General features: G+C 38.4%; 1 protein-coding gene across 17 annotated transcripts; it reads left to right on the forward strand.

Annotated features, from left to right (window-relative positions):
• Positions 1-30,953: 30,953 nt before the first annotated feature.
• On the forward strand, positions 30,954-60,131 carry LOC18438877 (Pyridoxamine 5'-phosphate oxidase family protein). Of its 17 annotated transcripts, none has more exons than XM_088849793.1 (8): positions 30,965-31,391; positions 31,560-31,595; positions 41,117-41,152; positions 41,640-41,708; positions 42,461-42,662; positions 43,997-44,075; positions 44,245-44,362; positions 59,867-60,131. In XM_088849793.1, exons 1-8 carry the CDS (start codon positions 31,225-31,227, stop codon positions 59,901-59,903), a joined length of 744 nt encoding a protein of 247 aa, XP_088705919.1. In that variant the 5' UTR covers positions 30,965-31,224; the 3' UTR covers positions 59,904-60,131. The 17 variants fall into 17 exon arrangements, with proteins under 17 accessions (XP_006849115.3, XP_088705925.1, XP_020525815.1 ...); XM_088849790.1 differs by having other exon boundaries at positions 59,899-60,131; XM_088849797.1 differs by lacking the exon at positions 59,867-60,131 and adding an exon at positions 53,631-53,956.
• The last annotated feature ends 11,958 nt before the right edge of the window (positions 60,132-72,089 follow it).

The raw sequence follows: 72,089 nt of genomic DNA on the forward strand, positions 1-72,089 counted from the left end.
GTGTTGCATGTTTTGTTTTCTCAATAGCAAATGTTCAGAAAGAAGCAAGACATAATATACTCGTAGAGAAGATAAGCAGACATAAATTGATTCTCTTGGATTCTGTAGTTACAATATTTTGAAAAAACAAATTTTTAAAAAAAAAAAAAAAAGAGCAATCAAGTGATCAACAAATAACAACAATATCAATCATATCAACAATTCTTTTGCTGCTATCAACCCTATTAATATATCTAAGGGATTTCATTCAAAAGTTCCATCCTAATTTGTAGTCTGAAACATAAAAATTAGAATGAGTTTTTTATTTCCAGAACAACCTCCAAATACTAGAAGTAATGAATCTATAATGTGCTCACTTTATATCTCCATTTTGAAACACATAAAATTAAAATCATTGGTTCCATTAATTTTCACGTGCCCAAATTAACAATTAAACATACAGTGGTCAAATGGGAATGCATTTAGGGGCATATGAGAGCTATAAAACTTTGTCAACCCAAGAAAAAGATTAATGAACCAAATATACATTTCCAAGGGTATATTACAAATTGCATCATATGGAACGATGACAAGCTATCGCACATTAAAATATGATAGCCAGTTTCCATATAACAAATACAAAGTACGATCATTCCATAGGAAATAACTTGCATAATGACAAAAGATTAGGAAAAAAAAAGTTGCTTAGTAGCCAACTAACTTGGGGTTAGAATTATCATTTTTAGGAACCAGAATCATAATAGTTTGAAATTATTTTTGAGAAGAAAATAATGTTCAATCCCAAGTGAAAATATTACCTTTGTGAAAGAAAAAATACAACTACATAACACATGAGTTTATAATCATTAGGAGAGAAGAATCAAATGGAATGATCATATAGTGGAGGAAGAAATAAAAAGCCTCACACCATAAACCTAGTAAAAAAAAAAAAAACTATGAAAATACGGACGTTTTATTAGCTCAAAAAATCTCAGATCTGGTGGTTCATGATCATTATACTAAGCACAAAATCGCTGTTAGATAATTCCAACCCTGCAAAGATTGAAAAACATGGTCGTGAGTGCTGGTTTCCCCTGGCACAAAAGGATGATAAAAAATGGGGGAGAAATTTCTTACCTCCAAGAAATAGTGATATGGGAGCTTACTTGGAATCCTGCAACCAATCTTGCTTTTGTGCTTTTCATGAGAGAGAGAGAGAAAGTAGAGAAATTGATGGTATGCGGCTAAGGTTTCCTGCAACAATGGCGATGGTACGCGGCTACAGTTTTTCAACAAGAGACTTCTAGGCCTTTTTCATCGAGACAAAATTCCCCTTTCATCCACTTGAAACTTCTTTTTTTAAGTTCCATCGGATTCGACGAAACTTTTTTAAAACTTAAAAGGGGAAATTTCTGCAGCACTAAGAAGTTCCCAGATTAAACTTACCTTATTTTTATCAAACAAATAAATTCCAACTTTTAGGAAGTAACTTCCTGATAGCAAATATGCCCAAAGAGTCGGTATAAAACTCCTGTCATGTGAAAGGAAGCGAGTGATGCAAAATAGGGACATCAAATCTATAAAAAATTACGTAACCTCCGTTTGGTCTTGTGCATATTTATTTTCTTATTGCTTCCACCTTCCGCTGCATTAGGACATCCTACCATCTTTGACAACAACAACTATTAATTTTTGGAGAATTGTATATATCTATTTTATATATCAAGCCAAACTGAGAATTTATAATAACGTACGACATGCAGAATTCAATCTCTCTCTCTTTCTAGGAAGTACCTTTATCATATATATATATATATATATATATATATATATATATATATATATATATATATATATATATATATATATATATATATATATATATATATATATAATATTTTCTTTTAATTATATCATATAAAGAAAGATACTTTCTCATTTTAACATAAAACTTGCCTCAGCACCCCACCGAGCAAATTTACACTGTAGATTCTTGGAACATAGCCCCTCAAACTTTGGATGGGTTATCATCGAGAGTTTGCTCAAAAGAAATCTTAACCATGGGTTGATGGACGACTTGGTAAATAAGTTTGAGAGCCGGAGCTATGATGAAATATACGGCAAGGGGAGACTGCCCAAGTTAAAGTGATGCTTAATAAAGTAGCAATCGCCTCAATATGTTGATCATGATCATGATACACCAGATTGTTGGAAATCTGAATAGCACTCTTGTTGTGGTAGTATAATTAGGTGAGAGCAGTTTGATCAAATTGTTGGAAATCTGAATAACACTCTTGTTGTGGTAGTATAATCCAGTGAGAGCAATGAGATGAATACCAAACTCAGCAAATAGCCAACAAAACCAAATAACTTCTGTAGGAGTGTCTGCTATGGCTATTTGACCGTATTTTTCAACACCTTGGTCCCTAGTAGGAAACAGGTCAATAAAGCTTATAAAATAGTGGAAATTCTCGATAGTCTCATAATTGCCCCAGAACTGGTCAAGATCTTCATCAGTACTTCAAAAAACCACCTGCCAAGTTTCATCGCGATCAGGTATATCTAAGGCAGTGAACACAAAGAAACAATTTCAACAAAATCGGTCTCTAGCACTTTGAAATGGACCCCATAACTAAAGTTATACAATTGGTACGTCAAAAAGCTGTGGGACCACCTCCATTAGATCCGACACGATTGAAAACCCCTATGAGTTAAGTTTCGACTTAATCGAGCATTCCAAGACAAAGTTATGGGTAAAAAACCAAAAAGGGGTAGGCCACACACTATTCCCGTGTAGCCTCACTATACCAAAACACCATTAAAGGTGGTTGTTTTTACAGTCACAGGTAGTCACCTTCGAGGCCTATATCTCACTCGTTCCAAGTCGGATCGCTCCCAAATTTGGTGAGCGTGTTCGACTCATCAAGACAAACAATTCGATATGTGGTACACCCCGTGACGACGTCCGAGCAAAGAGAAAAACTAAATGAAAGTCGTTGATCTTTGAAGGGAGTTACAGAAAATTCAGCCAGATCACGACGCTCGCATACCAGATCGGCACGAAACCACTTGCATTATGTGCGAGAGGTTCGAGGCTATCTCTGGTCTGAACCTCGCGTACGATGAACGGTTGGATTTCACACATAAAGGTGTCAAAGCTGTTCTAACTGCCGAATTTCAAGATTCCGACCAAAAACTCAAGAAGACAAAATCTTCATCCGGACACGGAATCAAGTTACATTCATTGCAACATGATCATGGCGGCATGCTTAGTGTGATTCAATGAAGAAATCACGAAGAAACATCAAAGAACGAGCACACATTCGATCCTAAGTTTTCCAAATTCATCCAAGATTCAAGTCTCGGGATCATGCCTCAAAAACATGATTCATGGCTCGAAGTTGGTATCAAAATGATCGTCATGTCGAGCCCTACAAGAAAACAATAATCTTTCGATCAAATGGGCATTAGAACGACCTCGGGTCAGCCACGGAAGATCACGTAAGTTCTCGGGCAGCAGCAGGGACTGTTTTGAAATTCCACACATTGTTAAGCAGGGGCAAAACAATCCTTTTGCACCTAATTTTAGAATTTCTTTAAATTCAGTTAAATTATAATTATCTTCAATTCTAGCTAGTTTTTTAGTGTACACCTACGTTTTAGCCCAATTCTATATAAACAGGCACTGCCTCATTGTAAACAATAACACAGGGCCTTCGGTTCATTTTTTGATTGATTCCATAAAATTTTCATTCCTACTTGAGTTTGTGAGTACATCTTGGAGAGGGAGAGAGGAAAGAGAAAAAAATGGTCGGTACCCTTCGAGCATGTAAATTTCTCTCTCCTCCTCTCTTTCTCTCTCCTTTTTTCTTTCTCTCTCATCACCTCTTTCTCTCTCCTCCCCTCTTTCTCTCTCCTCCCCTCTTTCTCTCTCCTCCCATATTTCTCCCTCCTATCTTCTCATCTCTATCTCTTTCTTTCTCTCTCCTCTCTTCTAATCTCTATCTCTTTCGCTCTCCTCCTCTCTTCTCATCTCTATCTCTTTCTCTCTCTTCTTCTCATCTCTATCTCCATATATCCTCTTCTAATGCAAACGGCGAGGCTCAGTGCCAGTTGGTTTTTTCCTATCACAACTGATGAGGCTAAGCGTTGATTAGTTTTCTCTCTCCTCTCTTTTTGTCAATCGACGAGGCTTAACACCGACTGATCTTCTCTCACCTCTCCTTTTGTCTATCAGTTGGCGAAGCCTAGAACCAACTGACCATCTTTCTCTTCTTCTCTCTCCTCTCCTATCAGTCAGTGAGACCCAACGCTGACTGGTTTTCTCTCTTCTTCTGTTAGTCGGTGAGACCTAGGGCTGACTGATTTTCTATCTCTATCTCAATCAATCGACGAGACCCAGCACCGACTGGTTTTCTCTCTCTTCTTCTGTCAATCGACGAGACCTACTACCGACTGGTTTTCAATCTCTTCTTCTGTCAGTTGACGAGACCTTGCACCGACTGGTTTTCTCTCTCTTCTCCAGTCAGTCGGTGAAGCCTAACACCGACTGGTTTTCTCTTTCTTCCTTCCTTCTTCCTCCTTCTTTCTTTCCCTTCTTCTCTTCTTATTCTCTCCTCATAGCCTTAATTATGCTACTCTTTCGTTCGACTAAGTGAGATTGAGATTAGCCTCTCATGGTAGTCCTGTCGTCTAGCTGTAATAATGTTGTATCAGGGTTACTTGGCCCGCATTATTGCCACAACAGACTAACCATCGTGACTAGCTAGTCGGTATTGGTAACGACGTCTAGTAGTAATCCTGTGAGCCAGTCTTAGTTACCAAGCCACTTTACTACCACATCAGGTCAATTATCCATCAACTTAGTCACCGCTCTGATCCTCTCGCTTAGTCGAATTCTTCTCTCCCCCATCTTTCTTCTCTTCTTCTTTTTGAATGCGCATGCTTGTGTACATTCATCAAAGAGGAAAAGGCTGAGGTCGGACCCACCTGTTTTATAATCTTTGCCATATATGTGTGTGATTGCAGAAAAGCATAAACAAGAAGAATACAAGCCAAGGGAGGTGATTTCGAACCAGTTTTATTATTGGGAGGCTTTCTTCGTGATCTAAGACGGCGCTCAAGCGAGTTAGCTCGAGTAAGTCCCCAACCCACCTTTAAATTCCTCTCTCACTGGTTGGTAACACCTGTCCCTATCTTCGAATGGGGTTCTCGAGAGAGAGATCTCAAAAATATCTTGGGTCTTCCCTAGAAACCCGAGACGTGTGCCGCCCGATCCCAAAAGGATCCGGAGGGTGAGATAGAGGCACATACCCAGCTTGGCGACTCCACTAGGGACTTACTACCCCTTAGTTGGATCGTTCTTGTTTGGCTAGTTTCTTCTTTTATTATCTGCTTTCATTGTCTTCACACACTTTATTATGGCTTGCGGGTTCTGTAACCTATTTATTCGGATCGGGGGTTTTCTTATCCCCGTAGTCGAGGGTGTCCTTAGAGAACAAGTTCCTTCAACTTTATTCACAACCATCCTCTTGAGCAAAGACCCCTTGTCTAACTCCCAGGTCTTAACCTGGACCGGTGTGAGGTGGGACCTAAAAATCCCTCACTCCCCATCTCCTCGCTCTGGTGGAAACTCCACCAAGGCACCCTATATCGATAGCACTTCTGTTGCCCCACACAGCATGCACCCAACCACTGGCAAGTCACTTATTGGTCGTGTTTTCGAGGTACGCCGGAAGGCTGCCTAGTTCCTTTCTATAAAAGCCAAACAAGTTGTCGTTGCTTCTGTGGGTCGCCGTAGAGCTACCCCCCACATTTCTGCACCATTGGTCTCTATCCCTAGAGGCTCAACACGTCGAGGTGGAAACCGCGCGGTCTCCACCCCTCACACACTCCACAAGGCTCATGGGTTACCAACTCGAGCCACACCTCGAGGCAACCCTCCTGTTACCTCGAGACCGTGTCCAAGATCGAACCTTTTTAAGGCCAGATCCTACGCACGCTATTCATACGCATCGCACTAGTCAGGGCAATGCCATTGCCATGCCAACCCGAGTACACAAGAGACGACCTTCTCCTCCTCCTACTCTGCACACACAAGCGCACCCTGTAAGGGGCAGGCATCTACCTGTTCCCTTGCAGACACTTGCTCGAGCCCGAGTTGACCCCCAGGTCTCCCATAACCCTTCTTCAAGGGGCACACACGCGTCGCCATCACAGACGCCCTCGACTCAGGTCTCCTCATGAGTCAACCCTGCTCTGACCCGCTGGTTCTTCATCAAGCAAGCCCCTTCAGCCTTGGTACTTGAAGGTTTTCCCTAAGAGTACCATCCTGACTCAGCCCCATCACTTTGGTCGTGTCTCTCGAGCCCACAAGAGACCTTGGGGCATCGACCTGATGGAAGATCAAATCTTTCATCCTCCCCGACATAAGATTATTCCAGTTCCTGACCCTCATTTATTGTCGCACTTGATGGAGACAGCTCTCTCTTGCGTAAGAAGAGCTGACCAGCCGTGACCTAGATCGTAGTTTTGATACGACGTCCATCAAAACCTCAAGACTAAACGTGATACGGGTCTGTAAATTTTGACTAGGAAGGTTACCAGGGCAGTCAAAACAAACAATTCTTACGACCCTCTTCGCCTGAATCCCTTCTACCCCCTTCAGACAATGAAGCCTGAAGAAGAGCTCCATGAGCTCTGTACTGTGGTTACTGTTGTACAAAAAGACCCAGCGGCTCCGCAGCCATAGTCCCAAGACCGTTGAGAACCCAGCATATAAAAGTCGAGTTTAGTCAGGGCATGCTGCCCCCCTGCTGACTGACCTACCACGTACAAGCCGTCAAGTTTGCAAGCCCTCTGTTGCCACTAACGTTGACCTCCATAGTGAAATGATCAGCGTAATGGTCGTAAGCGAGCCCGACGATCGTAGGAAGAGCGCATGAACAAGTTCGAGGATATGGTGCACCTGAAAAAGATTGATTGTATCGACAATGCACGACAGTTGGCTAACCATGAGGTCAATTCCCAACACTCTGATGGTGCACCTCCAAGGCAGTCCCCCTCCTTTTACCTCAGAAGACAATTCTGTCCCCCATCCTGTCTCTCAGATAGACATTGATGCTATGATCACCCATAGCCTAAAGAACAGACAAATCCTGGGGTTACAGGGCGCAAACCTTATCAAAGGCCATATCCCTCGTATATTGATCAGGTCCTGTTCCCCTCAGATTATAAGAAAGGGAAGTTTCCTTTATTCAACAGAACCACGTCCCTAAACCAGCATATTGCCCACTTCCAGGCAGGTCGAGAAACAACGGCTGACGGGGGACTTTTTTTCTCCGACAGTTCATTGAGACCCTCGATGGCCCAGCATTTCAATGGTATTCTCGACTCCCTCCAAACTCAATCCATACGTGGGAGGAGATGGAGAAGTTGTTCTATCAATGCTTCTATGAGGTTAAGAGAGATGTTCAAATCATCGAACTTCTCACCCTGACTCAAGACCCCGATGAGCCTGTGGATCAGTTCATATCAAGATGGAGAAACTTGGCTTCCCACCATCCTAACCCTATGCTTGAGAAGGAAGCAGTCCAAACTTGCGTGCAAAACATGAGACCCGAAATTTCTCTACATGTCGAGGCCTCTAATCCGACCTCCATGTTAGAGTTGATCTCTAAATCAATTTACATAAAAAGCCTATCACACCACCATGGTGCGACACCACAACCATCTACAAGTTTAGCAAACAACCGGGGCAATGGCAACTCTCGGAATAACACAAGGGGCAACCAACATGAAGGAGTAATCAGTGTGGCCATCATGGTCACTGATTCAAAGAAGGTTCCCTCCCAAATTTTGGACCGCTTTAAAGGGGTAAGCACAGCAAAGGTAGCATCCCAGGCTAGCAAACAACAACAATTGTACAATCGGGTACCCACAGGCAAAGTTGATCGGGGTGATTATTTCACCTGGCATAGGAACAAGGTCTACCCCCTTCGAGAAGGAACTGTTCCCTGCACTGTTCTGGTTATTATTGAAACAGAATATGATCTAGCTTTCAGAAACCAAATTCTGTGAGTAACCTGGCCTTGACACTCGGGCGAATTATTGTGCCTACCATCGGAGGATCAATCATCCTACAGGTGACTGCTACAAGCTGAAGAATATTATCGAGGCCCTGATTTTGAAGGGTCAGATAAAGCTTGAAGACTTAAAGAGAGCCTTCGGGGCAACCGAGGTACACCTTCATGATAATGCTTCAGGAAGACATAATCATACTGAAGCAAGCAAGGAAGCCTCATCGCCTTGCTAAGGGGACTGAAGATCGTTGGTGCCCATACCATCAGATAAGAGGCCATTATTTATCAGAGTGCACAAGCTTCCTTGATATATTTGCAAAGAAAATACGGGAGTGTCAGGAGTTCTACAATCTCCCTGTAAGTGATCCCCAAGTCATTCCCCTATTAGAGCAAGGTCTCACAGAGCAGGACCTTCCTATCAATGACTTGAACTCTATGGAGCCCTCGATTGCCCAGCCATGGATAGTCTACCATGGCCGAAGCAGACTCAAGTCCTTAAGGCGAGAAGCAGTTCGCCAAGCTAGGGCTATTCGCCAGCCCAGCGAGATGGATCAAACATCACCTCAAAAAACCAGAAAAAGACGGGCACCAAGGGATACTGACGAAGAAACAAGACAGCTCAACCCACAGCTGAGCAGGAATTTCTCAAGCGCCTTCCTCCACTGCCAACTTTACTGGATTTCATCCATGGCACGATCCTTCTTCCTTCTTCATCATGTCAAGAAGACGTCCCCGTGCCATCTCCCACTCAACATACGTCCAATGAGGGTGATGACGTTAAAAGCACTCCCCAACTTAAGCAAGGGAAGACCTAAAAGGCCCCCTGCACTCGTCCAACCCTAGTGATGACATAAAAAGCTGCCCAAATCAGTCTGATGAGGGGAACAACCTTAAAAGTCCCCCACCTTCTAACCCTTCTCCTCTTTCTTTCCTGCTTCGCATTCTCTGTCTTCAGTCTCTCCTACAGGTACAATCTTGATATGCCTGGACTTCGAGGCTCTAAACCGAGAACTCGCAGGATCCAATATAAACATGACGCAGCCGAAACTATTGAGAAAGACCCTCGCACAGGCATCAGGAGTCCTAACAGTTGCTAATGCCCTGGCAACTAAAGCTAAGGCATAGTCACCTTCTTCAAAGAAGCACAAGAAGTCGAAGCCAAAGAAACCCGAATGGCCACCGAAGCCTGACTTTGAGTAGAGATTGAGAGAATCAAATGGGAAAATCTCCTATTCTCAAGGAGCTTGCCACATGGTGCAAATTTCAGGAGCAATACCCACCACAGGGTAGATAAATCTCAGATCATGGAGGACGCTGCAGCCTCCACTATAGAAGTCGGGTGCCTTGAAGTTTCCCAGTCCGCCACTGCCCCCTAATCCAAAGACTAGTATGCCTATCTTACAGCTCCCTGGGCTGCTTCCTAATCCTAATACTTCAAGAAGTCCACCTATTCTCCAATTTCATGGGACCTCTTTTATCCCATCCACCCAGTCTCTTCCAAAACCTCAAACTTCCATCACTCAAACGAAGCTCGATGTGCAATCAAGTCCGCCAGCCTACCAAAATAAACCTCTTCTACCCAAACTTGCTCCTCAACCCAACATACCACCCAAATCGGTGGCAGGACTAGGAGCACATGGCCCTGATCAAGAAAATGTGAAATATGATGTGATAGGGCATCTATGGAAGCTTCCAACCCTTCTCAGTGTCTACGATGCCCTCATGCTCTCGAAATATTACCTGATGGCTTTGGTTCAGGCTCTCTCTAATCTAAAAGTATATGAAACCGAAGTAGAAGACCTGGCAAGCCTACAAGGATATATGTCAATCACCTTTTCAGAGGACGATCTGCAACTAGGGGAAAAATTCCATAAATTGCCCTCTCTTTGTTACTGGCGAATTACATGCATGTCCCATCAAACGAATTATGTTAGATAGAGGGTCGACGATCAACCTTATTTCAAGGAGGATCCTTACTCAATTAGGGTTGGGATCCGAAGATCTTACCCCGATTTCAACTAGTCAAGAGAGAAGTTAATCGGCACAGTACGCCTTCACTTTAAGATCGGTGAGCTAAACGATTATGCTCAGTTTCATATAATCGACACCGACACTTCTTACAATATTCTCCTCAGTCGGTTGTGGCTCCATGACCAGGGGGTGGTTCCATCAACATTGCATCAGTGCTTCAAAAATAGTCGAGATGGGAGACAGCATACGATCTACGCTGATAAGAGACCGTTCCCTGTGGCCGAAACTCACTATGCAGACACCAAATATTACTTCATAGATTTGGCCTCGCCTCAGAAGCCGAATGATGAACGTGACAAGTCTACAAGCAAAACTGCGCCCTTGTCTCGTGAAGATGTTGAGGATGTTGGGAGGACGCTAGTGAACATGTTCAAAGAGGAAGAAAGGTAGGGTAGACTTTTACCTCTAACTACTCTTCATTCTAACATCCCAACTGTCATCCCTCAAGAAACTCCTTCTTCGCCCGAAAAGGAGTCTTCACCCTCTGCCCCCAGTTCTGAGCCACCTTGGTCAAAAGATGAACCAAAGGTCATTCTTGAGATTGAGCAAGCCATGGGGATAGAATTCTCGGCTCCAAGGATCACCTATGCGCCAGACCATCAGAAAGTCTTGCATATCCCCATTACGCTCTTGAGAGCCGAAGCGACACGGCAACCGCCGCGGAATATTTTCAAAATCCAGTTGCTATAAGTATAGAGGATACTCCTCAGACCGGTGACCAGCTAAAAGTGTTACTTCTCCCCAACCTCTCAGGAAAGCAGCTCAATAAAGAGCAACTTTCTTCTCCTCAAGGGCAGGATCCCCTAGCAAACTTAAGAACCGAAGTCTGCAGTCTTCAGAGTCAATTGGAGGTCATGCATATCACTTCAAAGCATCTCAAAGAGTTCGTACCAGAGACTAAAAGCTATGACGAGCTTGAGGTAAACGTGCTACTAATGGAGGTCGAGGCTCCTCTTGACTAGACTATCTATAGTGACCAAGCTCACCAAATCATGAGGAAAATGAACTACGAGCCCTTGGCCAATCAGACATTTAAAGGAGAAAAAGCAACAACTCCCCATTTCCAAGCTATCCAAGCCGTGGCAGTCCATCATGGGGCTAAACACGGCCTAGGGTATTAGCCTCTTGGGGCAATGAAAGTATCGAGAGGCATTCAAACAAGAAATCACATGAGGTTCTGTAAAAGTAACAAGAGAATGAAATCGTGCAGCAAAGTCAAAAGAGAGAAGCGCTTTATTCATCAAGTTAAAATTTTTACAAAGTACTGAAAAGAGGAAATGACATGTTCAGAAACGATCAATCATCTTATTGATCTCTGCGTTGCGCGTTGCAGGAGACGTCTTGGTGCCCTAGATACGCTCTTTCAGTTCCATCACCATTTGAGTCTCCTCTGTCATCGCCACAGTTTCCGACTCAATTGTGCCATTGAGTTCAGACAAATATTCGACCAATGAGGCCTCCATGGCCTTCCTCTAAACCATCTCTGTTTTGTGGCCCTTGAATTCCTGCTTCAGTATTCGCATTGCCTCTCTGATTTCAATCATTTTCTTGAAGCTTCCTTGTGCCTCCCTCTTGAGGTCCCGCTGACGGCCAGTTATCATGGCCTTCTTCTCGATGCAAGCATCTATTTTCTCGCGATGATGCAAGATCGACTCTTCCAAAGAGGCTAGCCTATCAGTTTCTAATTCATGTTAAAGCGCTCCCAACCGCTAGCTCTCCAACTTGTTTAGAGTTGCATTGAAATGGGAAAGCACGTCTGGGGCACTCCTAACTGCAGTAGTCACGGAGAACTCCCTCAGTTTTGCCAAGGCTTCGCCCAGCTCATCAAGGGGCAGCTCCCTCAAGCTATGAAGGCCTGCTCTAAGCATGCCAGCAATCATGCTAGAAACACCACTAAAAACACGCTTAGATGGTGCTGCTGAGACCACGACTGCTAAAGAACCTTGACCTCAAGGATCGGGCTTGTTGAAATAATAGCCGTAATACCAGTCTTGCTGGCTTGACTTTCTCTTATGGGGACCTCTACTTCTTCTTCATTCACCTGAACCGTCGCCTCAGCATTATCAGCAGCTAGAACCTTGGGTACGAAGAGTTCAATTCCCTAATCTTTACGACCTATGTCCATGAGGGCAGCAACCTCTTGGTGCTCAGACACGTCATCAACTTCAGGCTCTTCTCCTTGAGTTATAGCCCCTGCCTCTGTCGAGGCACCAAGCTCCTGAGGCATGCAGGCCACATCAACATCAGAGCCCCTATCTGGAGCAGTGTTTACAGCTCCTTCATCCCCATCAATCGCCATCCGAGCCTCCTCTGACTCCAGAACTATTCTGAGACTCAAGGGAGCCTCCCCAAGATTCGGAGTCATCTCCTGATCAGAAGCAATGACAATAAGCTCAGAATAGCTGGAACCGTCTGCCTCAATTTCTGAAGAAAAACAAAACAATTCAGGAGAAGCAGAAGGTGGTACAGAGAGCGCAGAAGGTGATACCGGAGTAGTTCTTGAATGATCATAAGAGGAAGAGCTACCTTCTGATTCTGACGCCATAGGAAGCTCGGCACTCTTGCGCCTCCGAATACTCCCATTAACTGAAGGCGGACCATGAGCATCCGCATCAACAGCAGTTGAGCGCTTTCTTTTCTTTCCCCCTCCTGAAGTAGGAGCTGTCGCTTCAGATCCACCTCCTTGAGAAGATCCTCCAGCTAATTTACTGTGGGGACCACTCCCAATGAGGGCATTCAAATCCCATGGGGGACACTTCTCATAACCAGGAACTCGTCGCCCCTCATCCCATTCGAAAATGGAACTGAGATTGTCGAAAACACTCACAGTCTTCACCTTCATTGCAAGGAATCCTAGAGATGCCTCATCAGCTACTATTTCACGCAGAAGCCCCAAAGCTCGCCAGTTGGAGGGATAATCCAAGACAAACACAACATCAGGATCTAGAGCATCCGCCAGTCTCCTTTGCCTGGTATCCTGCTGCCAGTTACAGTTCACCCCTTTTCAGGGGTGATCTTGATCCCAATATCCCTTACTACCATTTCACATAGGCCTTCGTCATCCGAACCCTTCTGCCGAAGTGAGGTATGACATATTTGCTGGTTTCTGTCATCTCTAGTCACATGGACCAAGCGGTCCATATATGCTCTGGCAGCTATAACTCATGAAAAGTTCCCAAATCTTCCGTCTTCCCCTTAATCACCTTAATCCGATGCTTTTTGAAGAATACTGAGAAAGGGCAGCCTTGATTAAGCCCGTGCTGACGGGCAAAGCGGTGAGGCAAATACCCCTCTAACCTGGCATTGTGTGAAGTCCAATAGGGTAAGACTCCCCCTCTAATACTCAGGATGAACATGAGTTCCTTAATAGTTGTTGGAGCACCGACTAGCTCCTTTCCCAACTCATCAATGAAAGCATGGTCGGTGAAGCTCCCGACCAGAAAAGGGACTCGCCTCATGTTCAAAGAATCATTCCCAAAGAGACCCCGAGCCTCCCCTGGGGTATGGAAGATGGCCCTCTAGTTGGCAATCTTCATCAAGAAGGGCCACAACTTATCTCACGAGCACTGATGCTTGATGCAGGTATCAGGGAAATAAGCCCCTAGCCACTCGTACACGTAATGCACAGGGAATGGAGTCTTGAAATCCTCGGGAAAAGCCTTCCTCCAACAATACCACTTCCTCCCTCTTTTCCCTGTAGGCCTTTCCACTGGAGATGGCCCCTAAGCCATGGTATATGTTGCACAAGACCGGCTGATCAAGAGCATACTCACGCCCTCGAGCCATGTCACAGGCCACATACAGTATGCCTGGATGAATGTCAACCCCCCAGCTAGGAACCACGAATTTTCATAGGAATAAGGTTAAGTATGCAGCCAAGAAGACACGGTCATCGTCAATCTCAAGTTGATAAATGGGAGGTGTCTCCTTTGCGACAGCCTTCCCTTTCCCCTTCGGAGTACCCTGACCGCCCTCAAGATAATCCCCACAAAAGAAGTTCACCCATTCTGTAAAGGTGACCCTACCATTGTTAGATCGACCGACAATTGACTGGTAGGCCTCAATGATCTTTTGAAGGCTGGCAGGTGTCTCTTCATCCCCAAGTTAACACCACCGAAGATGACTGAGTTTGGGGGCACAAACTCGTCATACATAGCCCCAATCATCGAGAGGCCTCCAATGAAATGAAGATCTAGCAAAGACATCCCCGCTTCGCCATGACCAAGAAGCCAAGTATTGCTGACATGGCTCCATGTCTCCAGTAACACCTTTATTGTATTAGAGCAACGGTCATAGTAATTGCCCGAACACTGGACCGCTGCCAATAGCGAAGCACGTTCAAGAGTACTTTTGTATGATGCCAATACTTTGGCAGTCCAAGAAGTGTATCCCTTCAGGCATTGATGCTCCCCTTGAATCCGGAGGCCTTTTCCTGACCACCTTAGTAATTGCCTGTACCATCTGCTTCCCTAAGGTAGACAAATTCTCCTCAGAAGCTATGATCCAATGCATACAATGAAGAAGTGCCATCCCTTCTTCAGTACTGACATTCCATCATTACCCTCGCGCACTTCAAAACAAACAGGGTCAGTAATGAAAGTGACACCAAGGGGCCACTCTGGCTCGCACACTGTCTGGGTCAGCCAAATGGGCTCACCCCTTGATAAAACTTAGCCTGTAAAATCACAGACATCGATCTCTCCCTCTCTTGGAAGCCTCTTCACATGGGGAATTTGGTAAGGAGAATCAGCCATTATAAAGGGCTTGGTGGTTTACTCCCAAAATGTTGTAAAGACACTAGACTAACGTCGGCTGAGTTTGACAACACTTCAAGCCGATTGAGTCTTTCAAATGCTTAGCGCCGGTTGAATTGCCAACACCCAGCATCGGTTGCGTGCCATACGACTAGCGCAGGTTAAGTCTTTTAGCACTTAGCACCGGTTGAATTGCCAACGCCTAGCACCGGTTGCGTGCTAGACGACTGGCGTCGGTTGAGTCTTTCAGCGCTCAGCGCCGGTTGAGATTGCCAATACTGAGCACCGGTTGAGATTGACAATACCCAGCTCTGGTTGAGCTTGTCCAAGGCCAGCACCGGTTGAGCTTGTCCATGGCCAGCGCCGACTATGATCGAATCTCGCACATGCCACGAATCTCAATCGTGACCCTTCGAACTTAGCTGCGCTGACTGACAACCGTCTCCATGTCCTTCGGCGATGTCTCACACACGAGTGACTGACAACCGTCACCACATCCCGTACACCTCCCCTGCGACGGTTCACCTTCCACGAAAGTTTAGCTCTTGCAAACCATACACCTTCCACGACGGTCCACCTCCCCAAACTATTTGCCTACGATCGGAACTTCTGCTACCTGGCCGAAAAACCTATTGAAAAACTTTCCCACCTACTTTTGGCCTGGACAGCACTAGTACCTCACCGAAAACTTCTGCAAACTTCTTTACGTTCCCGAAAACCACTGCAACACCACTAATAGTGTCAAAAAGTGGTGACAATCCCTTGGAAACTTCTTAAAAATCCCCAAAAAACTCTAAAGATGCGTGGAAATGCTCACAGGTTCACTTCCTTCCTCTTTTGCCGAAAAAGACTAAAGCTAAAACCTCTCTGTTTGCCGAAAAACTCCCCGGAGAACTCTCCTTTCCTGCTCCTTTCCCTGCAACTTCACCAAATTCTTGGCAAAGTACGCACGCCGAAGGTCTTCCCTGCAAAATCACCTGGAATCCCACTATTGGCGGAGAACCTTCCCTGCAGAACTTTTGCTGAAGTCCCACTGCTCGTCGAAACTTCAACTGAACACCCTCTCCTCACGTTTAAAGAAAACCTGTGCTAAATTTTTTTTTTACCCCTAGTGAAAAATGAGGGAAAACGGGATTTTACCCCCCTTATATAACCTGCACTACCCTCGAATGCCCCTCACAAACTGGGAATTCCATTCGCCTCCAAGGGAAGCCAAGCGACGATGAGCCAGGTCGGGCTTTGGCTCAAGGCCCGAGGTAACTCTCATCGACCCAACCCTAGCACCGGTTGACTTAGCACCGGGTATCTTCCAAACAACCCTAGCATCGGTTGACTTAACGCTGGGTATCTTCCAAACAACCCTAGCGTCGGTTGACTTAACGCTAGATGTGTTTTCAAAACAACCCTAGCACCGGTTGACTTAGCTTAGGGTGCGTTTCCAAAACAACCATAGCGCCAGTTGACTTAGCGACGGGTGTGTTCCCAAATGACCCCAGTGCCGGTTAACTTAGTGTCAGTTGTCTTCAAACGATGTCACAGGTTGTTCACAGCATCAGCTGAGTCTTTAACAACCCAGCACTGGTTGTGTTTTTTAGAATTCAAGGCTAGTTGAACACTCACCATAAACCACTTACGCTACACCTGTCACCAATCATATTTCAAACAGTCTATTGATAACTACTCCAGGTTGAAGTCATGTGCATCCTACCACTTATCCTTAGTGAGGTTGCACCCAAGCCGTGACCTGTCATCCCCAATGATGTTTCACCCAGTCTGTTGCACCCAAACTGTGACCCATCATCCCTAATGGAGTCAAGAGTTATCTCTCATCCCCATAGGAGTCGCACCCATACTGCAGCCTATTATCCCCAGTGGAGTTAGGGTCATTCGTACCTCTTCAATTCTCGATTGATCCGTTTCACACCAAGCTATCTTAACCCCAAGGAGTAGGCTTGCCCCCTAAGCCCTAGTGAAGACCGCCTCTGTTGGCCATCCTTCATCAGGTCACCATTTCCATCTAAGCCCTATGCTTGTGTATGGCGTTAATCATTTTATCCCTAGAGAATCGGATTTCCATCCACAGACTTATTCCCCATAGAGCTCCACCTACATGGCGACCCACACGATGGTCTAGTTGTACGACCTTAAACTGTACAGCCATGGTCCAAACTATATGGCCTTAAACTGTAGCAGAGGTCTAGTTGTACGATCTTAAACAACACGGTCCTAGTTGTATGACTTTAAACTGCATAACCACAGTCCAGTTGTATGACCTGAAACCATAGTACACGTCCTAGTCGCATTACGTTAAAAGGCTCAGCACCATGGTCCAAACTATATGACCTTAAACTGTAGCGATGCTCTAGTTGCACGAACCTAAACTACATGGTTCAAACTATATGACCTTAAATTATAGCGATGTTCTAGTTGCATGACCTTAAACTGCACAGCCATGGTCCAAACTATATGACCTTAAATTGTAGCGGAGGTCTAGTTGCACGACCTTAAACTGCACAATCCTAGTTGTATGACTTTAAACTGCATAACCACGGTCTAGCTGTATGACCTTAAACCCTAGTACGCGTTCAAGCTGCATGACGATAAATTGCATTGCACAAGTCTAGGAAGCATGACCATAAACTCACCCCCACATACAAGCACACTTTTTTATCTGCACTTTCACGCACTCTTTCCCTAACCTACTTATTAGTGTGCGAGCACCACCTTCATTACCTCCCCAGTGACTTCATTCACTTCATCACCACACCTCATCCCCCTATGAGTCTCACCCGCGCTCACAAAACGATGAACCATCCCGCCATCCATATTCGTTGTAAGTTAGTGGGTCAGCATCATCCACTCACACTACATACATCATAGGTAGCCTCATGCCATTTCCCCAAGTGAGCCAAACTACCACCGTACTCACTCCAGGGCCTTTACAGACTGCCATCCATCTCCATTGTGGTCTTAGCTGCATGACCCTAAACTGCACAGCCATGGTCCAAACTTTATAACATTAAACTGGAGCGGAGGTCTCGCTGCACGACCTTAAACTGCACGGTCATAGTTGTATGAATTTAAACTGTATAACCACGGTGCAAACCTTAAACCATAGTACGCATCCAAGCGGCATGACATTAAACTGTTTCGCACAGGTCCCAAAGGCATGACCTTAACATGCCTTCACATAAAATAAAATAAAAGAATGAAAAAATAACGGGCATGGTGTATACCTGAACAAGGGAACACCATGAGTAAAAATGACAGATGGGCATGATCATGAAACCATGAGTAAAAGAGTTCTGTGGAAAAAAATCAGGCACGGTGAAATCCCGAAAGGCCATCGTGAGAAAAATGGATGAAAAGGGTAGACATAGCTGAAAGGTTATGGGTAAAAGAGCCCCAAAATAAAAAAAATTTGGTGACAATCGTCTCTACGACAGCGCTTCCCAAGTTCAAGTGAAAATTCGCAAAGGACACTTTGACTAATGAACAGGTTGATGTAGCACTCGTCTCAACAGGTGGCTCAGCCCTCACTCAAAAAGAAGAAAAATCCCTGGTATCATAGTATCGGGACTCCAAAAATATGAGCTTCAAGGAAAAGATTCCGACAGCTTGAGTCAAATTGCAAAAAAAACTCGAAAGACAGAAGACTCGCCAAGACGGTAAGACAAGTCTCATGAGGAAGAACATTATTCCCACGAGGTCACTCTAGAAACAAATACTCCAAAGGCAAGAAACTAATAAAGCGCAGGGAGAATCTGCCAAAGATGTCAACTCATCTGACCGGCAAGACCAGATCTTCGGGATCGGCTAATAGAACCTACCCCCGACTAGACTCGGTAGACGAGACCCATAATAGTACTTTGAACGTCAAAAGCAAACCTGACGTAGTAGCAAACATTGCCTACCAAAGAAAATCAACGCACACAGACCAAATGGGAATGATGCCCTTCTACATGACACTCAATTTCCAGATGGGCCTGATTCTGACTGACGAGGTCCGTACAAAATCCTCAGATTCAGAATCACAAATAGTCCACTCGAGGGTGAGGACTTCAACAAGATCCCTCAAAAAAGTCTCTTCTTCCCCTAAAGTCTCCACGGATGGACCCGTAAACAATGCATCCCTACGTTTGGTCAGCTTAGTCACACCATTACGTGAATCTCCTTGGTGTTCACGTGGTCATGTGGCTAAGAAGAAAAAAAGTAAAAGCAGAAGGAAATTTTCTGAATGATTGTCCTTCTCGCTTCTCTTGAAGCACAACAATCGGTGGGCCAAGCTGTTTGAACGTATTTTTCAGCACCTTGGTCCTTAGTAGGAAACAGGTCATAAAGCCTACAAAACAGTGGAAATTCCTTACAGTCTCATAATGACCCCAAAACCAGTCAAGATCTTAATTAACACTTTAAAAGACCACCTGTCAAGTTTCATCACTATCAGACATGTCTAAGGCAGTGAACACAAAGAAATAATTTCAACAAAATCGGCCTCTAACACCTTAAAATAGACCCCGTCACTAGAGCTATACTTTTGGTACGCCAAATAGGTGTGGGACTAGGCAATTAAATCCGATATGGTTTAAAACCCCTATGGGTCAAGTTTCGACTTAATCGGACACTCCAAGACAAAGTTATGGGTAAAGACTAAAAAGAGGTAGGCCACACACTATTCCCGTGTGGCCTCACTGTACAAAAACACCATTAAAGGTGGTTGTTTTTACAGTCATGGGCAGTCACTTTCAGGCATATATCTCACTCGTTCCAAGTCGAACTACTCCCAAATTTGGTGAGCGTGTTCATCTCATCAAGACGAACAATTTGATATGTAGTAAGCCCTGTGACAATGCCCGAGCAAAGAGAAAAACTAAATTAAAGTCACTGATCTGTGAAGGGAGTTGCAGAAAATTCAGCAGCAGCATGCCTCCTTCGAGGCGCCAGATCACGACGCTCGTATACCCGATCGGCATGAAACCAATTTCATTATGTGCGTGAGGTCTAAGGCTATGTCTAGTTTGAACCTCACATACGATGAATGGTTGGATTTCACACACGAAGGTGTCAAAGCTGTTGTTAATTCCAGCCGTCAGATTTCAAGATTCCGGCCAAAAACTCAACACGACAAAATCTTCATCCGAATATGAAATCAATCTACGTTCGTTGCAACATGATCATGACGGCATGCTCAGTATGATTCAATGAAGAAATCATGAAGAAACATCATGGAACAAGCACACAATTGATCCGAAGTTTTCAAGATTCATCCAAGATTCAAGTCTCATGATCATACCTCAAAAACATGATTCATGGCTCGAAGTTAGTACCAAAATGATCGTCATGCCGAGCCCTACAAGAAAACAATAGTCTTTCAATCAAACGGGCATCAAAATGACCTCGGGTCATCCACAGACGATCACGCAGCAGCATCAGAGACTGTTCTGGAATTCCACACATTGTTAAGCAAGGGTAAAATAGTCCTTTTACACCCATTTTTAGAACCTCTTTAAATTCAATTAAATTGTAATTATCTTCAATTCCAACTAGTTTTGGGTGTACACCCACATTTTATCCCAATTTTATATAGACAGGCACTGCCTCATTGTAAACAAGAACACAGGGCCTTCGGTTCATCTTTTTATTGATTCAATAAAATTTCCATTCCTGCTTGAGTTTGTGAGTACGTCTTGGAGAGGAGAGAGGAGAGAGACTAAAAGGGTTGATACCCTTCGGGCATATAACTTTCTCTCTCCTTCTCTTTCTCTCTCCTCATCTCTTTCTCTCTCCTCTTCTCTTTCTCTCTCCTCCTCTCTTTCTCTCTCTTCTTTCTCTCTCCTCTCTTCTCATCTCTATCTCTTTCTTTTTCTCTCCTCTCCTCTCATCTTTATCTCTTTCTCTCTCCTCCTCTCTTCTCATCTCTATCTCTATCTCTTTCCCTCTCTTCTTCTCATCTCTATCTCCATCTATCCTCTTCTAATGCAAACGGCGAGGCCTAGCGCCAGTTGGTTTTCTCCTGTCACAACTGACAAGGCTTAGCATTGGTTGGTTTTTTCTATCCTCTATTTCTGTCTGTTAGTCGACGAAGCCTAGTGCCGACTGATCTTCTCTCTCCTCTCCTTCTATCTGTCAGTCGGTGATGCTTAGTACCGACTGGTCTTCTCTCTCCTCTCCTTTTGTCTGTCAGTCAGTGAAGCCTAACATGGACTGGTCTTCTCTCTCCTCTCCTATCAATCGATGAGACCCAGCACCGACTGGTTTTCTCTCTCTTCTTCTGTTAGTCGGTGAGACCCAGCACCGACTGATTTTCTCTCTCTTCTTCTGTCAATGGCGAGACCTAACGTCAATTGGTTTTCTCTCTCTTTTTCTGTCAGTCGATGGGACCTAACGTCGACTGGTTTTGTCTCTCTTCTCCAGTCTGTCAGCGAAGCCTAACGCCGTCTGGTTTTCTCGCTCTTCCTTCCTTCTTCCTCCTTCGTTCTTTCCCTTCTTCTCTTCTTATTCTCTCCTCATAGCCTTAATTTTGTTACTCTTTCGTTCGACTAAGAGGGATTGAGATTAGCCTCTCATGGCAGTCCTGTCGTCTAGCCGTAATGTTGTTGTGTCAGGGTTACTCGACCTACATTACTGCCACGACAGACTGACCATCGTACCTAGCTAGTCGGTATTGATAACGACGTTTAGTAGTAATCCTGTGAGCCGGTATTAGTTACCGAGCCCGCTTTACTACCACATCGGGCCAATTATCCATCAGCCTAGTCACCACTCTAATTCTCTTGCTTAGTCTAATTCTTCTCTCCCCCGTCTTTCTTCTCTTCTTCTTTTTGAATGCACATGCTTGTGTATGTTCATCAAAGAGGAAAAAGGTGAGGTCTGACCCACCTGTTTCATAACCTTTGCCATATATGTGTGTGATTGCAGAAAGCAGAAAACAAGAAGAATACAAGCCAAGGGAGGCGATTCCGAACCAGTTTTATTACTGAGGGGCTTTCTTCATGATCTAAGAGGGCACTCACGCGAGTTTGTGTGAACCATCTTTAAATTCATCTCTCACCGATTGGTAACACAAACCCACCTTCTTCTCATCTTCTTCTGTCAGGGTTTGTGTGAACCATCTTCGTGTCAGTGGTAGGAGCACGTTCAATGATACCAAAAGCATACTTATGCTTGGAGAGACAGTACCCATGAGCAGAAGAGGCAATCTCAAGATGACAAAAATAATGAAGATCGTCGATATCCCTCATGTCAAACTGCTATTAAAGCACCCTTAAATTATCCTGATGTGATCCAAAATCATCACTTGTAATAATCATATCAGGAAAATACAACAATAGAAATCCAACCGCAGCTCATATTACAAATGTAGATAAGTCATGTCGACTCTGAGTGAACCGAAAAGCAAGAAGATTTAAATAAAACTTCTCAATCCGAGCTCGTAGAGCTTACTTGAGACATACTGAGGTGGATGCGAGAAAACAAGGGGTAGATGCATGTAGAGTTCCTCCTGGAGATCACCATGAGGGAAGGCAATCTTCACGCTCATCTAAAATATCCATTGGTGCGCGGTGGTAATGACAATGAGAATGAGAGTAATGGACGTCATAGTTAGAGAAGCAAATGTCTCCTCATAGTCAATCCTATACTTCTTGGTAAAGCTATGGGTAGTCAGCCTTACATGATAATGCGTAAGAGACCATCGAAGTGAATATTTAATTTTGTTGACCTACTTCCATCGAAGTGAATATTTAATTTTGTTGACCTACTTCCACTAGGTGAAAGAGGCACCAACTCCCAAGTACCAACCTGGTCTAGTTCAATAATCTCTTTAGCCATGGCCTAGTGCCAATGAGGAAAACAAAAAGCGTCCTCTAAGGACTGAGGCTCAGAAAAAACAAAGGAAACTGCATGAGATAAAAGCTCAGAAACATCATGAATACCACATGTAATAAAATTATAGCAAGGAGGAGAACAAATACAAAATGATGCGTACTAACATCCGTCAAGTGGTGGGCATAAGCACACACAAGGGAATCAGAGGGAGAAGAAGCAACGATGCGAGGAGCATCAGTAGGAGGGCTGGCGCCGAGTGTAAACCTAGTGACCAAAGGTCATTGCACAAGAAGAGATTGTGGAGAAGGGAAGCTGAAGAGGTCTCATGAAATCGAGAATTATCAAGAGGATTGAAGGGGTAAGAGAAGCAGTCTCAGAACATCGAGAGACTACTGGAAGAGTATAATAATAGATGCTCATAAAAGGAGACATTTCTAGAAAGCGAAGCATAGGAGCTCAATGAGACATTCCTAGAATCCAAAGCTCTACTTTCGTCATATAGATCAAATTGAGTGATTAACTCAGTGCCAAACAGATATACTGCCATCTTTTGCAATCTTCCACCACGCTTCACTACGGTAAAGAAGGGGCCAAAGGATTGAACCTATGGGCTTTGATACTAAGAGTGTGTAACATTTATACTAAAGAAAGCCTACACCTCTCAAATGTGTAAAAATAGGATCATAAATTTGAACAATTGTTTCATGCGGGCTGGACCGCAATTCTACACTATGCGGTCCAGAGGTATAAAGCATACATCTTAAAGATGGATATAAATAGGTGGTCCATCTAAAATCAATTGTAACTAACAATCCAAATATTTTCTTAATATTATTATTATTTCTAGTTTCAAAATTAATTTATTTTTTCATATTCATGATCTCCATGTTAAAGATTACATATTCTTTAAAAATTAGGATCAAATTATATTTAAAAAATATATTTATTGCCCATCCCACATTTCTACATGTGCGGGCTTGGCCGCATGCTAACCGCATCATAGGGCAAATAGCAGTTACAAGGAAGTAATTTGATTGAAACAGATGTTATCCATAATACTAACAAAAACAAATAGTAAATCATTGTAAATAGGCAACATATGTGACATTAATTTCATCCATGACAATTTTTAATCCTAAACCAAGTAACAATGGGGGAAATTATTTACATAATAGGTGACTTCATCTTTATTCTTTCACCTGCAATTAATCAATTTGTGCTGGCCTTTTGTATTGCATATTTTACAGAACAACCATAACTTTTTAGTAAATGAAGAAATAAACAATCAAGCACTTCCATATGACAAAAAGATAATGCAGCTCTATAGTATTTGTTATAAATATGTTTTAAAAAAGATATATCAAATTAGTCTTTGAAGTAAGATTGACAATACCCATACATAAATCACAATCGACATTGATGGTACATAAATACAGGTACTACATTGAGCAGTTTGGCACATATATTGTAATATTAATTTCCAATAGAAAATCAAGCAACAGCCAAGCATCTGACCTTACTTGTCATTAAACCTCGAAAAGACAATGAAGGAGTGGTTCTTTTCACTCAAATTTTTTTTTTATTCTTGGGTTTGATAGGACATGTTTTCTGCCTCCAATAATTTCTCTCTCTTAATGGAAGAGATAGAAATCAGTCGAGGGACCATAACAAATTGAAGATATGGAATTAAACATTCTTTGAATTTAGTTATAATCTAAATTTTTGGAAATTTAAAATTTACCAATAAATTCGGATCATGAAGGTCCAAAATTTTCTAAATATTTTGTTATTTTAGGGCATTTTTTTGCAAAATAAACTTTGGAAAAAAAAAAAAAAAAGTTATTGTGAATTGACTGGCAATATTTTAGATATCCAAAATCCAAAATTTTGGATTTTCAGACCCTTGTCCATTTCAAATATGGTACCATGTTTCCAAAAAAATTCTGAGGTCAGTCATGAAGATAAAAAACATAATGCACAAAGCTAATTAGAAAATATATTTAATATGCTATTCTTTATGATTATGAAGAGAATGTATATTTTTAGGGATATTATAAAATAAATGAAAGGGCAAAAGAAGGTTCCTCCATTTCAAAACTCTAATATTTGATTATAGTTTTTCAATTAATTCTCTAAGAAGACTCTCTTTACACTCTTACACCTCTAACCCTCCTAAATGGCATCTAATCTCTGCCGATATGATTTATGACTCTTAGGAATCAACAGTATATAACAAAAATTGGTTTGACATTTTATCTCTAACACTGCAAATGGCCAAAATCATAGCTTGCACTAGGCTGAAAGAAATCCATTTGCACTGCATAGCTTTAGAATTTAACATAGGAGGCTCTCCCTATACTTGTACCACAGTCTAAACTCATTTCATTATCTTCAAGAGAATCACTTTGAAAATGTTGAAATGGACGGTTAGATAATGTGCTATAAAATATACTATTTTTAGAACTTGAAATTATTTTTCTTCATATCCATATATTTCAAGGTCAAAATTATTAATTATAAGCCTTTTTTTCGACATAGGAACAATTTTATCGAGTATACTTTTTAGATGCACCTTACTTCTATTATAAGTTTGATACCTTATATAGGTTTATCCTAATAGAATTTAGTTGCCCTAAGATGACATGCTCTTACACGTTGCTTATTGAAAAAAAAAAAGTTCCAAACTAAAATTACTGAGTTAAGAATATTGTTTGCGAAAAAATTTCTGTCAAATAATTTCTTGAGCACGACTAGAAATGAAAGCATCGGAGCGTGTAACTTTTGCAAGAATATATATGTGGAGTAATTTTCATGCAACGGTTCTATATTAAATGAAATAATCTTTAAGAATCATGTTAGGGCTATTTGTTTGATCTTAATTTTTAAGTATAACTATTTTCATTATTCTGAACAATCACAAAAATATAGCAAATTAGAAAATATATCCTATAAAGTGTTTTCTGTTCTATGTTATAAAGTGTTTTCTGTTCTATGTGGCGTTAGGAAGGGTGTAGATAATTTTTTGTTGATCTTTTCTCTCATTTCTAGTGAAATTAAACATTTTTGCATTTTAATACATTTTAAATTATCAGATGACTTTGTGACACTCATATGGGATTAAGACATTCTATATTCATACGTCTCTGATAGTGCATGAAATTATATAAGATATTTGTTGATTGTTTTAACAAATCAACTCATATTAATTTTTTGAATTTTCTTTCATAAAACATTTATTAGTTTGGTGTGGCTAAATGACTGAAGCGGTTCAAGTCCTCCGGTTCACTGGGTCAATTGGGTCTCATGGGATCACATTTTCAACCACCCCATCCGGTTTTTTAAACCTTGGTAACAAGGAAAACGAAAAGGTACTTTACAAATATCATAGTATGCAGACACTAAAATAAATAAATAAACAAATTTCATGGTATCTTTTTATCTCTTTCAAGGCTCAAATGCTTTAGCCTGCACATAACATATTTTCATAGTTAATTTGGAATATGTATCCACAAGTGTAATTATAGGTATGAAATTTTATTGGGGAGTGATTTCGCACATTTGTCTGACAATAATATAATAAAACACGTCTTTAAAAATCATGCTAGGAGCATTTATTTGACCCTAATTTTTTTAACATACACTCAATTTACTAAAATAAATAATTAAAAATAAAAGTTTAAAATGTACCATCAAAACTGCTTTTTTACGACCAATGAAAATAGGGCGTCCATTTGATGGATGAGTATATCCATGCCTTATAGGGATTTTCCTTTTAACCTATTTTTTTTTTTTTTTGTAGATAATCTTATAAAAAATAGACGTGAACAATTATATATAAAAAATTGATTTTGAGTTTTTAGAGGCCTAGATCTCAATGTTCAACTAAAGAGATGAGAGTAACATACTTTGACCTTTTATAAGGTGAAAATTCAATTTTTTTATTGGCATTGATTGTTGGGATGAAGAGATTGCGAGTTCAAAATTCAGGATCAACAAATGCCAACATAATGTTAAAAAGGAATACTTTCCATGTGACCCCATCCACATGTATAGTATATGTGAGTCGTTATCTTAGCTATCAAATCTGAGTAGATGGCTAAGATGGCTTGAGTCACAATTTCACAAGCTGGTTCTTCAGCATCATATCTAATTTGATGGTTTAGAGTGTTTATTTTTAATCTTTATTTTATAAGGAACAAATTTATATAAGGTGTCAACCTTATACTGTAGAAGTAAGATACACATTAAAAACCCATCAAAGAATGTTGTTTTATTACTAGAAAATTCTCCAATTGATCATCCTGACCTTGATATGTATGGATATGAAAGAAAAAATAAATTTCAAGTCTTAGAAATAGTACATCTTGTAACATATTATCTAGACCGTCAATTTTTAAGATTTTTAATTGTTCATAGATCTGCTAGATCTGGACCATTTTTGGAATTTTTAATTTCATAATAGAGGTGAAAAATAGACTCTTAAGCCATGATGAGAGTTTTTGCACCGAAAATATATATTTTAATGAGATTTTGAGGTGCACTTTACCGTGATTGTTTAAGGTTGACATCTTATACAAACCTCATCCATTTTATAAATCGCAACAAAATTTGGGGCATGCATACATCTGACAGGTGCACAAGATAAAAATGACAATAAATATTTCCTTTGATGAAAAATTAGTAGAATACCCTTAAACTTGAGGGCTATTTATTTTCATGATTTTTTTTTTAGGTGCTCCTAAGAAGGAGATGGGGCGCCCCAAATTTCAGCCGAAAATGTTTTGTAGAAAAAATTAAAATTAAAATTAAACAATATTTTGGTGTGACATTGTGACATGAACAATCCTCATCATCGATCCAGATCAAACGGTTGAGAAGTGGGGTCACACAGTAAGCTTTCCCTCTCTTAAAGAGATATTTTATTATATTATATTGTACTCATGACATGAAATCACTTCCCAGTAACTATGTCGTAAAATCAGTTCGCCATTTTGTTTATCCCATAATGCTACTAATGGCGAGGAATTGCTAATAAGAATAATAATAAAAACAAAAAGTTTATACAGATGCCAAGTTTGTACTATAAACCATTGTTCACAAAATCGGGAGATCTAACCATCCGGTTAAATCGAAATTGACCAGTTGCTAGTTCTGGTTTCGAGCGGTTAGGTGATCAACCAGTATTTAAATTTTTTTTCAAAAAAAAAAATATAAATTCTCAAAAATAAGGAATTTGATTTATAATGCATTTTTAAATATTCTTTACATTATTGCAAAGATTAAAAATTGTTTTGGTCATTAATACTCACTCTTATATTTTCCCATCTTTTTTAAACAATAGCCCTTAGAAAATATAAAATGGGTTAAAATCCATTTTTTTCATTAATTTTCAACTTCATTTGAAAGTGTTTTGTTTTAATCATTCTTTATATGCGTGTCATATTTTACTATATTTTTTTGACCTCCCGGGACTTGTCCAGTTAGAGCGGTTGAATTGTCCAGTTTATTGGTTAGGCTGGTTAAACCAATTCCAGGCCCATGTCCAATTAAGCGTTCTAGTTCGATTTTGTGAACACTACTATAAACATTAAGATGCACCAAAAGAAATACATTAAAAAGGTTGTTTTGATAATGAAAAATCTTGGAAATTGATCATATAAACCTTGGATATTTTGATTTCCCCTTATTGGGTATAAAAACAAAGATTTTAAGTGCTAAAAATAAAACATCTTACAATGCATTATCTAGACCATCTATTTTTAATAATTTAATTTGCTTATAGGTCTATTGGATTTATGCCATGTTTTGAATTTTGATAATAAAAAATGGAAATAAATTTTCAAACGGTTGAAAGTAAAACTGCATCTTTGGGTTGGATTGAAAAGTGCGCACTACATTAGGTAATCTTGGGGAAGCTTTCTATGCTTCCCCTACAGCATAAAACTTATATACTTCCCCTTATCCAACCGTCCATTTTGAATGGAGGGCTAAGATTGCCCCAATCACAATGTCACGTCTCTACACTTTTATTTTTAATTTTTTTTCTGTAAACTATTTTGACACCAAATTTTTTATTTTTTATTTATAAACTATTTTAAGACCAAATTTGGGACGTCCAATCCTCTATTAAACTCGCACTAGCGAAAAATATAAAAAAAGTAATTCCAATAAAATAAAATGACCAAAATACCTCTGAAAGTTTTAAGGGGTATTTTGGCCATTATATTTTATCAAAAAATTTATTTTTAATATTTTTAAAGGTGCACCTCAATGAGAAGATGGTAGGTACCAAATTTCATATTCATACAATTTGTATAAAAAAACTAAAAATAAAATACTTTAAGACGTTGGATCGAAGATCGAACGGTGAATGGTTCTCTTGATCAAAATTAGATGGTTGGATGGTAGGGAAAGCATATATCTTCTATGCTGTTGGGAAGTATAGACACCTTTCCCATCTTGCATTAGCTACTCAAGATTAATGCCATACTCTCAAAACAATAAACCCCATTTTTTTAGCTTGGGCACGGTGGATATTGTTCCAATTATGCATGTGGTGCCTCTATTCATGATTTGAGGCTAGGTTTAAGAAAACAGATTATCTGGAAATTGGTCCAGTTGGGTGCATTGGTAATTTGGATTGGCGATCTAACCAAATGAATTAATTAAAATAAATAAATAAATAAAATTAAAAAATAAATTATAGAACCAATTCTCCCACAAAAACAGTTCTGTCAAAAAATCGGCCAAAATCAGTTGGTTTAAAATAGGAACAAGTCTGTTCCCAATACTTTGCAAAACACAAGCCAGCCCTGACCAGAATCAGCCAGTTCAAAGTTTTTTTAAAGCGTGCTTTGAGGTAGAGGCTGACCTATGCATCAACTCTTGTCCGCTCGGGTTGCGGAATTGGAGCCCCACGCCATTCGCGCTTGTGTGGGTTAGATGAGCGGCGGAATAGGTAGCGTCTACGCCTCTTTACATTGTGTATATATAATTGAGTTAATATATTATTTTTTTCTTTTTATATAAATAAATATTTATCTGAATTTCATAGTTTAAGCTTTTTTTTTTTAATCAATTGGACTAAATAAAAATAATTAAAAATATATTAAATAATTAAAATACCTCTAAATTTATTTTGGAAAATTATCACAAATATATCTTAATTTTCGTTTATTTAGAAAAAAACAACTTTCATAAACCTCGTCCACACAATTTTTCTTCAATTTTGGTCGTTCTTTCACAAATATACCTTAATTTTTGTTTATTTAAAAAAAAAACTTCAACTTTCATGAATCTCGTCGACACCATTTTTCTTCAATTTTGATAATGTTTTTTGACTAAAATAACATTGACGATGCTCGTATTACCATAATAACTTGAATTAATATTATGATACTTTAAATACCATAAAACCCAAGCCATATTATATATCATTTTAAATTATGGTACTTTAAATACCGTAAAACATATTATGCGGCATTTTAACTACTGTATAAAATAACTAGCAGGTGGTACACAACTGATGGTATTTATCCTTACTTGCGGATAAATATATTATATAAATATCAAAACTTATCATAATCAAGAGACATGAACACCAAGAACCCTATCAATATATATCTCTACATATTGATTACTAGCATAGGTGGTATCTATCCATTGATTATGAACACCGATAATCTTATCAATATATATCTCTACATATAGATGCCTTGCATAGGTGGTATCTAGCCATTGATTATGAACACTAATAACCTTTTCAATATATATCTCTATAGCCATTGATTATGAATACCAATAACCTTCTCAGTATAGATCTCTACAGATAGATGCCTACCATATTTAGGTGGTATCTATCCATATCTGATGGTATTTATTTAGTGTAGATAAATATATATCTCTACAGATAGATATCCATATTTATATTTATCTAATGCATATCCATATGATAGTTAAAATGCCATATAAAGTTTTACAGTACCGTTAAATTAAAGAAAAAATGGCTTAGGTTCTACGGTACCATAAAATTGAAGAAAAATGTGGTTTTTTTTCCTGCTAAATAGATGAACAAAATGATCAAATTGAAAAAAAAAAGAAAAGGTGTGGACGAAGTTTACGAAAATTATTTATTTATTTTTTAAAATAAAAAAAATTAAAATATATTTATGATAATTTTTTATTTATTTTGATCAATAATTTCAAGTTAATAATATTTTTAAATTAAAAATAAAAAATATTTTTACTCTTTGTATAAAGTTGTTCAATCCGAACCGATGCAAGTTAAAAGGCGCCAGACAAAAAGGCTTTGTAACCACATGTGCCTTTCGTGGAAATTGAGAGGTTCTCGCTGGAAAGATAGCAAAGCACGACGCGGGCAAGGAACTCAGAGATAGAGACGTAAATGGTGTGTTTGTGAGCGAGAGGAACTCCCTAAAAACTCACTCGCAGTTGTTTTCATGGTGTCCTCATCATCATCTCATCTATTGTATTTATAAAAGGTGCAGTGCCTCCTCCTAATTAAAGGAATGCAGTTCTCTTATAGCTGAGCCATGGCGTCGTCTCCCCTCAACGCCTGCTACCTTCTTCTTCTTGTTCTCATCTCGTTTGATTATCACATCATCGCACTCTCTGTTCCTCTTCGTCAAAAGCCTGACCCTGCCGACGCGGCTGCTACTGCTCGCTGGCTTGCCTCTGAAAACTCATGGGGTGTCTTGAGGTCCTGCTCTACTACTCTTTGTGCCTCCTTTTTTTGTTTTTTCCCTTCTTTTTTGATAATTACTATACATCTTTCCTTTACTTTGCTCATAGGCCCTAGTTTTTGGCTTGCTGAATTCTCATTTCGAATTGGGTTGGGCATTCTCTTTATAGAGTCTGAACTTTGCAGGGTGCTATTTATGCTGGCTCTTAGGAATTCAATAAGGTAATATAGGGTACTGGAACTGCCCTTTTACAAGAAAAGAGTTTGTTTTTCTAGTGGTGTCTGTTTAGTGACAGAGGGAGAGAGAGGGGAATAGATTGGATTTTCCATATAGAGGAATTTGAATAGTTTTCTAGGTTAATATTCATCCTTGTAGACAGAGAATTATCTGCATTGGGGCAACTTTCTGAAGCTATTTGGCACAGGGGAGATTGATCGTGCATCTCGCTTGAATGCTTATAAGATAATTATTTGCACAAGGAATGGAATTCACTGACTGTGGAGTGCTCTTATGGTATAAGCACCACCCTTGGTGATCTTCTCTCTTGCAAAAACACATACTCACGCGTTACAAACTGATCCGAACCTTAACTGCATCCTATACATTTTTGTAAGCAGTGAGTTGCTTTTAGTTCATTTTCAATCGTTTGAAATAGTTTGGAATTTGTGGGTAACTGCCACCTTAAACTCTTAGTTCTCTTGTAGTTCCTATTTTTTAATAAATTGATTTGGTATTTGTCAAAGAAAATGTGGTGAGCTTGTACCATGTTCCATGGTCATTATTCCTTTCAGACAAAGTAATAATCTTTTGCAACCCAAAAATGGGTTTGACTTGGATTTTGCACATAATTTTGGAAACGAAATTTGCTGCAAACTGTTTTCTGGCCTTGTAGCAAAAATACTAGTGCTAGATGAATTCAGGCACTGATTTTTTTTGCCTCCGTCTTCAATCACCAATGTTTACACTTGCAATTGGAGGAGTGAAGTATTAATTCAAGATTTTTCACTTTATCAACATTCTTCATGTCCTTTTTAAACTCATACTTGGTTTCTTTGTTGCTTCTTATAAATCCAGTCATTCACATATAAAGATATGATGAGAAGATCAGACATACCTGGGACTTTGATTATCAACCAGGCTCCATCATTCTTTAGTGGAGACTGTTTATTAATTAAAATATTCATGATTTGACCATGCCAAGCCATGCCATAAACACTTGTTTGATCCTGTGAAGGGCATTTATGTACCCTATAGGCTTGATTGTATGTCTCTTAACAACAAATATGTTCAAATTCTTCATCCATGAGTCCATTTGTTTTTTGAAACTAGTTAACTTTGTTAAAAAAAAAAAAAAAACAAAAGATTACAAAACCATAAGGAGTGGTAAAAATTGCAGCCAACAAAACAGGTGTTACAAGGGGGAGGAGAAGAAGTATAAGAAAGAAACTCAATAAGAAAATAACAGAAAGATAAAAAGGCTACAAATAAGAAAAGTGCCAAAAAAAGGAGCGAAGATCAGCAAAAAAGAAGCGATAGAGGAGAAGGCCTACAGAAAAGAGAAGTGGAGAGAGTCCAGAGAAGAGAAAATGAGCCCAGAGATGACAAAAGTAGACAACAGAGTCCATCACTGAACTTCAAGAGGTTGAAGATGCCCAGTTGCGAGATCTATGGGAAAGCGAGCTTCCGTGGCCATAAAGGACGACAGGATGAGGCTGAGAACCTCTTCTAGCCTTCCTGTGTAAGAAGACTTCCCTTGGAGGCAAACTGCAGGAAGAAAAGAATACAGAGGGGAAAAGAGGAAGGGGTAAGCCAGTGAAAGTATAAGAGGAGAACAAAAAAGGGGGAAAATCGAGCCCCAAGGTAGGGCTCTAACTAGGAATGAGAGAAACAACAGGTGAGGATAAAGCTGAGAGAGTATAGGAGGATGGGAGAAGGGGTAGATTAGAGAAACTAGAGAGAATGAAATAGAAGAGATGGGGTAGAGCAGAGAGATGACAGATAGTGAAAAGGGCGGAAGGTGTAGAGCAGATAGAATGATAGAAGGGAGAAAGAGTAAAGCATTGAGACCAGAGAAAAGAAAGAGTGGAGGGATGGAGCCAAAAGACCTGAGATAGAAGAGAAGGGAGGAGGGAGAGAGAGAAAGTCTATTCAGCATATAATATATTTTCGCTTTCTTTATTTTTATTTTTTCTATTTTTTCATATTCCAATTTTTCTTCTCTCATTTTTTGTTTTTTTTCTGTCTTTTCTCTGTTGATTTTTTTTGGGACTATCTAAGACAGGGGAGGGTGAACAAAGAGAAAGGAAGCATAGAGAAAAGGAGAGAAGAGGGGAAGAAGGTTGCAAAGAGAGGGGCAAGGAATTTTCGCCTACTTGTTGTGAGAAGAAAGAGTAGGGAAGGTGTTACGAGCTCTTCCATGTCAAGGCATCAGCTACTGAGTTGACCCCTAAGGGTGTGTGTAAAGGTCACAGGAGGCAGGTCACTGCATATGAGATCAATAAGTTCAAAGGTGGACATTAGCCGCCAAGGGAGCTGTATGATGCTAGAAGCCCATCTGATGGCGTACTTGAGTCAAACTCCACCTGAATACCGGAGAATTGTGTGTGAAATTCTTAAGTCCTTCCAGCAGAGCCAGAGCATTAGAAATGGTGGAATCTAAAATTCCAAGAGGCCTCGAGAAAGAGAGGAAATTCCATTGGAGTTGGCTAGGGTTACTACCCCCATACCCTGAAGGTCCAGGGTTACCAAAAGACACATCATCTGTGTTAAGTTTGAGGACCTCCATTGGGGGAGAATGCCATAAGGCTTGGACAGTGGGTGAAAGGGAATGTAGTGCCAGCAAACTTTGCCAGCTACCTCTAAGTGGCGAAAGCGAGAAGTGAGAGAATGCGGGAATGCTACTAGCTCCAAAGGAGATTTGAGAGGTGAGTGAATTTGAGGTAGATGGAAGGGGACTGGTATTGTCACGAAAAGTTTTGTTGCGAAAAGTTTTTGTGTTTCTTTCTACCCAGATCGACCATAAAGGGCTGCAACAATTGTGCGCCACAACTTTCTACCAATAGTGGGGAAAGGAGGGGATAGAGGGGAAAGGAGGGGAGGCAAAGGCCAAGAAGAGATCGGGTAAGAATTGAGGTGTGACCCAATGAAGGCCAAAAAGTTGTAAAAGGGTGAACTAAAGGGTAGAGGAGAAAGGCTTGAAGACACATAATACATCGGTTAGGAAGGGAGATACCTCTCTTCTGGAGTTGGTCCAAAGTTAGTTCTGCCCTGAAGAAGGACCCAAGAAAGGCTTGGACCTTATGGGGAACGGGAAAGGACCAAATTTTATTAAGGGGGGGATGGTTCAAATTAGGAGGAAAGAACAATAAAAAGAGGAAACAAAGATGGAATGAGGGGTTGGAAGATGCCCGAGGGGTTGGGGGACCAAATAAGAGAGTCTTCTCTTGAGAGAAGAGAGGGTTGGGGGACCAAATAAGAGAGCCTTCTCTTGAGAGAAGAGAGAATATAAGGGTCAACAATTGGAGAAGGTAGTTAAAGGTAGGCAATTCAGAGTCAAGAAGGTTCCTTTTGAAGATCGGGGTCCAAGACAAAGAAGAGCCCCTTCGTTCCAAGCAATGAGTGGTTAGGTGCCTCCATCTTGCCCTCCGGATCTTTTGAGGATCAGGCGGCACGTGTCTCGGGTTTCGAGAGAAGACCGGGGACGTTTTTGAGATCACTCTTTCGGGAACCTCATTCGAGAACGAGGGTAGGTATTACCAACGGGTGAGAGAGGAATTTAAGGTGGGTTCAGGATTTATTCAGGCTGGCTCGCTTGGACGCCCTCTTAGATCACGAAGGAAGCCCCCCAATAATAAAACTGGTTCGAAATCGCCTCCTTTGGCTTGTATTCTGCTGTTTTCTGCAATCACACATATGGCAAAGGTTATAAGACAGGTGGGTTAGACCTCACCTTTTCCTCTTTGGTGAACATACACAAGCATGCATATTCAAAAGAAGAAGAGAAGAATTAGATAAGAAAAATGGGGGAGAGAAGAATTTGACTGAGCGCGAAGATCAGCGTAGTGACTAAGCTGATGAATAACTGGCTTGACGTGGTAGCAAAACGGGCTCGGTAACTCAGACCTGCTCACATGATTATTACTAGACATCATTATCGATACCGACTAGCTAGCACGATGGTTAGTCTGTCATGACAATAAAGCGGGCACAATAATTTTGACACAACATTACGGTTAGACGACAAAACTACCATGAGAGGCTAACCTTGATCCCTCTTAATCGAACAAAAGAATAACAGAATGAAGGTCATAAGGAAATAATAAGAAATGAAATAAGAGAAGAAAGGAACAGAAGGAAGGAGGGGGAAGAAAGGAAGAGAAGAGTGTGAGAGACGAGAGAATAAAGGAGAGAGTAAGGAGAAAGACGCAGTCAACGTTAGGAATTGCCGATTGTGTTAAAAGGAAGAGAGAGAAAACGCAGTCGGCGCTAGGCTTCGTTGACGAATTGCCGACTGTGTTAAAAGGAAGAGAGAGAAAACGCAGTCGGCGCTAAGCTTCGCTGACTCTGTTAAACAGGGCGCAGTCGATGTTAAGCTTTACCTACTCTGTTACATAGAGAAGAAGAGAGAGAAGATCCAGTCGGCGCTAAGTTTCACCGACTGTATTAGACAGAGAAGAAAGAGGAGATGCAGTCGGCGCTAGGCTTCATCGACTGTGTCAAAAGAGAAGAAAGCGAGAGAAACCCAGCCCGCTAGGCTTGCAGCGGTTGTGACAAAAGAGAAGAAAGAGAAACCTAGCCGGCGCTAAGCTTGCACCGGTTGAGACAGAAGAAAGAGAGAGAAACCCAACCGATGCTAGGCTTACGTCGGTTGTGACAAAAAAGAGAGAGAAACCCAGTCGGTGTTAGGCCTCATCGAATTTATTAGACAGAGAGCAGAAAGGGAGATAGAAATAGAGAGAGACATAGATAGAGATGGAAAGAAGAGAGAGAGAGATAGAGATGAGAAAAAGAGAAAAAACGAGTGATAAAGACGAGAAGAAGAGAGAGAAAGAGAGAGATAAAGATGAGAAGAAGAGAGATAAAGAGATAGAGATGAGAAAAAGAGAGAGGAGAGAGATAGAGATGAGAAGAAGAGAAAGAAAGAGAGAGATAGAGACGAGAAGAGAGAGAGATAAAGATGAGAAGAGAGAGAGATAAAGATGAGAAGAGAAGAGAGAGAAAGAGGGGAGGAGAGAGAAAGTTACCTTCTCGAAGGGTACCTGCCCTTTTCTTCTCTCTCTTCTCTCTCTCTCTCTCTCTCTCTCTCTCCAAGACGTACCCACAAACTCAAGCAAAAATTGAAATCTTTATTCAATATTGAAAAATGAATCCGAGCGCGTTTGTACAATGAGGCATTTCTTGTTTATATATAATTGGGCTAAAACATGGGTATATGCCTAAAAACTACCTAGAATTGAAGATAATTACAATTTAATTGAATTAAAAGAAGTTCTAAAAATGGGTACAAAAGGATTGTTTTGCCCCTGCCTAACAATGTGTGGAATTCCATAGCAGTCCCTGCTGCTGCTCGCGAACTTGCGTGATCTTCCATGACTGACCCGTGGTTGTTTTGATGCTTGTTTGATCGAAAGATTATTGTTTTCTTGTAAGGCTCGGCATAACGATCGTTTTAATACCAACTTCGAGCCATGAATCATGTTTTTGAGCTATGATCATGAGATTTGAATTTTGAATGAATCTTGAAAACTTTGGATCAATTGTGTGCTCGTTCATCATACGCGGGGTTCGGACCAGAGATAGCCACGGACCTCACGCACATAATGCAATTGGTTTCGTGCCGATCTGGTATGCGAGCATCATGATTTGGCTGCTCGAACGAGGCGTGCTGCTGCTGAATTTTCTGCAACTTCCTTCACGGATCAACAACTTTTCTCTTGTTTTTTTCCCTGCTCGGGCGTCGTCGCGGGGCGTACCACATATCGAATTGCTCATCTTGATGAGACGAACACGCTCACCAAATTTGGGAGCGATCCGACTTGGAACGAGTGAGATATAGGCCCCGAAAGTGACTGCCCGTGACTGTAAAAACAACCGCCTTTAATGGTGTTTTAGTGCAGGGTGGCCACACGGGAATAGTGTGCGGCCTACCCCTTTTTGGCATTTTACCCATAATTTTGTCTTGGAGTGCTCGATTAAGCCAAAACTTGACCTAGAGGGGTTTTCGACCGTGCCGGATCTAATGGTGGTGGTCCCACAACTGTTTGACGTACCAAAAGTATGACTCTAGTTACAGGGTCCATTTCAAGGTACTAAAGACCGATTTTACTGAAATTGTTTTTTTGCGTTCACTGCCTTAGACATATCTGATTGCGATGAAACTCGGCAGGTGGTCTTTTGAAGTGCTAATGAAGATCTTGACCAATTCTGGGGCAATTATGATACTGTCGAAATTTCCACTGTTTTGTAGGCTTTATTAACTTGCTTTCTATAAGGGACCAAGGTGCTGAAAAATGCATTCAAACAATGAGCTAAGAGGGCTTCTTGCTCGGTAGCTAGGAGAAAGAGGGAAGGGAAAAGAAGGTCCAAGGTCTGATCCCCAATCCGAAGATCTTTCCAAAATCTTATTTTAAGGCCATTCCATATCTTGAATCTAGTGAAAGCTTTAAAAGCAGTTTTAGTTGATGCAATGGACTTCCAAGCCCCGGGGGGCATGAGACATGGAGAGCGAGGCAACCACTCGTTACCCTCGAGACCATATTTGGCTTCGATAATATGCTTCCAAAGGAGGGGATGGGGGTAAGTGAATCTCCACCACCATTTACCTAATAGGGCCCAGTTCTTGGTCCTGATCCTTTTGAACCTAAGACCACTCTACTTCTTAGGGATGCATATTTTGTCCCAGGAGACAAAATGAAACTTATGGTCCTCTGAGGCACCACACCAAAGAAAATTCCTCTTGAGTTTCTCCAAGTGGTGTGCAACAGAGGCAGGAATTTGGAAAGGGAACAACCGCTAAATAGGAATATTCTCCAAGGTAGCTTTGGTGAGGGTGATTTTACCCTCAAGGGACAGGAATCTACCCTTCCAATTACCGAATTTCCAAGTGAATTTTCAATGTTGTTCCAAAGGTGTTTCGTGGGTTTCCCTAGACAGAGAGTAAGGCCCAAATAGGTGAAGGGAAGAGAATCAGTAAGCACAGTAGCACAACCAAGATGTTGGGCAAGGCCTGTAGTCTCAGCATCCCTCACCCTGACCCCCAACATTTTGGCTTTAGACATGTTTGACCTTCATCCTGGTGGTGAACAACCACAGTTTGTTCAACTTGGCAGGATCAACATTGTAGAAAATGAGGGTGTCATCAGCATAAAGGAGATGGGATAGGACAGTTCCACTGGAGGAAGTTTGGAATCCCTTGAGAATACCCTGTTCATAGGGCCTATTGAGAGATTTAGAAATAACTCCCCCATGATAGTAAACAGAAATGGGGAGAGCAGGTCTCCTTGCCTTAGGCCTCTAGAGGTAGAAAAATAAACCATTAATAAGATTAGAAAAGTGGGATTTAATAAGTAGATTTGTTATCAAGACAGTAAATGAATCATGGATATTCTTTTTGAGTGCTACTTGAGTTCTAAACTGTTTTAAGAGTTCATGGAAACATCTGAGCCATTGTTGAAGTGGGCTTTTTGTAATTGCGAAGCACCCTTTAATATGAGTGCTCTGCAACAACAAACATCAGCTGCAACCACTGATACACATGGTGGTTTTGGATCTCGATGTGATGGATCTTGCACCGGGGCTTGTCTTTTCTATGCCATTTCTAACTCTACTAGTAAATCGTTTCTATGCCATTTCTAACTCTACTACTAAAGGGTGCGTACCCCCTTGGATCCAGGCAGTTCAATTGCTTTGATACATGTATAGACAATATAATCAAAACTGTGGGGACTTTAATCTTTGCAGCTCACCTGGAGGATCCCAAGACAAAACACCCATCTTAAGTTCTTAAAAAAAGCTGCCTACTATCCAACCAAGCAAAGTGAAAAATTTAGCTAAACTCTGTTCCTTGATTTTTGTTGCTCTCTCTTACCTATAAGATGGCCTTTCTAAAATATGTCCTTCTTTGCAAGGGAATCTGCTAATGGCCAAGCTCTTTCTTGATTTCGAAGGCATTGTTTTACTTTTAGTAAAGCCTCATTCTCTACTACTTCTTTAAAACACTCTTGGTCTACAATGTGAACTTCCTTAGAATGGTTTCTAGGGAATAAGAACTTGACATTGATGATGATATATGTGGAGAGGGTAACCTTCTACATGATCTCTCTGTAGGAAGTCCTGTATATCTTCTACTGAACTCTTTTTCCTCTGACATGACAATAGATGTTTTCTGCATGTTCCTATGATTCCATTTCCGAGCTGCTTTTAAATACATTTTGTTTGATGAAAAATATTGGGCATAACAAATACAATCGAAGATGGATCGACTTATTCTTTGGCTTTGCACCACCTGATGGGTGAAATAAATAAACAAATAAACAAACAAGCAAATAGAATTATGTAAACAAGGCGGATTTGAAGTTATGATGACAGTCATGAGGTGTGATATGGCTCATGTTTCTCTTCTATTTCTGGAGAGAGTTTATGGGATGACCTTGTGAAGTGTAATGGGATGGTTAGTCCACTGTTTATGGAGAAACTTGGAGAGTTAAAAGTCTGAGTAAAACTGTTGTTTCCTTTATTTGCTTTCCTAAATTATTGAGGGGGTTTTAGGTAACTGATGAAGAGAGAGTAGGTTGTCTTAGGTCTATATATAGGTAGGACATGAGTCCAAGAAGAAAAACTTTAGAACTTTCTTCCTCTTATAAGTGTAAGCTAGTGAAGCATTTGCTCTAATCCATTAACATTTTCATTAACATTGAATAAAGTTGAGGCAGCCTTTGATTTTTCTGGTTGTTGTCATGTATTGCATCTCCTTTCATGTGTGTGCTCTGTGGTGCTTTATCCCAAGTCTCTGTGGGAGATTATTCGTAACTCCCACAACCCTCTGGTTAAAAGAAAAATGAGCTTTGCTGTGTCTTGCAATGCACCTATTCAAATGCAGTCTCCTTCAAAACAACATCTTAGACATGGATTTTGGATCTATATTTTTTTTGTCAATAATCTTGACCACCACCATCAATGGATTTGGAAAAAAAAGGATTTTACTTTTTTAAAAAAGATCATTTTGTGCACTTTTTTTTTGGGACGTTCATTTTAACAACAAGGATACATTTCTCCATGCCCTTGGCATCCATCCAACAAACAAGAGCCATTTTCAGTCATGGTCATTGGAGCCCAAGTGGCGATCTATGACCTAAGACTTTCCTTAGAGCCTCCATAGAAATCGTGCTTGAATGGCTGCTTGGAACCTTCATATCCCAGGTGACACTGAAGCAATTTGGCAGAATCAAATGTCTTGTATTAGTGACTTAGGTGAGAGAAATGTGCCACTGGCTGATATATGTGCATGTCTTATAATGAATATAGGTATTCTATAAAGGCTTTGCAAGAATATGTGTGGTATTTAGATTTCTATACATGATTCGTTCTATGCCTTGTGTACCTTTAGCGTTTTATTCTCCATTTTTCTATATTTACAAACGTTTCTTCTTGGTTACAAAATATTTTCTGATGACTACATTTTCTTTTAGTTAACCACACAGTATATGTACTTCTGATATATTATTGTTGTTTTTATCTGCTGCAGTACCATCTCATCTGACAAAGGAGGTGCACCATTTGGGTGAGATTATTTGTTTTAGTTTGTTTTGAAGTTTCGGTATGACATGCTTGCAGTATAAATGGTTGCTTTGCTTTTAGATTAGTGAAGCATTACATTAGATGTATAGACTGAGTCAATGTTTGGAAACTCAGCTCGAGCCAAGGCTGAGCCCGAGCCGAGTTACCCAGGTGAGTCATTGGATGCGCCCAAGTGGTATCCAATATGGAAAAGCAAAAGAGAAAAAAGACAACAAAAAATAAAAAAAAAGGGAAGAGAGAGGGCTGAGGCTACTTGCCAGAGAGAGAGAGAGAGAGAGAGAGAGAAAGAGAGAGAGAGAGAGAGAGAGGGCTTTGGGCACATGGCCAAAGGAAGAGAGAGGGCTTTCACCTTGTCTCTCTCTCTCTCACATGCATCTCTCTCTCTCTCTATCTCACAGGCACCTCTCTCTTCTCTCTTTCTTACATGGATCTCTCTCCCACAGGCATCTCTCTCACTCTGTCTCTCACAGGCTGTCACTGGGATCTCCTTTATCTATCTCACTCACAGGGAGTTCTCTCTCTCTCTCTACCCTCCACAGGCATGTCTCTTTCTCTTGCAGGATTTCATAGGTATCTTGCTCTACCACATGAATACCTCTTTCTCTCTCCACAGGAATCTCTCTCTCAGGCATCTTTCTGAGGCTCTCTCTTGTCCATCTCTCTCTCTCTCTCTCTCTCTTCTCTTGGAGGAGAGAGAATTGGAAACAGGGAGTGGATCTCCATTCCCTTTTAGAGAGGGAGATATGAAAAATTTCTGCCCCCTTTATAGAGAGATGAAAAAGGGGGCAGATTTTTACCCCCTTTTAGAGAGAGAGGGAGAGAAATGAAAAAGGGGATGGAAATCACCCCTCAGAGAGAGAGAGAGAGTACCTGGTACTTGAGGTAGAGAGAGAATACCTGGTACATCGTACATGAGAGAGGAAGAAAGATGAAAGGGGGCGGTGCCCCCCAATTTTAGAGAGAGAAATGAAATTAGGGGCGGTTGCTCCCCTTTTTATTGTAGAAAAGCAGAACAGTACTCAGGCAAGTATTATACTCACCTGAGTACATTAGAACTCGGGCTTATTTACTGGAGTTCTGCTGTACTTGGTTGAGTCTAAACAGTACTTACCCAAGTACAGTTTACCTTGCCCATGTAGCCTAGGGGTACATGGAATCTCGGCCATAAGCCGAGTGCGAGTCCTCAAGTAACTCGGCCGAGTCCGAGTTGACACGGCTGAGTCCTTGAGCTCTGGACTGAATGATGGTTGGTGTAGTGTTTCTGACAATATGCTAGTGCTCCTAAATGCAGAAATGTAGATTCGTTTAGTGATGGATGGCCTGGTGATGGTCGTGGTATTCCTTATTTCTATTTGACAACTCTTGATCCCACTGCAAGAAATGCACTGAAGGATGCAAGGGCTTCACTTACTCTTAGCGAGTTTCCACTTGGTTCTTGTGGGAAGATAGATCCTGAGAACCCTGTATGCTCAAAGCTTACACTCACTGGAAAGGTATGTAACGAATCTGGTGTAAGAGCAAACCGAATGATCAGTGTTGGTGTTTAATTAGAGTACAGACTGAATGATCAGTGTTGACCTTTAATTAATGGTTTAGAGTGTAATTTTCTTTTCTGTGTCCACATGAAGATGATGCTTATTTTGACTTGATGCTGAATTTGAAAAGGATAAGCAAACTTAGAAAACAGAGATTGTTCTAGAGTAGAACTTGTTTTGGACATCAAAACCTTCATAGAAGACTTGTTTTGGACATCAAACCATCATAGAAGATTAGAAATTGGCCCTATGCAGTTTTATAAGAGATATCTCGTTCTACCGTGGCATACATGCTCTGAATCAATAAAAAGAATACACTTCCATTAGCTTCTGCTGTATGTACAGACTAGAGTTGTTTGTAAGGCAAGTGGCACTAACAAATAGGCTTCACTGCTTCACACACAAATGCCAGGGAATATTCATCTTGTGGGGCATATACTACTACTTTCAGTTGGATTCGAATAATAACGAGTTACTTGGTTGTGAATTATGACCATCCGGATAGAGATTGCATTGATGTAAAAGTTGAGGAGCTTTTGTTCGTTCTTCCTTTCTTTAAGTGGTTAGTATTCATGCTAGGATCGTTTACCTTGACACATCGACTAGAGGCTACACGTTTACAAATAGACGCACTTAGTTGTTAAATATTTGTGTCTTTGTTTTAATATATGTCTCAGATTGTTTGGATAGGAAATCTGCAGCTCTTGGTTTTACATGGAGCACATTTTGAGTTTCAATCTACATTTATGTATATGTTCAATTTTCAGGTTCTTTTTATGTTCGATAGTTGTTGGGGACTACGTTCTTATCTGACCATATAAAGGAGTAAACTGCTGCTTCCTAGAGGCCATGGTTGCAATGTATATGTCGTGTAATTGTTTCCAGTTTTCCTTACGACCTCTCTTGATAGTGGGAGATCCAGACTTGTATGCATGCTTGTCTTTCTTGTTCTTTCTGATTTGTTAGCTTCTAGTCTATCTTTGACATTGATGATCAATAGTTTTTTATTTTTAACTTTTATTTTTGACAGAATTAATTTTCCTAGCTCAAATTAGAAATTAGCGAAATAAATTGCCGAAATCAACTAATTTACAACTCTTGAAACTTGAAAGAATTGAAAAACAAAAAATTGGCTTGTCTATCATCCAAACAAGATCATGTCATTGTCCATTGGTCTGTCACGTTGTTCTTTCACTATTATGATTCAATATATATACAATTCCTTTTACTAAATATGAAAGCTCTAGTAATCACAGTCTGTTCATGTAACTTTTGCTTCTCTCTTTTTGCAGCTGACGCTGGTTGATGGGAACTCGAAAGAAGCAAACTTTGCGAAGCAGGCACTATTCTCAAAGCATGCTGAGATGAAAGGTAATTGATAAGAATCTTTTAAGAAAGCTGCCCATTTAGTGACTAGATTGCTGTTAGGTTTTTGAAGCTGATAACTGACAATTCCTATACAAGAGCTTTGCACAGGATAAATGATCTCATTTCTTCTTTTTTTGTTTTTTTGCCACAACTTCATCCTTTCTGGGTGCAGAGTGGCCCAAAAACCACAACTTTCAGGTATTCAAACTGGAAATTGAAGATATATTCCTGATCGACTGGTTCGGAGGCCCTAAACCCCTCTCTTTGGATGAATACTTGCACCCTAGAATGTGAGTAATACTTACTGAATGCCATCCCCATTTTAAATAAAAGACATGGGTGGCTTCAAATATTATATATATATATATATATATATATATATATATATATATATATATATATATATATATATATATATATATATATATATATATATGTTTTGGGTAGTTCAGTGGAGAAGGGGTTCCTATTTGTGGTAGGAAAGAAACTCAAGACGTCATGTTGTGACATCCTGCTATCTTGACAACCTAGCCTTGAGTCCTTTTCCAGTAACTGTTTTGTTTGGACTCGTATAAATTAATGCAACTGTGGCTTCCCCCTAAATTAACCAGGGTGTTGGACTGGATACCTTCCTTGTATGAATATTAGAAATAACTACAAAGTGTATATCTTTTGAGAAGGGCAAACTTTTAAGTACAAACTTTATATTCAAGAAATAAAAATAAGTAGCATAAGACTTTTCTCAGTGTCCTCACTAAAACGCTCACCCAAAGGTCTCGTTGAGGGGGAAGTGCCAATTTCTCATAGATAGGCCTTTCCCCTTATCCTTTGAGAGTGGTATGTATCTTGAATGCTATTTAGAATTTTCTAAGTTATTTCTCTCATCACCACTTGAAAGGGAAGAGAATATCCAAATTAATCAAAATCACATGGCCTCTTTCCTTGATCTTTTCTTTATAATGTACTCAGTTTCGAACTCAGATCTCGTTTTGTACGGGAACCAACGTTTCTCAGTCTTGGCCTGAAAAGTCCTTGTGTTGGTGGTTGATGTCTACATGTGTAGATTATGATCGCATGGTCTCTTGCAAGTTCATATTGCGCCATAGTTTGTGAAAAATCTTAATCAATTAGATTCACATAAATTGAAATTAAGTCTGCTGTTTTATTTGTGTATTATTCTTGTCAAATCCTGCAACTTATTGTTTGCGTTCTGTTTCATTAAGTGTGGGCTTTGCAATGGCCATCAAACTTATCTGACACATTGAGGCTTGTGTGAGCAGTGCAGTCGCGTGGAAAGAGTTTAATGAGGAGGATCCACTATGCGGTAGGGTCCTGATTGTTAACCACCTTTTTCTGGGCGCACAAAACACACCCATTCACATGGATGAGAACCTTTTTTTGTGTCCAAAGCACAAGATGCAGCCAGTAGTTTGTTCGAGCTTGAAAAGCCGAAATAGTCCAGCATCTTAGATTAGGCTGTAGCCGCGTTTTGATCTTTTGTGTTTTTGGCTATTGGCCACTCTTTATGAGCATAGGAACTTTTTCTGTTCTAATCGAAATGATAGGTGAGTTGATCTGGGCTAATTCAACTCAAAAGTGTCGTTTACATTTGCATTTACGTATTCCATTTATATGTCATAACAATCACAAACAATCACCTAAAACATAAAATAAACTAATAGTCCAAAAACCATAACTTCACTTTTGAGTTGAACTTACTTCGTGATTCAGAGTTTAATTCATAAAAAATTTCTTTTACACTAATGCAAGGTTTTGTTGTAACATGGCAAAAAAATTAAAAACTATTAGGTAATTATTAATTCAAAATGTAGAACTCTTATTTCATAGCTATTGAAGAGGGCCTTAACATATTCAACTAAAATCATATGACCACACTACTTGTATGCTAAACAGAAAATAAACATTTTTTTTGTTCAAAAAATAAAATAATTGGGGCACCAAGGGATGCACTTCTACAATTGCGTCCCCTCATGCACTTAACATCCATCTTGTAGATGATGTTGTAAACAAAATGGCCCTACCCTGGCAGTTAAAATATATTTAAAAAACAAATCTCATTTTTTATTTATAAAATTTATATACCTTTGTTAATATTTGTAGTTATCATGGTTTAAATTTTCAATCTTTAAAATTTAAGATCTTATACCTATATTTAAAATAGATTTTAGAGAGGACTCATTTAAATAGGTGAGGCAGGGGACTCATTGAAACCTGATCATTTAATTTTTATTCTAAACTATTTTAGTTATTTTAAAATTGGTTTAAGAAGAGTGAGGATCATAAACTCTTCTTTAATTCATCTCAAGCCTAGATAGAAAAGGTGGGTTGTATTAGATAGGGAGTCAACGTAAAATTTTGCTGAATTTTTCATGAATGGCATTTATGTTGTAGAGAGAAAAGATATGGGGACTTATGACTTCATTGAGGGTATCACCCTTAATGGAGCAAAAGATTTGTGTCACTGACTTCAATTAGTTAGAAAAAAGTTCTGATGATGATGATGATGATGGTGATTTTAATTATTCTAAAATATATTTATTGAAAAACTATGTTTCTAAGAAAAGAAACATCAAATGTATCTGAAAATGGAACATGCCATTAGATACTCCGTGTTGATGCGAATCCAGAAGTATCGGCACAAATATCCTTGTTCACCAAGTGTGGAAATGCTGTCGGACCCTTGAACATACGTGTCTATGTTTAATAACTTTGGACTTTCCTTTCTTGTACAAGGGTCACTGTTAGGGGGTTCTGACTCTTATGGCCATTAGAGTGCATGGTTTGATTTTGGTTGTATGTCAAGAATTGGAGGAAGAAAAAATTTATATAATGTTTGACACGGTAAAACCCTCCAATTGATTATTTTGAGTATCGTATGTCGTGGATCTTGTAACGTATTATCTAGACCGTCTATTTTCAAGATTTTTAAATGTTTAGAGATGTATTCGATCTGCAACATTTTTAGAGCTTTAATTTTCATGATTAGGTTGAAAATAATTTTTTACGCAGTCATAAAGTTTGCCGGTTCCAAAATTACATCTTTTAGCATAATTTGGAAACTAGAATTATTTAATATTGATGCCTTGTACAAACACACTCATGGAGAAATAGGCATAAGAGTTAGTAAGTATGTACATGTACTTTGGGCCACATCACTTCCAAAGGATGGATATAATTGAGGTTGAGCCCGCTTGCTTTGATCATCTTGGCGCAAGTTTGTTATTATTGTTATTCTTATATTTGTGCTATATGAGCTACATACAAGCATACTCTCGCACAACACGCGCATGCATTTGCATCTTCGTGTATTTTGGAAAAATATTTAAATGAAGTGCACTGCTTCCCCTGCCCTACTGTGGGATTCATCAATACCTTTACTATTGAAGTAAGCCACATCCCAAAACTCATCAGAAATGATTCTTCTTATTATGAAAATCTACAAATTATCAAGACCTTGAGATACACGGGATATGAGAGAAGGATTCCAAGTCATAAAAATAATGCACTTGTAACGCCATATTTGGACTGGTAAAATTTTCAATATCATAGAGTTGTTTGATCTGTACCATTTTTAGAGTTTTGAATCTTTCTAACATTAGAATTGCATCCTTCAACATATTTTTAGAGGGGCACCTTATTTTGATTGTTTAAAGTTGAGGTATCGTATAGACCTCATCTTTACCCTTAGAAACATAGCATGTAAATCACACATTTGGAATACTCTACAATGTGCACTCATAAAAGAAACAGAAGTGCAGCTTGGATGAACTGAGTTGAGACAAAACAAGAAGAAAAGGGAAATCTGCATCCCACCTCCAAAACATGCATACAACAAAGAATCAAAGAACCCCTTGCATTTTTTATTTTTATTTTTTTTATTCTTTTTTCTTTTGGAAGTTTTTTGGACCAAAATAAATGTGTATTAAAAAGAAAATAAATCGACTCCCCAAAATTAGTGCTCTCTTTATTCTCTCTCTCACTCCTCTCTTTTGGGCTAATCCTATGCTTCTTTGGCGCTTTTTTTGGGCCAATAAATTGAAGATTTTTGGCGCCTCTCTCTCTCTCTCTCTCTCTCTCTCTCTCTCTCTCTCTCTCTCTCTCTCTCTCTCTCTCTCTGTGGATCAGTCCTACTGCTTTAGAAGTAGGGGACTCACCTTGCCTGAATCCACCCATGTCGCAAAACCTCTCCCTCAAGTTTGCATGAAACTAATTTTTGGCTAAAATTCCTTGCAAGTAATGTTTGAAAACTTAAGTGGCCTGGCTTAATCGGCCCTCCCCTGTATAGGGGATAAAAATGGTGGTTTGAGCAAATTAAAAGTTAAGAAAAATAGTGTAACAAATACAACAAAGCAAAACACTAATATTTATGTTGTTAGGCAAGTTGCTTATATTTATGGGGCAACATAGTTCTCTTCTACTACTCAGAAAAAACATCACAGAAAAAACACCACAAACATGGTGAATTCAAGGGTTTACATGATCTATCTCCCAAGTCCTACAAGAAGTTTTTTTTTCTCTCTCTAAAATAACCACCCAAAGACTATAAGAACTCGCTCTTTTCTCTCTATTTTTTTGCATAGTATAGTCGTTTCTCTACAAAATACTTTCACAGAGAGTAAAAGCAAGGTACCACCCAAGTAAGGCCTTCGCATCCTCCCTTATCTTTTTGTTAGAAGAATCCTACTAGAAAATTGGTAGCTTTCGTGAATTCAATAGCTTTCTGATCCTACGAAGAAAGAACTCTTGTTCAAAGGGAAGTACGGATTTCCTAATCACATAGGTACTCCAATAAATAGACGGTTGGATTATTTACTAAAAATAAATCACTCTGGTTATCACCATAAAACGGTATCCCTTCTCACACAACTTAGAACTCATTTATTAACCTATTTGCCGAGGTAAATGCATGAGTAAGTGACATATACTTAACCTTTGTAGAATACAAAGCCACCACAAAGTGTAACCAACTAATTGCACCTCCCAAAGAAAAAAATACTTGGTAGTAGTTCACCTTTTATCCATATCACCTGCAAAATTTGCATCAATTTACCTGGGAACTTTTAAATCCATCCTATTTTACAAGTTTCCTTTTAATAATAAAGGATCTACTTCATAGCGGTCCAATAATAAGGACCAAGATTTGCTATGCATTTGATCACAATTACTGCTTGTGCTATGTAAGGTTTGGTGCTAACCATAACAAACACGTGTCTCACAACTATTGATGAATACGGTACTCAAGATGTCTGTCTTTTTGCTTCAGTGTTAGGACCTTGTTTCAAAAACAACTTCATATGCATAGGAAATACGGTATAGACTAGTTTGACATTCTGCATATTGAAGTGCCATAGAACTTTCTCCAGATAACTCTTTGGAATTAACTAAATTTTTCTATTCTTCCTGTCTCTAAATACCCTCATCCTAATTCGATTATTGGCTTCCAAATATTTCATCTCAACAATCATAGGCAATGGAGCTTTAAGTGTTACAATATTGGTTTTATTTGGTCTTGCACAAATCATGTCACCGAGATACAATAACAAGATAACAAAACTTCCATCACCATACCCATGAAAGTAGGGACAATTGTCAACTTTACATCTAAAATTCAAGCTCAACATGAAAGAATCAAATCATTTGCACTATCACCTCAGTGTATGTTTCAATCTATACAACAATTTCTTGAGCCTACAAACCAAATTCTCATTATCTTTCTCCAGAAAATCTTCAGGTTGGGTCATAAAAATTTCTTCTTTTAGGTCACCTTACAAGAAAGCAATTTTCATACCTAATTGTTTCAACTCTAAATTAAGAACAATGACCACAACCAAAACAACTCTAATAGTGGTCATGCATACATTAAGAGAAATATTTCATCAAAATCAATAACTGACTTTTGAGCATAACCTTTCATAACCAATTAAGCTATGTACCTTTCAATAATATCATCATGACCTTTTTTCTTCTTGAAGACCCATATGCAACCAATTGCTTTTCTCCCCTCTGGTAATTCAATGAAATGCTATGCATTATTTTTTTTGTAGGGCTTCCATCTCCTTTTCCATAGATGTTCTCCATTGACTGGTTTCATCGACCTTACATGCCTCATGAAAAAAAACTAGCTCACCCTCTTCTGTTAGCCAAGCATAAGACAAGACCTAGTCGTTAAGCCTCACATGAGTATTTTTAGGTCTTTCAGACCTTCTTAGTTCAATGCCATTTAAATATTTTTCAAGCTCTTAGATAATTTTAAACTCTTGGTCATAACCAGCATCTTGCTGGTTCTCATGGGTGCATTCCATCTCAATAGGTTTTACATCTAGCTCTTCTTTCGTTTTCAGCATGAAATTTTCACCGAAAATAATATTGGGGCTAACAATAATCTTGCAGTCAAACACCCTTTTGTACCATCTTTATATCCAAAAAAAACACATTTTTTGGATTAGTTTTCTTCTCCTTTGGAATCAAAGTGTATTCATCAAACCAAAATATACGGAGGAAAGAAACAAGTTTACCTATCTAAATATTTTTTGATGCTTGTAAACAATAGTAATATTAGGAGACCTGCTAATTAGGAATCTAGTTGTACAAACTGCTTCTACCTAAAAACACTGCTCTCACCTAGCAACACTCAACATACACCTGACATGTTCTATAATGGTATGATTTATTATCAACAGCACCATTTTGCTAGGTGTTTCAGTAACTGTTAACTGCTTAGCAATACCATGCTCACTACATAAATTATTAAATTCACAAGAACAATATTTTATCCCATTATCAATTCTTAGGCACTTGATGCTCGTCTTTCCAATTTTCTACCACCGCCTGAAACTTTTTGAAACAACTAAAGGTATGTGATTTTGTGTCAACATATAAACCCACATTTTTCTTGAAAATCATCGATAAAACTGACAAAATGTACAATACTCCCATAGAGACAACATGTGACTCCCATGTGTTTGAATGAATTAATTCCAAAAATACTTACTTCTAATGGTGGGTAAAGAAAAATGTAATTTACTATGCTTTCCAAATAAGCATAACTCAGAAAAATATAAATTAAAAGATTTTAAACCAAGGAGGAGATTTTTATTGAGAAGTGCCTTGAATCCACGTTTGTTCATGTAGGCCAAATGTGCATGTCATGTCATTACATAATCCATTTCATGGATTAACGAAAATGTGCAAAAGCTCTATTGGCCTCTGCCATTCTATGAGTCTCTTCCTCTGTAATATTGGCCTCTTCTAAAATTGTTTCTTTAATAAGTTTATGCAAATTTCCTACTAACTCTCCTTGTATTACTACTACTAGTGCTCTCTTTAAAATTTTAAACATCTATTATCACATGTAAAGTTGAAACCTTACTAATCAAATTTTCCCAACGATAAAAGACCCTTTTTTGGACTTGGAATATGTTTGACACTCGGAATTGTGCATGTCACCGGACATCTTGATTCTTATATCTCCAACTCCCACTATTTTAAATGAGTCATTATTTCCCACATTAACAATACCTCCATCGTATGATTGGTATTTATAGAACTAATCCCTATATAAACTCATATGAGAGGATACACCTGAATCAAGTAGTCAATAATGCAAAACTTCATCCCTATCCACAGATAAAACTTTTCCATTGTCAAAAAAACAATTTCTTTTATCATATTTTTCTTGATATTTGTTTGAGCTTGACTTCTCATTAGAACCAGATTTAAGGGCTTCCTGGTTTCTATTTGTGCATTACAATATTTCTTCATATGGCCAAAATGTCCACAACCCCAACACTTCACTTTCTTATGCCCTCTCGATCTGGATATTGACTGTTTCTATTCATTGTTCTACTCTATGCTATAAATACATTCTAGTGACCTTGCTTTATTGAGATTAATGAACGGTCCATCCTATGTTTTTGGAATAAAACATAGTAATATAGTTACCTTATCTTCTTCATCCATTTTTTGCATCTAGTGTCCTCAACTTGCTAATCAGGGCATCAAACTCATTTAAATGCCCTTGTAATGTACCACCATGACTCATCTTGAGATTATAAAGTTGCCGACAAAGAACAATTTAATTAGGAATAAACTTACTATTGAGTCACACAATAAAAAATCTACGCTCACAACGAGGACCTCGTGCACAATCGGAAACACATAACCCTCGGCTTTGACTCTCTACTCATAACCCCTAGTTGTCCTCTGAACTCATAAACTTGAGGAAATGCAATCCCTTTGTAAAAACATTCACAATTTGCTTCTCTTTAGCCACAAGCAAAAGTTGATATATCAGCTTCACACTTATTTTGAATGAAGTGTTGTACTTCAATGTGTTTCTTCCTACATGATTCTTTGCAAGTCATATGGCACTCGTGTTCACAATATAGCCTGACTGCATAATCTATATCTTGCGTCAAATCACGTATAAGCTGCATTAGCCCTACACACTCTCGAGCTACCATAGATGCCTCTTGGTACTTAGCCTCCGTCATAGACAGGGATATAGTCAGTTAACTCTTATTGCACTAAGAAATCACTCTTGACCCCAGTTGATTAGCTAGCATCAAGTTGCATGCAAAATCTATATCACAAAGGCTAACAACTTTACATGTGGAACCCCACTCACTGATAATCCCATATCCACAGTACCTTTTATACACGAGAAAATATGCTTAACTGCTTCCGCATGAGGCATTCAATGTCTTTGCATAAATTTGCTAACAAGTCCCACTATGTGAGTAATATCTATTCATATAAAGATCAAGTATATTTGCCTCCCAACCAGCTGCATGTACATCCGTACATTTGTGAGTTCCTATCCTACATCACTTCTCAAATTCCCATTAACTTCAATATGTGTTGAGATAGCTTTGCAATTTTCTATCTCGAACTTTTGTAACAACTCCGTTGTGTACTTCTCTTGGCATAAGAATAGACCTTCTTTGCATCAATCTACTTCCAAGCTGAAAAATGATTAAGCTCCCTCACCTCCTTCATCTCGAACCTCACAGAATAGTTCTCATGGATGTGCTTGATCTTGGCCATATCATCACTGTAATAATCAAGTCATCCACATAGACTAGCACCATCTCTAGATTTCTCTCGTATTCCTTCATAAACATGTTTGAATCCATAAGTGCCACAATCATCATCATTATCATCATTGTCATTAGAGCATTTTCCTCATTTGGAGTTGGCTATATAAATCCTGATCCACCATTCGGCTCTATCAAAGACCACACTCTGAGTGAGGCCGTCAGTCCCCATATCTTTTCTCACTACTTCTAACTATGTCCTTTTGGACCTACCTCTTACCTTTTATACCTCCTAACATGTGTTGTACTAGCTACATAATGCACATGGCAGTCCACAGTCACCTAAGTCCACATTCTCTCATCTTATCGCCTCTTGTAGCAACACCTAAGTTCTCCCTAATATATTCATTTCGAATTCTATCCCTTTTTGTCTTGAAGCTCATATATCTCAACATCTTTATCTAAGCTACGCTCATTTATAGGTATGTTGTTTTTTGACCAGCTAATATTCGAGCCCAGAAAGCAAAACCAGTCTCACAGTTGTCCTATAGAAATTCCCCTTCATCTTCATTGGTATGTGGCGATTACATAAAAGTCAGGTTACACATCTTCACTTTGCCCACCCAACTTTAATTCGATTTGTGGCATCTTCCTCAATCATTTTATTTGTTTGGACTATGGACTCAAGATATCGAAAGTATGTTTTTTTTGGTATTTCTTGGCCGTCAGTCTTAACTATTTCCTTGTATATACTTCTAATATTCCTAAACTTGCATTTCATATACTATGTCTTAGTTCAGTTGATTTTAAAAATCTATATATTCTAAAGCATCTCTCCAAAGTTCTAACTTTGTATTGACACTGCTTAGGGTCTAATTGATCAAAAGTATGTCATCCATATATAACATACACCACAATACTTTATCTTATTGGTGCCTAATTAAGTTGTATATAACTAAGACAAAAAGGTATGGGCTCAATGCTAACCCTTGATGTAGACCTATTATCACTAAAAACTAACTCATCTTTCTAGTTAGCACTCCCTCGTACATAACCATAACATTGCATCTCATTAGATAATTAAGAAGTTTGAGAAGTTAGATAATGAAAAGTTAAATACAAATCCCCTAAGAAGTCCAAAATTACACTTCACATAGGTTCTGATTACAACAACACAAATGATGTTATTGATACTAAATTGTTCCATAGGATATGGTATACCATGCCCTCGAACAAAGTTTTGTTATATTTAGGATTCTATTTGTCACACGTTATTTCTTCGCCATTTGGAAGAGTAACATGAATGATGGCCATCCTGATTTTTTTTTTTTTTAAATACATGAATTGGTCATCATGCATCATCTTAATCTTCATCATAATTGAACATCATGTATTCTAAACAACATATTGGTTCAAAAAAATAAAGTCAAAAGCTTATTTCCTCTCATTTATAAAAAGAAAAAAAAAAAATCCATTTCATTTTCTTCATGGTCCTCATAATAACATCAAAACACTATTCCTCATAGTCAGCAATAGAAAGTTTGAAACTCCCATCTGATATTCTTCACAAATTTTAAAAAGCAAATTAGTCATTAAAGGAAAAACAGATAGAAAAGTAATGGGGTGTTTCAAAATAGGGCTGCATGGGTTATAGAATGAAAATTAATCCATTCAAACAAGAATTCACAGAAGAACAATTCGAGAATTAAAATGCTTAAAAAAATTTATAGCACCAAACATAGGCTTAGTTGAAATAAGTTCTTTGAATTTGGAACTTAGAATGAAGTACAATAAAAAGTGACTAGGACTATAATCAACACATAAGACCCAAATTTAGAAAGAGACGATTCCATTTTCTTTCCTTCCAAAAATAAAATTGTTTCCAAGTAATAAAAAAAGATAAAATCCAAGAAAAATATAAATGATCCACACCAAAATAAACTCAAAATCAATCTTAGAGAGAAAGATACTCAAGAACACATATACATCACAAACAGTAAGAAAATAACAGCCAGAAAAAAAAAAAAAATTGTTTATCAAAGATTATGTTTGATGTTGAAGAAACAACAAGAAAACCAAAGCAAAGGAAAAAAAAAAACAGTATCCCTGTATCTCTCCTAAATGATTCCCATAAAAAACCAAATCAATTTAAAAATCAAACTCGAAGAGAAAGATATCCAGGAACACATACATCACAAACAGTAAGAAAATCAATGGAAAAAAAAAGAAAAAACAGTTTATTAGATATTATGTTTGATGCTAAAGAAACAGTAAGAAATCAAAGCAAAAAAAAAAAAAAGTATCTTTATATCTCATCTAAATGCTTCCCATCACATACCAAATTAGTGTATCAAAAGAAATATGATATCAGAAATCTATAGACTCAATAAATTTGTAACATTCAATCAATAATCCACATTAGTCCACCAAAAAACCACTACAAAAACTACAAAAAAATCCTCAAAAACTTGAAGCATTTGATCAATAAAAACCCACTAAAACGTTCTCCATTTTATTTACATCAAGAATATGAAATCCCGAAAGTAGGAAAAAATTAAAAAAGAAAAGAAAACAAGATGCTCAATCCAGGTTTGGAAGGAAAATTAAGAGGATTGATGGAAAATTGAAAGATCATTAGAAAACGTGTGAACAATGAAGTTCAAAATGATGTTCGAGAGATGACAGATCAATTGATGTCATTTTGCAACTTCAAGCCTATAGGAGAAGGTGAACTTAGTTGGGCTGGAGCAAGGGCAGAGCTCTTTGTTAAAGAGATAGAGGACGTTGTCGAATAAAAGGGAAATGGGGGCAACGTTCGGCACACCACCCAAGTAAAACAAGTTCTTCTTAAAATGACGATTGGGCAAATCCTTCTCTTTTTGAGAATTTATCTGAGCTCGTTTTTGAGTGGTTATATAGATACTTTTATCCTGGATTTGGAGGCACGTTTTGCGCTAAACAATATTTTATCCTCAAAAGCTTAAATATGCATAACCAAGATTAGCGTATAGTAGGTTCTTAAACTATAGATTACGGTGCCCCAAAAAATTCCATTGAAAAAGCCTGGTTTTTGTATTGGAAAACCTTCTAATGATCATTTCGACATTGAGATGTATAAATATATACACATTAACAAAACAAAAATAATAATTTCGAGTCAAAAAATGATGCATCTTGCAACACATTAATTGGACTATCCACTTTCAAGATTTTCATATATTTATAGATCGGTTTGATTTGAACTATTTTTGGAGTTTAAATTTTATAATTGAAAGAAAAATACATTTACTGGCCATCATAAGAATTTTCAACGCGAAAATTACATCTTAAGACAAAGTTTGAAGCTGCGCCTTACTTTTATAGTTTAAGGTTGCAACCTTATGCAAACTACACTGACTAATAATGTAACTTAACAAATAATGTCCAACCAAGGATTGAGCTAGTTGTGCCCCATAATCCAATGTATATTGGAGCAATGCAAGCAATTTCAATAATCACCTAAAAGAAATTGATTTCATTGTGCTCTTAGTTTGATCAATTATACATTAAAACTATTTTAAAAATATTTTATTATTTTTTATTAAATTTATTTTCTCTACATATTATTTCAAATATTTTGGAAAAGTTCTAGTTTACTAGGAACCCATACTACCTTCTAACATCTCCAACATAAAACCCCATCTTAATTTGTCAAGAATATCTTCAATAGCCATCCAGAACAACCAAAGGAAAGAGGACTATCTCTCTCTCTCTCTCTCTCTCTCTCTCTCACACACACACAAACACACACACACGCACACATCGGCATTGTTTAATATAACACAAGGACTGTATGTCAGATCAGAAAGTTGGACTATGTGATCAAGCAAGGTGTATGTAAATTAAAATTTTTCTTATTTTTCTTATTCTTACACCTGCAAAACCACTTACAATGTCTAATTTCAAACAAATAACTCTTGAAACGAATAAATAAAAGAAAAGAAACACAGTTCTCAGTTGCTACTACTATTGAATACAATTTTTTAAATAAAAAACCTTCACTCATTGCTTTATGGGAAGAGAAGATCAAATCACAAACATAAGATTTAAAGAAGTAAAATTGCAAGAAATTACCTCAACCGGGGGCTCAATACACCCCACATCGAGTCTCATCCTTCCGCTGGTGCTCGGGATCCATGATCGGTTTCTTGATTCTCGATCTAAAATCAACTACCTAAGGCCTTAATGCTTAGTCTTACTGTAAGGACCACGATTTCTCCCAGCACAGTAAAGCGCATGGTGATGGAGGGTGAGGCAAAGACCTAGCACTGTTTGGAGCATCACCACGTGTATATAAGGGCTTAACGCCGTCTGTGGTAGAGAGGCAGAAGAGAGAGAAAGAAGGTGCAACACCTGTTGTGTAGGAAGACACAGCGACGGTTGTATAAGAAGACATGGTGCCGACTATGTAAGAAGGTGTAGCGCCGGCTGTGTAAAAAGAAAAGATCCATCTTCATCTGTGAAGCGAATGACGTAGCGCCGTCTGTGAACCATCGCTGGCTGTGACCTAGCGCCGTCTGTGAAATGAGAGGAATGTTGTGGGTGAACTGAGGGCAGCGTCGGGAGCATCTTGGTCAAATGTATGGTCACCGTACATGTCAGCGCCACTCCGTATGTGTCAGAGCCGCGTGCGATTGTGTCAGCCACAGTATTTTCCCAACCATCCCTTTCCCTTCTAGCCTTCCCCTCTTCAGGCAACGTCATTTTTCTTCCCCCTCATTCTTCCGCCTTAAACTCTCTCTCTCTCTGTAGAAAACGTGCTGTCGCCCTTTGAAGACAACCAACAGGTGAAGGTGGAGGAAGCCATGGAAGGCTGTAAGAGGAGATTGAAGACATCGTGAGGGACCAGACAAGTGACTCTAGCTTTTATGCATCAATAAAACTGTAGGAAATTATGTCAAGTGTTGAAAATGAAGGAAAATGCTAGGATGAAATGTATGAGTATGAATGCATTGTGATGAATTTGAAATCTTAGATGCCATAATCGATTGAGTTCTGTATATGATTTTATTCGTGGTGGAAGTGTGTGAAGTAGTTCACTTGGGGGATTAGTTTAATATGAACTTGGTTTTGCATCAAGATTTGCTTTAGTTTATGAAGTATTGAATGCTCCTGAATGTATGCTAAACTTGAGGGTGTGAATTTCCAGAACTGTGATTGTTCTCACATCGCACTTTTCAATAGCCAAACGATGTCCAAACGAGCCCAAACTGGTTTTAAATGAAATATATGCTTGTCTATTTTAATCGTAATTTTCGAAATTGTGTATGGATTAAGACATATGCCCCAAAATATGGGGGTGTGTCATTGCCACAGTTGCAGGAATCCCAGCAACTGTCACCCGTCTTGTGTCAAGCTTTTGACCCACCAAACGACGTCCAGGTGTTTTCAATTCCTGTGAATTGAGAGTTATGCCCCGAAATGTGGGGGTATGTAATTGTTCACTGTTGCAACAAATTCCAGCAACTGTTACTCGCCTTGTGTTGAATTTTGAGTTATCAAACGTCATCCAAATGCCTTCAAACTACCGGCATTGTAAATACCTATGTGTAGACTTAGAGTTGCATGTTTTAATCATTTTGAAATTCTTCATGGATAGGGAGTCACGCCCCGAGAGAGGGGTATGTCACTGTTGCACTTCACTAAATTAGTGTTATGCTGGTCTTCTGCCACCTTTCTCGAAATTACTCATTAAGCTATTCAAGTAGCTATGTAACATCTATAATAAGTGATACATGTAAATATTGCATGATAATTTTCATGTGAATGCCATAGTGTTGTGTGGTAAATAGATAAGTGCAAAGCTAAGGTGATTTTCCTATGATGGATGTTACATGATAAGTGTTGAATTGCTACCAATGACGTCTAAGCCTGTATGCTATGTGATAGCTCATGCCATGGATGCTTCATGATAAATGTTATAATGTTTTGTGAATACTGGATGATTCTGAGTAATACTTCATCCTTGCATGATAAAATTTGATTTATCTGTTGTAATACACTGATTTAGCATGAATAAAATTGAACGCTAGAGCACGATAAGAGGCCATGATAATGACCAATGGGATAGCCATTGGTAGTAGGCACCGTTATATGATAGGCCATCGTTTTTCTGCTACTGATTGCTAGCGAAGGGGCACCCATCGATAGTGAGGATTGCTATACTAAGGAAAGTGATGTCGGCTATATCCCCCAACTTGCTGAATCATAAGATGCAGTTAGGGGAACGTGAAATGGGAGGGTCACACCCCCCGAGATTTACTAAGTTGAGATTAACGACTGACGCTTTGTAAGATAAGTTCCTATTGAACCCCCAGTGTGCACTGGAGGCCATGTGTGTGAGTATGAGGGCATTACGAAGTGGATTTTCCCACTTGTCATTGCTCGCCCTCCCAAAAAATGGTAGAGGTCTTAAGCAATGGGATTGACTTAGCCTGATGGATAGGGCCTCTACTGAGGGAGTAGGTGAACTAGAGAGTAAGTGGGTAATGATTGAATAGTGATTGTGAATGTTGATGACTGAATCGATTGACTGATAACTGCTATATGGATAGAACGATTATAATTGATTTACTGATCAGATTGTTAACTCTCATGACTGTTGCATTGGAATCCCGTATAGTTTAATAAATTGTTTATTGATTCATGAGTAGGCTCAGTATGGATGCATAGTGCTTAAACTTACTTACTGGGTTGTAGAGCTAATCCCATTCTCTCTTCCCTCCTTGAAGACTGATAACAACAAGTCAAGAGTTGAAACGGCGGGGATTTCTGAAGGAAGTTGAAGCCAGACTTATTAAACTTGGGCTCTAGATTTTGTATGTGGTTGGGAAGTCTAGTCCTGGATTTTGTTTATTGCATGAATCTGTAACTTTGGGCTCTGTTGCCCTAGACTCAATTGTAATATTTTGGAAGAATGTTATGTAAGCCCTTTTGTTATTATAAAGAGCTTCAACTTAATAAATTTACTTATGTATTTAGAATTGTTGATGTATTTATCCTTTTGTGGTTTTCTTTGATTACCAAATTAATGGCATTGAGTTTACCCCAGCCAAATTGATAAACGCTACATCAGGATCATGAACCCGCGCTCAGTCCCCTCTATTACGTGTGGCGAGGCGGTCATGGGAGGGGTCATGACACTTGCTCAAACCCCTTTGGCTTGATAGTTGGAGAGATGAGAGATATATCAAAAAGAGAGGGAGAGATCTACTAGCAAGGGGATCCTCCTCTTTGCTACCCAAAAATTAAACCACCACAAGCTAACCTTACCTTGGGCAGGCCACCTAGAAAAGAGAGAGAGAGAGAGAGATGACTTGGGCATGCCTCCCTTGGCTTGAGAGAGATTTTGGGTGGGGTGTGCCCCCTTTTTAGAAAAACTTGTGAGAGATCTTGAAGCCCTAGGTGGGGTTAGGGTGTATCCCCCATAGAAAAACATGGGAGAGTTATTGAAGCCCTTGGTGGGGCGTGCCACCTATAGACAGATCTTTGAGAGAGAGAAAGAGACAAACCCTTAGAGAGAGGAGAAAATAAGTGTCAAGATTTTATGAGGTGGGAGAGCCTCTTTATATAGATTTTTTATGCCTTGGGGTTTGCCTCAATTCGTAGGGTTAAATCCGACCGTCGATCTAAAGAGACTTGTGGGGTGAGAGATTTGAGCCTTCCATCTCTTTGATCCACCATCAAGATTTAAAGAGATGAGCTAAAGCCTTATCTTCCCTTTTTTAGATCTATTTTCATCAAATCTTTAAATAAAAAAAATATATATCTTACTTTCTATTTTTGTATATCCAATCCTTACTTTTTGTGTCAAGCAATCTTGATTCAAAGATTTACTAAATATTTCAAATATTCAACCTTATCATGTAAGTTGGCTATATCCAAAAGATAATTCAACAAACAAGGTGATAACTATCACCCAATCTTGGAGAAGGTGATAACAAAAAAGATGGGTGTGCCATCTTTTTGTACCACACATGGGCTCCACCCAATCCCACATATTCTAAATTGGGCCCCCATATTTATGGAGGGTCCCATATAATTTTAAAAAATATTTTATTTTGTACTTAGAATTTTTAAATATTATATTTTATTTAAAACATTGAAAAATTAATTTATCTTAATTTATAAATCCAAATGACAAATATCAGAAAATATTAATTAATTTTGATAGGAATCAGATACGTTAGATTTAGAAATTTATCAATATACGGGAGCACTCCAACTGCAACTGTGGACCACGATCCACCTAGTTTTTTCAAACAGACCCAACAGTTCCCATGACCCACAGTCCACTACAGGGGCTCATGATTGAACTACCAAAGTCAGCCAATAGATTAGGGGACACAATCCCAATTTATTGATTTCGTGTTCTCTCCTAGAGATGAAAAAATCATGGTCTTCCTGACCATGATGCAACCATAACTCTATGGTATATAGGGGTAATCTCTCGCACATGTACACACTTCATCCTCATTGGTGAATCTCAAAACGACTATTAATGTACATGTTGTGTGATGATATAATGATGATGTTTTAGCCATGTCTCTATATTCATCACATGCAAGGGCCACATAGTCTCTTGGCTCTCATCTGGACATACTTCGACCTCATCAAAGGCTAACCCACTAAACCCTTCTCGGTAGATCCATATGCCCAGGTATATTGGGTTTCTCCAAACTCAAGTGGCTTAGCATGTCAAGCCTAGTCCTAGTATCGACAAATCACGGGCCTTGTATGGTCCACAAGACGACCACACTCCCACTGAGTTTATGTTTCACTGTATAAAATGCTCATACAAGCTTTCATAAGGCTTTTAAAGGCCACAAGATCTCAAATTTGGAATACAAGAGATACATATCTCTTTGAACATCGGCGAAATCCTTGAGGATTTTTCCTTTTACACTCACTCTCCAAACATAACAGCCCCACTGATCAATCCCCTATGTTTGACCATTATTCCATTTGGATAAAGAATCTTGAGAGCAACCCAGAAACTCTATCTGAAAGTGTAATATGGGAAAACCCAAAACTCTATGGGAAAATCACATTTTTTTTAGAAGGTCATATATCTCTCTGGGAGACACCTTCCTATGACCCCATAGGACTAACTCTAAAAGAATGTGTGTTACCTCTTATTAGTGTCCATATACAAAGATCATGAAGGTATCTTCCTTGCCCCTCAAGAAACCCTTTTTTTCTTTAACCCGAAGACTATGACAAACCATAACGGACTTCAATCAATGGACTACAACAACTCCCAATTCTACCTTATCTCCATATCAAAATAGATTTCACTCTAGTGAGGACTAGCATCACCCTTAGTACTCTCTTAACTAATCAAAATTTCTCAAATTAAAATAACTTTCTAATTTGGCTTTATTTCTACCGATAAAGGATATTTTAATGTGGCTAATAAATTCAATTTCAACACCAAAAAACATTAATAAACAATAGTTTGATATCACATCCAATGTTTGTAAAAACTACCAGTTTGGCTCCCCAAAAATGTAACTCTTGGAATTGATTTTAATCTTGAAAATGAATCTTCTAGGAGATACAAATCCTATAAATGGATAAATGTTGTTTGGATAGCATCTATATGGAACTTTGGTATTATATTTATATTACTTTACTGATTGTTTTGTAAAACCTAGATTTACCGATTTCATTTATACTTTCGATCTATAAAAATTTTTTAAAATTTCTTTCTTTTTTTCCCCTATTTTACTTCTATTTGTATTATTGCAATTCCTCTTAAGTTGTAGGGATAAATCATTTTCTAAATGTAATTCCATTTAATTAGGCCATTTCTCTCTTTAACTCTTTGCATCTAGGATTCTTATATCAAATGCTTCTCTCTAATTCCTCTTCCTAACCTAGCCTCTCTCTCTCTCTAAATCTATTTCTCTTTAACCTTTTATGCCCTCTAACTCTGCCATTCTCCTTCAGATGGTTCCCTTTCACTCTCTAACTTCATTCTCTCTTGAAATATGCCCTAACTCTCTTCAACTCCTTGCTCTCTAACCATACAATTTCTCTATTTAACTCCTCTTTCTAACCGTACAATTTCTCTTTCTAAATCATCTCTCACTATACATTTTTCTATCAAATATCATTCTCTTTCTAAATGTACTCATTCTAACTTTTTTCTCTTTCTAACGCGCCCAGTACTCTCCTTAGCTCTCTCTCTCTAACTCTTTAAATGTTGCCTTCCTCTCTCATACTCTAAATGTAGCCTTTCTATCTTTAACTCCTCTTCATCTAATTTTTTTTTTTCTCTATCTATACCCTTTTATCTCTTTGACTTCTAACTTCTTTATTATTCAAACTATGCCGTCTCTCCCTCTAGGTCCTCTTTTTCTAATCGTGGCCTTTGTATCAAACTCCTCTTTCTTTGTCTCTCTTTAAATGTGCCCATTTTTTTTGGGTAAGTCGGTGGTGGAGAAGGCCCATAATCGATTTTCATTAATAATAAGAAAAAATTACAACTCATAATTTTACAACCCTAGAATAGGGTAGTTGTGCCAAATCATGAAGTACCGCAAAAGGGAAAAACTGGCAGTCTAGATCTTCAAACAATGGCGTCAGCAAAAGATATGGGCTAGGGATCAGTCCTGACCAGAAAGCTTGTATCAGCAGTTAGCTGCAACAACATTGAACGCCCATGCAACTTTGCATTAATCGTGGATTGCATTGACTGGCAACGAGGAATCTGATGTAGGGAGAAAATGATAACCAACAAAAAAAATAAAAATAAAATAAAAGTTTAAAATATTATACATTTTGTCAAGGTCTGCAAGAGAGTCCACCCAAAAACAATCTTTTCACAAGATAAAATTTATTCAATTTAGATGTTTTTATAAGATGAATTTTTCTCAATTAAGATCTTTTCACAAGTTCAATTGTTTTCAATTCTTATTCTTTGATCATTCTCTGATCCTTTACAATAAAGTGACATCTCCTTTTAAATAGACTTGGAAAAAAATAAACAAAAAAAACATAATAAATGAACCTTCTCTCTCCCACACCCTAAAATTGTTTCCCTCTCTTCCATGTTTTTCCCTATTTTCTCTCTCCTACATATTTTCTCTCTCCTCCCTATTTTCTTAAATCCTCAAGCACCAAAATTTTCCAATATTTATCTTCCCATAGCTAAATCCTTTTAAATACGCCTTAAATCTCTCACTGAATCTAACTAAATCTTTTAAGAAAATTTTAACATAAGATAAGCTTAAAAGAAAACTAACTCACGCCAAGATTTACCTTTCCTAAATGCTCACGCTACCCATTCCTAAAAATTTGTATAATTAGGGATGACCTTTTTCTATATCATTAGCGCGAGTTTTTAGGAACGGTAAATCTTAATGTGAATTAGTTTTCTTTTAAATTTATCTTAAGTTAAAATTTGCTTATTAGTTAGATTTAGTGAGAGAAGTAAGGGCTATTTAAATAGGAGAAAGATAAAAGATTTAGATATGGAGAAGAAAACGATTAAGAACTTTTAGTGCGTGAGGATTTAAGAAAATAGGGAGAATAGAGAAAATAGGAGAAAAAACGTGGAAGAGGGAGAGAGTTTTAGGGTGTGGGAGAGAAAGCATTTATTTATTGTGATTATTTATTTATTTATTTTTTTCAAGTCTATTTAAATGGAGATGTCCCTTCATTGTAAATGATCAGATAATAATCAAAAAATGAGAACTGAGAAAACTTGATCTTGTGAAAAGATCTTAATTGAGAAAAGTTGATCTTGTGAAAAGATTTGAATTGAATAAAGTTAATCTTGTGAAAAGATCGTTTGGGGGTGAACTCCCTTGCAGACCTTGAGAGAGACTATAATCTCTTAAACTTTTATTTTATTTTTATTTTTTTGATTGGTTATTATTTTTTCCTTGCATAAGAATCACTTTGAATTTGTAACGGGAAACAATTGAGCTGGATAACTCATCAACACCTGCTTGCAAAGCATGAAACTCTGCATAGTTATTTGATGGTATCCCAAATTGGTTACCAAATGCTACAATGAAAGAGCTATCCTCTACTCTGATAATGTCTCCTTCACCTACAATCCCATGGTTTTGAAATGAAGCCCCATCAACATTCAATTTGAAGTGTTTTGGATGAGGAAAAGACAATGTTATCGGAATGGGGTGCTTCGTGTTTTGTTGTTTGCCATGTAATATGTAAGTAATCAACAATTGCTCTCTTTGATAGGTGGAAGGATTAACATTAGCGTTCACCATCTCTCTAAAATGTAATGTGATTCTTCTAGGCAAGTATTCTTTTTTGGACTCCTTCCCCTGAAAAACTCGATAATTACATTCCTCCATAACATCCAAACTATGGTGAAGAATAGGTATTGTTAAACATTCAATAGGCTTCTGATTTGAATGTGAAAGCAATCAATATCTGAGCACAGATGCAATGGATATGTCAGGGACTAGTCTTCTATCACATCTTCATGCAATTGATCTCCAAATACCCTGTGAAAAAACACAATAGAAAAGGAGGTGGAAAATACTATCATCATTAGATCTACAAAATGGGAACATGGAATCTATAGAGATCCCTCTTTGTTGTAAAATAGAGAAGGTAGGGAGTCGATGGTGAATAGCCAGCCAAAAAAGCTATTTGTCCCTTGGATGGCACTTCGATGACCACAAAGCTTTAAAGATAGGTTGAGTACAACCCCTATGACGAATAAAGTTCCATTCTCCTTAATAAAAAAAAGTCCATTAGAAGAGTGAACCCATACCAGGAAATCATGTTCTGATTGTAATGAAGTTAAGAATAATTTCACTTCCTTCTAAAACCTAATTAGAAGCGTAGCAGTAAGAGAAGGAAGCGTCTATGTCTGGGGGCAGCCTTGCAAATAATCAGCTACCTTGGGAATGCGTTCTCTCTAACTTTACAATTTCTTGTAATACAATATAATGATTTAGATCCGGTCTAGATCCATTGGGATCCCGATTCAAATCCAAAAAGTATACATGGGATCCGAATCTGGGTCTGGACCCGGTCAGATTTAGAATATTTGAATACAAACCCAAACCCAGATCCAGATCCGGACACTATCAGATAAAAAATATATTGTTTTATATCTATAAAATAATATATATGAGAAAATACTAAATAACACATATGTATGTATATAATAGTATATATTTTAATAACCGGGTTGAATCCGGATCGGATCCACCTTACTCGGATCTGATCTGAATTACTATTGGGATCCAAATTTTGGATCCGAATCTGACACATTGGATCCCAATCTTCGATCCAAACCTGAATCTAGATAAGATCTGAAATTCAGATTTCAAATCCAAACCAATTCTCACCCCTACTTTGTATAACTCATCTCTCTAATCATGCATGTTCTCACTCTGACTCTCTCTTTAACACCTCACTTTTAAAACACGCCCTTTCTCTAGCTCAACTCTCTCTCTAACCAGGCTTTCTCCCTAAATTATCTCTCCAACCATGCCATTTCTTTTTATGCCTCATCTCTCTAACCATGCCATGTATTTATCTAATAGTATATTTTCTCTCTGTAATTCCATTATCTTCAACTCCACCCTCTATTGGTGTCCTTTCTCTCTATGAGTCTCTTTAACTCCCCTATTTAACTTTATCCTTTCTCGTTAACTCTTTCTCTCTCTCCTATGTTTTGAGTCATGCCCTTTTTTCTGTAAATCTTCTCTCTCTAACCATGAGCTTTTTCAGTTTAACTCCTCTCACTGCCCTTTAATACTCTTACTTATTTGTCTCTCTAACTATACATTTTGTATCCCAAACCGCTCTCTCTCCAACTGTCTTTCTCCCTAACTTCTTATTCTATCTAACCGTGTTAAAGATAAGGCGATTTGATCAGGATAAATGGAATTTATTCCAACCCATAGAGAAGGCAAATTATCTTTTTGCATTGGAATTTCTAGAAAATGGGGCAGTTTATGGAGATCCAAATGTAGGAATTGCATCACAGTTTGGGTGCTAAATAGGTTATCCGGCTGCAATTCTATATACTACATTTCGTGGAGATTCTTTTCTAGGGTTCCAAACAGCCCATAAAAGATTATTAGGATCGAAGAGCCCTTGATATTATCATGAGGTGGCAAATGGCATTCCAAACTATACATGTCTAACTAATAATACCAAAACTATAAAGTTTTCTCTCTTAGGGCTCGAACTGGTTTTCTTTCACCCTGTGCCCCTATTTCACTTGTATATCCTTTCATTATTTCTTTTTAGCTCTGGAAAAACATGTATAACTTTCTAACTGTTGATTATTCGTATGTATACAAGATTCGTGGTTCAAGTTCAAATCAATTTCCTTCGTCTCCCTTGTTTAAGTAATTAATGCAAACTAGGCAAAAGATAACAGAAGCGGTTTGTATAGAGTCGTGGCTCTAAATAATCAAACTAAAGCACCTTCAAATAGTGTCGAGAAATGTGGTTTCCTTATGAAAGCCTTAAAAAATATATTTTCATTTAACATTCATGATATCTGACGTTTGTAACATGGGCACTAATGTTATTGTTTTTTTGTGCAACTCGACGCATGAAAGATATCGTATCTGTATCTAACACTTTAAAACTTGAAATTTTATTCTGGGATCTTTCTTCTTGAAACCTTAAACCTAAAGTACTTAAATAACACCTAAATCATGCCTCCCTCCCCTTAAATGGTGTATGGATATGTCTTGTCCAATTATGATATTACCTTTTTGATACTTATATTCATGTCTAACACTACTACATTTATGCATATGTATATAACTTAGCCTCTAACATGTACTAACAGCGCAGTTAGTGAACTCAAAAGCCAAACCAAATTGAAAAACAGGTCTGTAGAAAGTGAGGAATAGAGAAGACTGAGCAAGGGACTCTGATGGAAGCATTGAAGAGCAGTAGGGCATCCACAACGACCTTTACGGCATGGCTGAACCGCCTCCCCCAATTGGAGAAGGGGCATGCACTGTCGTTAAAGCCCACACTGCCACCTATAAGGTGATTGCCATAAGTAATGCCTTAGCATTGATACTCTCGTTGAGCATTTTGATCATTGATATTGCCATCTTAACTTTCTGTCCTGGATCCTGGATCCCTTATGAAGCTAGTTGTTCTTATTAGAAGGATATTGTGGCTAGGCCTAATAATGATATTCGCGGCATTCATGGCTTCAGCGAGGCTCGCTATGCCACATGTAGAACATTGTTGGGTGGTGTGGTGCTTTTGGTCTCTTGGTTTGATGACTATACTCATTTTAGTACTGCTAGCGCTCCAGCCTAAGAATTTATCCAAGAAATGCTCCAAGAAATGCACACCTTCTTCTTCGAATCCTCAGGCGCATGCATTGGCTACTGACTCCTCAAGTGATTTCATAGTTGTGACCCAATGAGGCATATCAAATGTTTCACTAAGTATGCTGGTTGGCATGAATGACTTAAAATAGGATAATTTACATCCACACTATATTTAAATATAGTAATTATGGAGGTTCAGAATTTACAAAGAGGCCTACGTGTTTGATGTTCCACACATCGGACCACCACATTTTCGCCCTTTTTAATTATCAACTTTGTTCCTCGGCCCGTTATTCCAAACAAATGAACCTCTGGAAAATTTGCAAAACATTTAGCATATACTTAATTCCCTATTTTATTTATGATTTGGGCGTAATTTTTCCTCCAAAATATGAAGTTACAAGGCCAAGGCCATGGTTTGAGTCGTATAAAGCTACTTTCAATAATGCAGTTTTTTTGGAACGATGGGTTACTTTACCAATAGGATACTATACCAATCAATTGTAATTCTGATTTGCACCTTTTTTCTTGTTGGTATAAAGGAACTTTTTGTGAAAGGAAAGTACATATTATCAACCAGGTTAATATAGAAGGTTTATATTGTCATCATTATATATGGGAAGGGTATGTACAATATCTTGTATTTTATAGTAAGTTTGGAATGCAGTATAGGTGTCTGTGATTTATATTTATTATCATATGTATTTTGTCTATATAAAACAAGCTTGTATATTCATATTAATTAATAGACACTGAGTTTTTTAAAAAAAACTTGAGACTCTTCATATGATATTAGAACCAGATTTATCGTCACTCTGTTCATTCATGTAAGATCGAGACTGTTACTCTGTTACTTGATCTTGTATGTCTATCTGCGAGCTGCTAAATTGATCACAGGTATGCATCGAGTTCTATTGGCTCTTCCGAGTGCTATTATGTTTTCTCAATTGACTCGAATGTTTTTATGTCTATGGAGAAGATTTGAAATTTTTTGTTCGTTGATCAAGTTTATTTTATTCGAGCCTTCTAAGTTTTAGGTTTGTTGATTTGTCTTTGCTTGAGCCTGCCTTGTTTGGTTGTTCCAATGTGCTTGTTGATCAAGCAATCTAAGCATATGGTAACCACTGCTTCTATTGGTCACGTTATACACCTGAAGATACAATTGCTTGTTTATACAACTTAGTGTTCAACCTTTAGCTGCTCTCTAATATCATCTTGAGATTGAGAGGGAGTGTGAAAAGAAAGTATATATCGTCTAGTAGGTTAATATAGAAGGTATATATTGTCATCATTATATAATGTGAAGTGTCGGTACAATATCTTGCATTTTATAGTAAATTTATAGGTGTATGTGATTTATTTCTATTATCATCATTTGTATTTATCTATATAAGACAAGCTTATATATTCATATTAATTAATGAACATTGAGTCAATTCAGAGCAACTTGAGACACTTCACACTTTTAAGGTCTATACTTTCTTCTAGGAGATAAAATAATCTTTCATTTGTTTATTTCCTAAGCACTTCAACTTAAACCGTGTGACTTAATATTTGAATGTTTTATTCCATTTAGTATGTTGTAATAGATTTTAAACTTTATTTCCTATGTAATCCAACCTAATAATTCCTTGCATCCGACCTCTATCTTTATAGGGTTATATTAGGATGCACACACTATAGATCATTTTATAATTATACTAAACAAATTTTAAACACTTATAGGCCCTTGTTTTGTATATGGAGTACTTTTTTAGTAATGGGATTTTTGGTAACTAGGAGGGGTGTGACATCATCCACATCACATGTGCTATCACTCACATAGAGTGCATTAGTCGCATTTAATGCTATGGGTTAATGGAACAATATAAGCTGAATGACCCAGATTGAATTTGGGCCAATCTGATAGTCACGACCTCATTTTGTAATATAATTTTAATGATTTTCCTACAAATCCAAGTCATATAAAATTTGAGGTGTCAATTCTTCTCATTAAAGCACACCTAATGAAAATATTAAAAAATTAATTTGTAAAAATAAATTGATCAAAATATCCCTAAAATATTTTAGGGGTATTTTTTCCATTTTTTGAATTATTTTTTTAATATTTTTATTAGATTCTCATATTTTTTTAAAAATGGGCTCAAAATTTCAAATTATTTGGATTTTTATAAATAAAATAAAATTCAAATACGAAATGCAATTGAGAGCATTAGATTGGCCCAGATTCAATTTGGGCCGTTGTGCTAACATTGCAGTGTTAATTAGTGGGCTAGCAATGTAATGTTACCCCAATGACCAAATTGAACTTGAGTCGGTCCAATAATCATGATTGCATTTTGTAACTAAATTTTAATATTTTTTGAACAAATCCAAATCACATAGAATTTTGAGCGACTATTATTTAAAAATAGTATAATCTAATAAAAAATATAAAAAAGTAATGTGCAAAAATTAAATTGATGAAAATACCCCTAAAACGTTTAGGGATATTTTGGTCAATCTATTTTTTGTAAAATATGTTTTTCAATATTTGTTTAAGGTGCGGCTTGATGACAAGAATAGACATTTCAAACTTCATATGATTTAGATTTATATAAGAAAAATATTAAAATTATATTACGAAATGAGGTCTTGACCGTCAGATCGGCCTAGATTCAATTTGGGCCGTTGGGATTAAACTATAGTTGTCAGCTAGTGGGTTGTTCCTAACTTTTTCCACACACACACACACACACACACACACACACACACACACACACACACACACACACACACATATATATATATATATTTATATATATATATATTTATATATATATCTATAACCTATAGGCGAAAATGAACAGTGATTTCGCATACCCTCATTACCGTCCAAAGTTTATCACACTGTCACGATTATTTGACAGTGTTTCATTTTTCATGTTTTTTCTACAACTCGGAATATTCTGAAATTTGGTGCTCAAGTTCATCAAAAATGGAAGAATATACGAAAAATATTAAAAAAATATTTTACATGAAATAAATTGACTAAAATACTCCCGAAAATTTTCAAGGGTATTTTGATCAATTTTTTTCACGAATTATTTTTTTATATTTTTATGAGGTGCACCTCACTAATATGTACACAAGATGCAAATTTCAGTTCATTCTAATTTATAGAAGAAAAAAAATAAAATTGAAATACTACCAGACAATCGTGACCGTGCGATGAATATTGAACGATGATGAGCATAGGCAAAATCACTGTTCATTTTTGCCTATAGGTGTTGGGAAGACTATGTGCCTATAGGAAAGAATGAACACTTATTTCTCCTATGCTTATCATCGTCCAAAGTTTATCACACGTTCACGATTGTCTGCTAGTGTTTTATTTTTTATTTTTTATTTAGAAATTGGAATGATCTGAAATTTGTAGCATATGTACATCTTAGTGAGATGCACCTAATAAAAATATGAAAAAATTATTTTGAAAAATATAAATCGACCAAAATACCCCAGTAAATTTTTAGAGGTATTTCAATCAATTTATATTATATTAATTATTTTTTTATATTTTTATTAGATTCTTCTATTTTTTATGACAAAATGTTCTAAATTTTAGATTATTCCGATTTGTA

This window comes from Amborella trichopoda, chromosome 10 (genome assembly GCF_054954075.1).
Source record: "Amborella trichopoda isolate Santa Cruz 75 chromosome 10, AtrichopodaSantaCruz75HAP2 v2.0, whole genome shotgun sequence".
Taxonomy (NCBI): Eukaryota; Viridiplantae; Streptophyta; class Magnoliopsida; order Amborellales; family Amborellaceae; genus Amborella; species Amborella trichopoda.

Excerpts from the sequence above, each read along its gene's own strand:
- LOC18438877 (XM_088849787.1), top strand. The coding sequence starts at position 31,225 with ATGGCGTCGTCTCCCCTCAACGCCTGCTACCTTCTTCTTCTTGTTCTC. Across the intron at positions 41,153-41,639 it reads AAAGGAGGTGCACCATTTGG|GCTGTCACTGGGATCTCCTT; the intron begins GTGAGATTATTT and ends TGTCTCTCACAG. Across the intron at positions 41,709-42,460 it reads TCTCTCTCTACCCTCCACAG|AAATGTAGATTCGTTTAGTG; the intron begins GCATGTCTCTTT and ends TCCTAAATGCAG.